We start from the raw sequence: 71,875 nt of genomic DNA on the forward strand, positions 1-71,875 counted from the left end.
TTGTCGATGACAAAATTATGCTTGAACTGCAGCAAGGCTCTGCTCTCATTTTCAGGGCATAATGGCTGCGTATAAGAGGAAGAGTAAGTTAATATGACAAGATTTAAGCAACACAAAATCAGGTAAATGCGAAGATACAAGCATGAGTACTCCATGATGTATGTATATAGCCAAAGCTAGTTACCAAATCTTGGATGAGAAAGCTTGCTGCCTTTGATGTTCTTTTATAGTTGGGTGTTGGGACTCATCTGCCGTGATAGCCCACACAATGGAAAAGTCCACAGATCGAGATGAGTTGACCCCTTCTATTGCAATCTTTGTGGTAGGCCCAAAATCAAATCCCTTAATTTGTAAGTCAAGACCTGTCCCTGGTCCCTCACTCCGTATCTAAGTCACTTAATCTTTCTGGTATGATTCTTTCACGCTCTCGCTTGCATACGCCCAATATGTGACTTCGGTCAATTTGCTCCCTATGGTTGGGCTTTGTTAACCTGAGCCCGGACTGAACAGATTAGAAGTGCCAAAATTTAGAAACCTTCGTCGAGGCGAGAGTACCGGCTTAATTTTCCAATCCAAACTAATAAATGTACAAACAAACAATTCAGCAGCGGAGTTTTCCAATATTGTATATGAGCCGAAAATTTCTAGGCATAAAAAAAAAACTGCTTTTTTATTTATCTTTTTATTGATTTAAGAACTGCTTTTCCAATATTAAGATGTATTCTCTGTTGAGAGAACCGGTTTCAATTTTCTGTTGGATGTAATTTCTTTTTTTTTGTTATTTTCCTTTTGTCATTTTCCTTGTTCTCATCTTCCTAATGAGGCTTGGATATGACTTTTAAAAACTCTCGACGTACCATTTGTCAAGTTTTAATAAAATTTATTGCTGATTAAAAAAAAAAAACCTTGCATGTCAACAACGTTGAGATAAACCTCTAAATTGAAATATATCTTGCCTTCTTCGATGTCTTCTATTAGAATGTAGAACAGCTAATCATATTAGAATCAAACTTGCTTGTGTCCTAAAAAATTATAATCGAAATTTTTTTTTGAAAAAAGACGAAAAAAATTGACTTATTGGCTTATTTTTGTCTTTATTCAAAAAAATTAAGTTTCGATCGTAATGTTTTACTTTTTAGATTTCTCTCGTCATGACAATGCAATAATCCCCAAAAAATTGATAAAAAACTAACAAATACGGAAAAAAAATTGAATAAGGACAAAAAAATAAATCAGTTGGCTTATTTAGCCGAACGGGAAGACCAATTTAATACCCATGTTTACTTGTCAAACAAGGAGGCTAGCTGAAATCACAGCCTATGCGAAATACTGGCTTTTCCAATCCAAACTAATGAATGTACAAACAAATGTCGGATTTGAGCCAAAAATTTTACAGTCCTTCACAAAACAAGGGACTGTTTCTCTACCAAATTTCGCCAAGAAGCTGCTTTTTTATTTATCTTCCTATTGGTTTATGAACTTGTCAACAATGCTGAGATAACCTCGAAATAGCAATATACATCTCGCCTCTGACACTTCTTCGACGTTTTTGGGTACTGTAAACATGCATTTGTAACTCCCAATCTGTAGTTGTTCGTCCGGCTTGTGGACAACTACTCTGCCCCCATGGGGTTCCGTACTCTCTAATGTTTAGGCATCTTCCGTCCTTCAGATCAATAAACTTTCTCCTTTTTGACGAAATTAAAAAAATAAAATTTTCTCTACGTTGTGCATTTAAGCTCCTATTATATGCAATGTTTAATTGCGTTTGTGGTTGATTTTTACTATATAAAGGCGGCTAGTGCACAAGGTGATTGTGTGATTTTATGAAAGACTTGCCATGTCTTACGTATATTTTGAGAATATGTTATATGTTTACGGTATTCTGAGCATACGAGTGGCTCTTTGATTCACGTGGAAAGCTTTAATTACATACAAAGCTTCCTAGATGAGAGTTGTATCGTGGGAGCAGAACGCCGATTAACCTGGTGCAAGAGGGGACGCATCTTTTCTAATGATGAGAGCTTTACGCGTGCCTCGATAAGTTTTTTATATTATCACGTAGGACAGCTAATCACATTAGAGTCAAGTTGACTATGTCCTCGAACAACCAGAGGACAGATTTCAATTCAGCAAATTAATAAGGGATATTAATGCTTTCAGCGAAGACCCCTACAGCTACTGTATACACAAGCAAAATATGAAGCCCTTGTTTGGCCACCAAATAAAGTGGGACCTAATTCAGTGGAAAATGAGTTGATATATTTATTCATTCTCTCAACAATATTGGGGGCTAATAGATCATTTTCAATTAAATGAAAAGAAAAAAGAGAGACTAGGACCATTTCAATAGCCACATTTAATTGGATGTGAGTATCGAATTGGACCGTTTAGCGTAAGTATCACAATTAATTAGGTATTTGATTAAATTTTGTCCTGGTCAAACAAATATACATCAGATCATATGCATAGATTCTCTCATGGTGTAGGACACAGTATGATGGGGGTTTGGTGTTGGTCCATGGGACTATACTTTTATAGAATTGTAGTATTTATCTTCACTACGATTAGACGAATATAGGACTGGGCATGTCATATAGTTAGAGTGAATTATGACATACGTCTATACTGGAGAAGTATTATGTCACGACGTTCTCAAAATTGTTTTTCCCATAACTGAAAACGTTGCAGCGTTATGCGATTTTAGGTAAGGCAACGTAAAGGAGTCCTTATCTTCTATCCCTACAATTAAATTTCGTGTAAAAATGTCACATACTGGTGATGAGGAGGGTCCAATGAAAAAATGTCACATACTAGTGATGAGGAGGGTCCAATCAAATAATCACCCTTTTGGCTATGCTATACCTACGTGATCATGTGCTTAAATGAGGCATCCATGATTCCTAATGTGATTACCAGATTATGTTGCAGTCCCCACACATACATGTCGGGTTAATAGAATGATTAATTCCAGAGATCAGTTCCACTCTTTACTAATGGTATTCAAATTGAAATCGGAACAAAATTTCGTATGAATTGACTCAACGTGAAAACTGAGAGCACACGGGTGGTAGGCAGAACGCAGTAATATAGTTGATTGTGAAGTCCAGTACAGGTCTTTTTTCACTTCTGATAACAATTTGTCCTACGTTACTATATCACTGTTTACTTGATGATATAATAACGTATACTTATTAAATCATAAAATTTTTGTTTTTCAAAACAATCAAAAGCCACAAGTGAAACCAAACCATAAACTAAAATAAGAAACCTCTGTTTGACATTTACAGAATGAACAAACAGGGGAGTAGTAGTCAGAGTTTAAGAAGAGCTAAAGAATAGTAAAGAGAGATGGTATAAGGCTTTTCTACTTTCGCCCGAATGGTGTCACAAGTTACAAACTCATTGCAGAAGTTCTTCAAAATATTGGAATTTCACTGTCTTTTTCATTAAAAATAGGTGGAGTTCATAGTACAACAGTCCATACTAATCATCTAAGACCAGATACTACATATGCAATCGGACAAACGCGATACGTGACAAGACCATGAGTAATTGAAAGATATAACTGCAATATTATGTAGCTACAAGGCGAGCAAGAAACACAAGCTCTGGGAACATCTCTTAGAAACCTTACAATACAATACTGCAACTATTCTACTGCTAAAACCTGCATTTCCTCAACACCCGGCCCTTTTATGGACAGAACTTGTAGCCAAGATGGGAGAACAAGCACAAAAGTAAGTAATTGAAATTATGCAGAAGCGTTCAATCTACTCCTTGACGGGGGGTAATAGGAGTTTTGATAAAAATTACCAATTTAGAGAAAGATTAACAGATAAAAAAATTATATAGCTGAATGGGTTGATTATCTCGATTAATCCAAACAAAAACTCAAGTAGTGCAGTAGAATAAAATGGAGACAAGAGACGCACGATTTACATGAAAAAACTTAGGGTCCTAAATAACTCTAAGTCAAAACCACGGCCTAATACTACTTGCTTTATTCTATTAATCAAAAAGAAGTACAGATTGCAAATGAAATACTCGTTTTGAACAACCTCGAAAAGTGCCAATATATCTGATAGTAATGAAGAAAGAACCCATAACTTCATTGCCAACAACTGCAAAACCAATTTCCGCACCAAAATAAAGTTAGAAATTTTGCAAATGATAGAATATATGATAATTACTTCGGGAAAGCTAATAGCAAAAAGATGAGTAAAACAACGTGAGAGAATGGATGTTGCTTTCTTATTCAGGTTCTTCGGCCCATCCTTTTTTGCTTCTTCTGAAACTTCTTGCCCCTCCCAAAGGTCTCACCAAACCATTCATGATACCTTCTGGTCAGAGTTGTCCCAATAACAAACCCAACTACTAGCCCACTTCCATATCCCAAGGCTATGACCACCCAATAAATACCTCTTGAAAACTCAAAATCATAATCTTGAAAGATAGGCGGAGGTGGAGGTGAGGTCATTGAATTTCTACATAACGTCGACAATGGGACACCATACAATCCTGAATTCCCATCATATGAACTATTTTCAAATGTATCGAATTGTTTCCCTTGAGGTACAGGGCCAGTGAGTTGATTATGAGAAACATTTAAGATTGATAGAAAAGTGAGTTGGGTCAGTTCCCAAGGGATCTGTCCAGAGAGCAGGTTTTGGGATAGGTCCAACGACTCCAGTTCCATCAATTTTGCCAACGATAATGGGATAGCGCCGGTAAGTTTGTTGTTGGAAGTGTTTAGAAATAGAAGCCCACTGAGAGTTCCAAGGGATTCTGGGATATCCCCAACGAATGTGTTGCTTGAGAAATCAACCACCACCTCTCGTATAACCTTTTTGTCCCTTTGTTGAGCACTTTCATTGAGTACTCATAAGTTTTTCCCCACCACCAGAATTGTGCCTCATTAGTTGTTGGACCGGCAAGTGTCTGATATTGAATGTTTGGAATTGCATGCATAGTCAACTTCTCTTTTTTGATCATTTTCATTTCATTTCAGTTGTGGATGTAATCTGTTGACAAATTACCTGAAAAGTGATTGCAAGAGAGGTCAACTATCCGCAGCTTTGGAAATGTTGAATTGTTTTCGGGATTCCCAATATTGCCCTGGAATTTGTTTGATTATTCTGAAGAATGAGACACTCCAACATTGCGCAATTTGCCAATGATCTTGGCACCAGCCCCTTTAGCTGATTTCAACCTAAATCAATCATCACCAATTGACTATTCATTGTGAATGTCGAAGGAATATTTCTGTGGAAACTATTGTAACTTAGATTCAACGTGAGAAGATCCTCACTAGAACTGGCCAAACATGGAGGTATTGTGCCATTTAAATTGTTGTTGGGCAAATCAAGCATACGAAGAGAATTCTTGTGGCATATTGACAGTGGAATTGCTCCCATCAACGCGTTATCGCGAGCATCATAAAAAACAATGCTTGGTGGTGGAACAGGAAGCGATCCTTGAATCTTGTTAGAGCCATGAGATGATAGCCGGCTGCTGGTCAAAGCCTGTTAGAAAGTTCTGGTGAAGGTCGACAATTTCCATTGTTTCTTTACTCGATTCCAAACCCATGTTGGTATACAGCCAACGCTAGTTACCAAATCTTGGATGAGAAAGCTTGATGCCTTTGAGGTTCTTTTATAGTTGGGTTTTGGGACTCATCTACCCTGATGGCTCACACAATGGAAGAGTCCACAGAGATGAGTGCAACCCTTCTATTGCAATCTTTGGGGTAGGTCCAAATTCAGATCCCTTAATTAATTTAGGGATATGCTCTCACGTGCAATAGAGATATGTTGTTTGTCTTGTTAGCAGAGTTTCTGTGAAGACCTCTGTAGCTATCACATGTAAAATACGAGGCCCTGGTTTTGCCACTAAAGAAAGTGGGACCAAATTCTTTTCCAAGTGAAAAGTGATTTGAGATTCTCTCAATATTAATTGGAGGCTAAAAGATCATTTTCATTTCAATACCCATGTTTACTTGTGAAACTAGGAGGCTAGCTTGTTGCAACTAGTATGACAGGTTAATTCTTCAGCAGTACCTTCTGTATTGTAGTTGCATATCTCAATGCAACATTGCTCAACTCTCTGATGGCATGGAAGATTAATATGGTACCCGTCGAGCACAAAGTCAGATTCTTTTGTACAGCGAAGAAATTTTATAAATCACTTGTAACGGATACAAAGATTATAAGCAGCAAGAGCGAGCACGGCATCACAACGGAAGCGAAACATCCCAACGAAGTGGGCACCCAACTCTCCCGACAATCATATACCACTCGAGCCCCAAAGGATGATTACAAGGATGTCAATCAAAGGGAACAAATTACAAAGTACATAAGCAAAGAGCACATAGTAACATAATTACAAGGAATATGGTGACAGCCAAATGCAGAACAAGGAAGAGATCCTTGTATTGGCTGAAAAAAATCTAGTGTCTCAAACATTCATATGTGGACTTGAAGTTCGCAGCAGCAGTAGTAGCAAATCAAAGCAGCACAAAATGTAATCAGGCCGCCTCAAGAATCCAAAACAGTTCAGAGCAGTGATGAGAATATTATCCAAAGCAGTATTACATCGCGACGTTATCAAAACTATCCTTCCAATAGCTAAAATTGCCATAACGTTATGCGATGGATTGGTTTGGTTATTTTCCCAATTACATACGATACATAAGCCCGTCGTTATGTTTTACCCGTAAAATTTCGGGTAAAAATGATTACATTACCACTCAGGGGGAGGGTTGAATAGTCACACTTTTAGCTAGGATATGATATCTTCGTGTGCATGTTTACAAGAGGCATGATTCCTAATGTGATAATTACCGGATGATGTTACTGTCCCCACACGATTTAAGGGTGTTTAAACTGTTATTAAAAGAGCTACCTAGCCATCTCTGCTAGAGTGCTGCCCATCTCTACTGGAGTGCTGGGTTGGATCAATCCTCTGTTGAGCTGCAATCTTCGTCCCCCTGATCCTCGTCCTTGTACTGCTCATAAATTAGTTGATCGGGTTAATAGAACGATTAATTTTAGAGATCTAATTGACGGAGGTACAGTTGAAATCGGAACAAAGTCTTGAATGAATTTTTTTTTGGAACAGAAGTCTTGTATGAATTGAGTCAACGTAAAAACTGGTGGCACGCTGGTGGTTGACGGGACGCAGTAGTTCTACACTCGATTGTGAAGTCCAGCACTGGCAGGGCGCTTTGGGTTCAACAATACATAATCACTTGAACTGCACAAATGGGAAGGAATTCAAACCCAAGTCTGTCGTTTCTTTTCTTTTTTTATCGGCAAAGAATGCGTTTCATTAGTATAAATTAAAGGAATAGTACGAGAAAATAAGAGCTTGGTCGCAAAGGAATGACGCATATATACATCCCAACCATGTGGACCCAAATCTGTCTTCTTATTTTTTAACGGAAAAGTACCACTTATATTGTGTAGTGGGCCGAATATTCTGGTTCGGCCACAATTGCTAAGTTCGGCGGAAGGCCGGATTAAACTCCTCGAGGCACTGACCGAGTTTGCTAGGATTGGTCGGGTTTGGTTCAGCACAAGTGGCGTCTGGACGAGTGGGGTACGTATGATCGACCTATACTAAGGACGAGGCTCTTCTCTGCGGTTCGGCCTGGTGCTAGGCCACGATGCTCCTCCCCATGGTTCGGCACAGAATTAGGCCACGAGGCTCAGCAATATCTCCCATGAGAGCTCATCCGTGAGGCTTGGCTCAGCTCGGAGCTAGGCCACGAGGCTTGGCCATATCTCCCATAAGAGCTCATCCACGAAGCTCGGTTCGGCTCGGTTCGGCTCGGCCCGGAGCTAGGCCACAAGTAGGGCTGTAAATGAGCTGAGCAGCTCGCGGGTTCGGCTCGGTAAGGGCTTGGTTCGAAGGATAAATGAGCAAGCTCGAGCTCGATTTTGCGGCTCGTTTGATAAACAAGCCGAGCTCGAACCTAGCAGGGCTCAGCTCGAACAGGTTCGCGAACAGGTTCATCTCAGCTCAAAATATATAGGTTTGACTCGACTCGGCTCGAACATGCCAATATATAGGTTCGCTAATAGGTTCGTCTCGGCTCGAAATATATAGGTTCGGCTCGGCTCGAACATGCGAATATTCGGTTTGACTCGGCTTGTTTAGCCAATTTTTCAATATTAAGGCCGAAAAGTTGACGAATTCGAGCCGAGCTCAAGTTTTGTACATTCTTGTTGAGCCAATCTTGAGCCAAGATTTTCCAGCTCGATTCGAACTCGAGCCGAGCTCGAGCCAAACGAATTCTAATCGAGCCGAGCTTGAACATGCCAACATTCAGTTCGGCTCGGCTCGTTTACACCCCTAGCCACAAGGTTGGCCATAGCTCCCATGACAGCTCATCCATGAGGCTCAGCTCAGCCTGGAGCTAAGCCACGATGCTCAACCATGCCTTATCCGAAGTGGCGTATATGACGTCATTCAAAGTGGTTACACAAACAAAGTAATCATTGGCGCACATGGGGCGACAGCTCACACTAACCGCCTTACCTGCTACGTCATGGGTGACGACGGCCGACGCGTGCAAGACACATGTGTGTACTTGGAGAGCAAGCAAGGAAGACTCTATAAATACCCTTTGATGGCAGTTCTAAAGAGGTACGTGTTTCTCCACCACTTAAACCCTAGTACTTCCTTTCTTGCTCTGCACATTTTCTCATCCACACACCCGAGGGCCATTCCGGAGCTCCTCCGGTGTGGTCTCTAGTCGTGCTTCCTTGTGCAGGCTAGGTGGAAGCTAGGAATCACTCTCACTCAAACCACAGTTCCAGATGAAGCGAGCCACGTTCATCGAAGCCCCACATATTGATAAAATTAGATATAAATTGCGCGGCTCATAGGCCTAAAAACAAATTAAAGGATACAACTGTCTTGTAATTATTATGAGAATATTGCAGTGGTCCTTGAAATCTGCGACTAATGGGAACCATCATTCCATGCAAGGTAGTAAGCTACCTCTTCAACCCAGTATCAGTCATGAGCAAAGACGTATAGGCTTTTGATTATCTCTTCATTCCTCAAAATACAGAATCCTCATCAATACGGTATACTATTTATTAAATTATAGTTCTACAAAACAACACTCATTCAATAATAAAAAAAAACTTGCAAATATTTGTACTGCATATATGATGTGCTCAATACCAATATTTGGTTTCCAAGTTGATTTATCTTTTTCTAGTTTTATTAGGAAAAATGCATAAAGCGCATTCTCTATGGAGTGCCCGACTCAAGAAGTTATTCAGTAGCAATGGCGATGCCAAACTATGGAGCGTGAGGTCGGGTAACCCCATGGGAAAAAAAATTACTAGTGCTATAAAAAAATATAAATGACTCCACTTTCAACACTAAAAAATAAAAAAAGAAGTGTGAAGATCAATCAAAATGGGGAGTGAAAATCACTCCCTTATATCTATTAGTATATAATAGATATATGAATAAATTGCATACATATATTGCCTAAGATATAAAAGCATGGAAATCTAAGACCTAAGTTTGGGAATAGCATGTATTTGGTAGGAGTATTCATGTTTATGAATGATTCTATGCGCTAGCACTTCTGGAGTCGCCATTGTTTAGTAGCAAGGGACTGTCAACTTTCACAATATTTACCCCACAATAATGTGAGTCATACACGTTTTTAATAACTCCGGTACTCGGCCAGCTTTTGCTCCCCTCAACTAGTTCAAAGGCATCAATTTCATCCCTCTAGCGAGGACGCAATTAAGCATGGGACAACGATCTATATGGACTAGCGGTCCCATAAGAGTATGTTAATAGCATATGTGAAATTTCGAATCTAACACTTCGAACGACATAAATTATTAAGTGTCAAGCCTTAACCATCAAGCCAACCTCTGAGGTCCTGTGTGTCATACACGTGTGGTAGTAGGTCCGCATTGTTTCACGACTGCACGTCGTTTTCATTCTTTTTTTCTTTTTTTTTATTGGCAAAAACAAAGCTTTATTAATACTCCTTTCGTCCATTTGTAAGTGTCCCAGTTTGATTTTCACGCAATTTTAGGATTCAACATAATTGTACCTCTAAAATATTACTTTTCATATTTACCTTCTATAAAAATATCATCATTATACTTTTACTCATCAATTTTTCAAAAGAGAATCTACTTTTAAGGACAACATAGAAAATGTATCAACTTTTATCCGCTAACTTTATAAAATGACACTTATTTAGGGACAATCCAAAATTGAATACAGGATACTTAAAAATGGAAGAAGGGAATAATGCCCCTTCATCACCTAAAAAAATTGTAAAAATTAGGCCCCCAGTTATCTTAGTGCCCAATGTATAATAATGCCCCTTCATCACCTAAAAAAATTGTAAAAATTAGGCCCCCAGTTATCTTAGTGCCCAATGTATAAACCAAACAAAAGTTTTAGTACCCAACATTTAAGTCCAAAAAGAATTCAGGCACAATCTTGAATTTCGCCTTATTCGGCCCTGTCTAAACTCACAAAAGCGATACAATTCGGGAACCTCAAGTGTCATTTTCTTCCTTTCATCGAAATCCGGAAAGGAAATTCCTCCCAAGTTCTACCGACTGCCAGTGGTCCATTTCCGTCCCTTTTGTGAGTCTGACGACAGTAGGTGAATGCTTAACTGGTCATAGACTCATAGCCTTTATAGGTTGATCAAAAACCACAAAACGGAATGGAAATACTGCAGCAATGGTGCAAGATGAGATTCTCCTTCAGAAACGCGACCCTAATCGTGTGCTTCTTCAATCTGGTCATCGTTCTTCTCTTGCTTCAGGGCTTCCTCTCTGCTTCTTCCACAGGCAAATTGGCCGCCAATCAACCCAATTCAGGTTCGTACTACTCATGGGTTTTGGACCTACAGTTTTGAGCCTTCCTTTCTCTTACATTTCTTTGCAATTAACCTAAAGTAGAATTGTTGGTGGGTGTGAAAGAACTGGAAAGATCAAATATTTGTTGAGATTTTGCATTTTTCTTTTGTTAAAATGGGTGACCCATCATTGTTTGGGATATGGGTTTTGGGTTTTCTTGATGAATCTTGGGGGAACAATGGGTAATTTCTGTGGTTGATTGTGAAATGCGGGTTTCGGTTTTTGGGTTCGAGGGTTTTGGATCTTCAGTTATATAATTTTACTTCTCATGCCTTCTTGTGTTAAAACGGGTGACCATGTTTGGGATGTTGGATTTGGGTTTTCTTGAATCTTGGGGGAACAATGGGTAATTTATGTTGATGATTGTGAAATGTGGGTTTCGGCTTTTGGGTTCAAGGGTTTTGGATCTTCAGTTATATAATTTTGTTTCTGATGCCTTTCTTTGCAATTAACTTAATGCATCTCGAAGAAGTCTCCTCCAGCATTGAAGTGCCTAATCTGATCTCTGAAAGTGTCCAGTATAAAGAACTACTGCATCATTAAACGAGTCTTTTCTTTATGTGTGAAAGAATTGAAAAGATCAAATATTTGTTGAGATTTTGCATTTTTATTGTGCTAAAATAGGTGAACCATTGTTGTCTGGGATATGGGTTTTGGGTTTTCTTGATGAATCTTAGGGGAACTATTGGTAGTTTCTGTTGATGATGAGGAATGCGGGTTTGGGTTCAAGGGTTCAAGGGTTTGATTGCAGACATGACTCAAATGGATTCTTTGTCCCTCGTGACTGATCACCATTTCCAAATGTAAAACAAAAATGTGCTGTTTTCAGTCTTTCAGATGATGTACTTGCCTTTCTAGTATGACTCAAATGGATTCTTTGTCCCTCGTTCCATCAGTTTTAGAATGGGTGACCAATCAGCAATCAGTGTGTGGGTAATGGGAGTTGAGCTTCATGCTAAAACTAGTGGAAACACTTGAGTAATTGTGTTTGATTATTGAGAATTGTAATTTGTGGGTTTGGTGTTTTGAGTTCGGTTACAGAAGTTACTAAGTTCTGGTCGTCCAAATGGCTTCTATGTCTCACATGACTGGTCAACATTGGCAGTTGACTTGTAGTGAGGAAAGTGATGAAACATATGGAGGGCTAGATACATCTAGAGGCAACGCATCAGTATTTTGTCTTTGAATGTCATTAACAAATAGAGGAACGCAGTGAAGTAGAACCAATGGGGAAAAGAAAGAGTGAATGAGAGAAGCTGAGAATAAGAAGGGGGAATGGAAAGAGAAGGACAAGTAGAGAAGGAAGAAGCGGAAAGGGATACAGAACACACACACACACACAGCTATGCAAAAACCTTCACTAACTTTACGAGAAATTATGATTACCCATTATGTAAGGTTATCTATGTAAGCTTAATTAACAATTGCGGAATAAATAAATGAGGATGTTACTAGAAATCAAAAGAAAATTTTGTCGCTATTCTATAATGCCTGTATCTGGTTGATGGTTTAACGCCTCCTTCCCTTGTAAGTTGTAACATGTGCGAAACTCTCCTCTTTGATCCCTATCAAACCACACCGGGATGAATTTTTATGCTTGGTAGAGGAATATTATACATGATATGCACCTTGTTTGATCTTCGCCATCACATGGTGCTTAATACGACCTTCGCAAAACAAATCAGAACTATCTGTTTTTCAGATGAATGATTGGGTGCATGTACAAGTACCGGAAGCAAATTAACTGAATATATATATATATATATATATATATATATATATATATATATATATATATAAGGTTACCTACATGTTCTTCTATCTTGATTTCTTAATTGGCAGCGTCAATGGTTCTGCGTTTGTATTACTTAGTATCATGTGATGCTTTATTAGCATCTCCAATGCAAAAAATTGTACAAAGGCACAAATATAATTCAAGCAATGATAAAGTTTTTGTTCAAGGTAAACGACGGATGCATCTACTGGTTTTTAGAACTACTGTTTTCATATTCAAGAAGTTTCTTTGGTGCGTGGCTGCTTTCCACACAACTCATATGCTGATCTGTAACAAGCTTTTGTTCTCTAAAATATCTTTTCTGCATTGGTTGTTTACTAACATATTATTGAGGCATGAGCTGTGTGACCAAGTTTCCCTATGAATATTGAATTACCTTTTGAAATGCAGTTCAACTCAAATACGTCAAAGAGTCTGAAGAGCTACGTCGAGCCATGGAACCTTTCGAACTCATAAGAAGAGTTAGTATACAGTGGCTTTGTTCTATCTAATTGTTAGCATCTCTGTGAAAGAAACTCAAATATATGGTTCCATTTATATAATTATGTCGAGGTTGAGTTATATTTGCATTGAGGATGTTTTCTTTTAGTCTATGCTATATGGACTTGGTTATGAGCATCGGATGCAGGTTCTTATCTGGGGGTTGTACGACTCGTACCCATCAAAACTATCATTACGGTTTACGGTCATACTTTTATGTTTGTATTGATTTTGTTGGATGAAATGATGAACTTCATTTATCAACAAGGCACTGCTCGCGTTTTATCGCAGACGCATGATACCAGTCTGTAAAACAATCATATAACGAGTGTCTATGAGAAGTATCAGACAATTACCCACACCCCTATCAAAGCATTTATATGGATTATGGATACAAAATTACAAATAGTGACAGTGTGAAGTACGAAAAATAAACATTGTCAAAGGAAAGTATCAAGCCGATATTACATGCCCTTATGCAATTGTCAAGTGTTCTTCAGGGTGTGTCGTTGATTTTGAAGAGTCCATTTAGCAACTTTTATTGCACATTTTAAGCCTTTTAATAGATAATGTGAGTTCACTCATATTCAAAGGTCTGGCATGAATTTTTCACATTGCAACTAAAATCTTTCCTTTCTTCAAGGTGAGGGAAATTCAGCAGGAAGTGTACGTAAAACCAGAGGCAGTTGAACAGAAAGAGACAAAGCAGGCTACTGCAGTTGACCTGATATCGAGGTTGAATAATTTTCGTTCTTCTACAGATAGTGGCAGCATGAAAGGTAACTGCTAGTTACTTCATCCCAAGAAATTTGTTGTGGAACACTGGAGTCTTGAGTTCCAATAGTTGCACTTTTTACCTATGAGGTCTAAAGCTATTATAGTTGACCTTTTAAACCCATACAATTACAGCCCCCACCCACCGAAAAAAAAAGAGGAAGAAAAGAAAAGAAGTTTGGCAGGGTTTTAAAAACTCCTCGGAACTTATCCCCTTGGAAATTCTATTTGGTGTAGGGGCGTTATGCGTAAAAACTTCCTGTTTGTTTTTTCACAATCATGGAAGCATACCTAAAAAAGAAATTTCAGAACCATCAGATTATTAGGAGAAGAAAAAAACTTTGCAATAAATCCATAAGTTTTTTTTTTTTTTTGCCACATGAAGTTATTTTTATATATTTTGCCTGAAATGTGTTGTGGTTTTGCTTAATAATCTACCCTTCTCCACCATGGTTGTAATGTAGCCATATGTGTGTGCATAATGAGTCAAGGCTATATATTTGTCATGATGTTTAATGGGTAGATGGATGAACCTATGTTACCAAGGAACGCTATTACCCTAGCAAATTTCGTTTTGGTACGAACGTTCTAAAACATGGTACACTTCCTTTCCAAAATGGTAAATTTAGCAATCCCAAGCAATCCCCAAAGTTTTTCTGGAAAAAATCAACTCATTAAGGTAAAAATCTAGAGAGAATGGAATTTTGGGGAGAAGAACTACTCCCTCCGTCCCAAATTCCTTGTCAGGTCCGCAAACCGGAGGGTTAAAAATAATGCTATTTTTTCAAGAAAAAATTCATACTTTTTTCACAAATTAAAAATACTCATTGATATCTAGTAAGTTGTTGAAAAACTTTTAATTTTTTCTTGCAAAAATTGTATTATTTTAACACTCCGTTTTGCAGACCGGACAAAGAATTTGGGACGGAGGGAGTATATAAATTTGGTAATAAAGTTCCTAGAAAAGTGTTTTGTATGTATAATCTGTAAGACAATATTTAGTTTTACTAGATGTTAATTGTTTGGAAGGGTAAGTTCAAATTATGTTATCCATGGAAGCTTACCCCTATCATACCACAATTTAGACATGTGGCGTACCATGTTCGTTCCCGTTCCTGTTCTTCCAAAATGCGTTCCTAGTAACATAGAGATGAAGCAGGACAATAACATTTTTCAGCTAATGACTCCTCATTCATTTTAGATCTGAAGTAGAAGAAGGTAGTCCGTTCCTGTATTTTTTAAACAAATAATTGCATCACGACGACAATTTTCTCATACTTCAATTGCATTTTGGGTGAAAACATATAAATGGACTTCTTGTGTACTTTGCATTATGCTGTAATGTGGAGACATTATTTCAGCTGTTATCTGTTGAGTTTAATTAATGCTTGTGACATTCTCATCTCTACTAGTGAGCTGATCACATTAAAGTCCTTTTCACTGCTTATCCGTACCATTACTTCTAGCTGTGAATATTTAGTTTGCTCCGTTTGAACGGTTTGCTATTGAGTTGTGAAGCAAGATCATTAAGTACAATAAGTGAGATCTTGTTATAGGGTTTAAAGTCTCAGGTCGTCTATGGTTGCATGTCAAGGTTTTTGCAAAAACTGTTTACTATTTGATCTTAGTTCCTATTTTTTCCTTTTGGGAAGTTCTCTTGTTTCTCTGATATGATGAAGTTAGTTTATCAAAAATACTTACTCTTCCAGCTCTAGAAGAATGGCGTAAAAGAAAGATGGAACGAGCAAGACAGCGCGAACTTGGGAAAAACGGAACAGCTACCTCACAAACATGAAATTCTCCGTTGCTTAGATTCTAACCTCTTGCGTCGAACAGAGTTATTGCTCAAGAGCAGATACGTGTACATGTTTCAGCTTTAGTCAGTAGGGAGCCAAGAAATTCTGTTGTAATATACCAAAGGAGAAATGCAGATGCATTGTACTGTTTGACAATGGAGGCTACATAATTCTTTCAGTTTACTATGTTTCTTAACTCAGATTTTGTGGTTGTTTTGACTGCTGGCTAAGGCCTGGAGGCTTGTAACACTTTCCTGTCGGGTGCACTGGATAAATCTTGACAGCCCATTCTTTATCGGGCAAGCCCATTGGGAACCAATCGATTTCGGAACGGACTGCACCTTTTTCTATGAGGCCGGGCCTATGGCCTGTAGGTATTCTGTCTATGCCCCTATGCTTGACCCGGGCTCCTGGCAAAAAGTTCCAAGGCTATGGTCCAGCCAACTTGGGCTGCCGATGCAACCTGTTTTTGGTTCGGGTTGTAAAACATACGGCCCAGGTGTAGGTTGGGCCTTGGAATGGACCAACAACTTTGGCATCCGGTTGGTATTGTTCAATTGTCAAAAATGTTGGGATAAAAAATAGGGAATATAACGGCCCAAGATGTATTTTGATGATTAATACTTGTCAAAAACATTTTAAAAATATTCTTAGCGGGTATTAATTATCAAAATACATTATTGGCAGTCATTTTCCCAAAAATATATATTTTCCTATACGTTCTCTTGACAAAAAAAATTGCAAAAAAAATAAATAAATTCTTTGTATTCGTAAGATTTCTGTTCCCGAAAAGCTTATTTCAATAGAAAACATAAAATTGTAATTCCCATAACTTTCTTGATAACTAAACACTGGAAAAATAATTACATAAAAGTTTATATTTTTTCCTATCCTTGTCGCATAACTGAATAGGACCTCACAATTTTTAACTTTATGTTTTTAGCTGGGGATTCTTCTGAGCTTGTAGGACCTGACAAATTTTAACTTTATTTTTCTAGATGGGGATTCTTCTGAGCTCTCATTTATTTAGACGTTCTATTCTCTCTTTTTTTCCCCTTCCGATGAGATTTTTCTGTACTCAATTTTTCCCCTTTCGATGAGATTTTTCAGAACACATTAACAATAAATTTCTTCATATGGCAGCATGTGTAGTTTCTTCATCAATGTGCGCTCTTTGTTCTGCAAATTAACAATAAATTTCAGTTTGAACTTTGAACCACACATGCTGCCCAAAAAGAAAACCACACAAGAACACGCAGATTATTTACAGATCTAGCAACTACGTCCATCGGGACTGATTGATTTCTTGTATATACGAGCTACAATTACAACATTCATAGTCATAAAACCTCGATACACGGAGCAGAAGTTTCCTTCTGGAGCGTGGTAAGACAAACAAACAACAAAAATCACTGCAGCGGCAGTTTTACCTGAGCTACTTCTTTCAGTTCCAATATTTCCCTTCTTCCTTCAGCACAAGGGAATAGGTGGTGTTTGGGAACTGAAACCAGGAATCAGAAAGCTAGAGACGCAGCAGCAGCAGGGGAAGTGTAAAAGCTTCCCCAAGATCAAATGCAGGATCTAGCCGTTTCTGTATTCCGTGCCTAGAACAAAAATCTGAGTAGTTGCCAAAAACTGAGAAACTGGGTCAAGAGTTGTTGCCAAAAAAACTGAGACACTGGGTCAAGGGTTGCCAAAATCAGAGAAACTGGGTCACAAAAGTTGGCGCCCAAAGGATTCTCCATTCCAATCTGCAAATGGAAAGAACAGTTAGAGCCAAGAATCCATAGTCAGCTTCCAAATTGAATGTCAAAACGTGACTGCATTTGATGATATTTCAAATCCAAGTTCCTAATGGTAACACGATAACGCCAATGGTATCCAATGCTGCTTTCACGTTGATTGGTGTGCTTTGTTGCTAGTTAAATGAACATAGAAGAAAACAGAAACACAATTTCCTAGCAATTACCAGTAGATCATAACTTCACCACCAACCGAAATTAAAATCAACTAAGCAGTCCGTAGAATAGCCGGTTATCCAGACATACACAGATCACAGACACATACCAGACGTTTTCACAATCAATGATAGGCAGTAGTGGTATGTTCCAAGAAACAACAAAATTCATAGAAAGGTACTTTTACTGCTAAATAGACTGACAATGGTTCATCCAACCAAATCCTAAGAAATCTCCTGAACTTTAGTATAGTAAATTCATTTTTGTCCAAAATTCATGAGGCATAGTAAATCTTATTGACAACTAATTCCCTTCCCAGCTAAGCAAGAAATGTAATTGACTTCCCAGGAACAAAAAGTTCAAAATTAAAAACTTCGACAACTTGAAGAAGAGGACTCAATGAACATGAAAATCCATGCTCAGACTGAATATATGGCGAAAAGAGGTGCAGCCAAGCATCTATTTACATGGAAGAGAACTTAAGAACTTTGCATAGATAAATAGAAGTGCTGGAATAACTTATTGTAATCTGCATTCGTGTGTGCACGCAAATTCAAAGGGAAAGCATTAGCTCAGCCGAAGCCATTTCAAAAAGGAAGACTGTAACTCCTAAAGTTAACTCACTCAATGCTTATTTCAGGCCTGCCATCTATTAACTTGCATTATTCTCCTATCTACAATCACGTGGATAGTTACTCACTCGATGCCTGCCATCTATTAACTTGCATTATTCTCCTATCTACAATCACGTTGATCAACTCAGATAGTATATCTCCATGTTACACATGTTCTTGAAGCTCAGTTTTCATACCAAAACATCATGGGGATTTACCATACCACCATGAGTGCTTGTCATACAAGAAAGTGTTCATGACAAAACATTCTCTGCAAAGCATCAAGGATAAACCTTATATATATATCGGGGCGGTTCCGGGGACACCCAAAAAAACACCTAAAAAACACCTCATAGTTCCCGATCAAATTTTGATGATCCGAGCCGCTCAATGTGATCAGAACATGATTTTAAGGGTACCCGTGAGAAATCAGCAAAAAAAATGACCGATAAGGGCTTTGATCCGAACAGTTTCGAACAATTTTATTAAACGGTTCAAATAAAAACTGCTCAAATCAAAGCCTTTCCCGATCATTTTTTTTGTTAATTTCTCGGGGGCACCTTTAAAATCACATTCTGCACACATTGAACGGTTCGGATCATAAAAATTTGATCGGGAACTATGAGTTTGAGATTTGGGATGTTTTTTTGGGTGTCCCTTGAACCGTCCCGTATATATATATATATATGAAGAAGACACGCAGATCATTTTGCCTTTTTTCAACAGTGAACATCAGTAATAAAGATAGTTTTGACTAGTGGCGTTAAATGCATTTAGGCATAACTCAAATTGTAAACCTTCACTTTTTCCTTATATGCCGATTCTTTTAAGAAACTTGGGTTTTAACATGTAACAAGTGTATGATTGGGAACTCACAGAAAACTACTCAAGGCCCTGAAATGACGGTAGACTTGGGACATTGAAGAGAATGAATGTCGACTATTCTTCTTCGCGAAATTGGTGTAACAATGTATAGTGAATTCAAAAAGGGCAGAGAGTAGTGCCCCGTATATTCAACAAGGGTATAATGGGGAATTTAGAGAAACCTAATAAATGCAAATAGGCTTTGGACATGCAACAAAACGAATATAATCTATTCTTCTTGTGGAATTCCCATAATAACGCACCGAAATAGCAAAAAAGGACAGAGCGTAAGTGCATCAAAATATTAACCATGCCATAAGACCTTCACACCCAACTAATATAACACCAACAAAATCTCCACAGTAGTTCAGTGTTTATCCCAGAAAGCAAATTGGTGTTGCTCATCTTATTCAAAGCTAATAAGAGAAAATCAAAAGATGCCCGACACCAAAAAATCTAGTTAGTCATTCGCCCACAGCAAAGCCCCAATCCAATACACCTGCCGTTTAATAAGAAAATCATCTAGTGCATAGAGGTAGCATGTAAGCATCCACTATTCCTATCCAACATACCCACATTTAGAACTAACTTGACAAGAACTTACAATCCAAGGGGTCAAACTCAAGACTCTTCTAAATGATGAATGCACGAAAAATCTATTTCGATGGACTACAAGTGAACTAAACAAAAATATTAGAGAGTGAGATTCTTATGTGTGGTTAGCAAGGCATTCTTAAAAGGCAAGAAGGCAGACAACCTGCTGAAATCCAACGTGAAGTCCCCTAATCTTATAATTTCTGGAAGCAAAAATTAGAGTTTGCAAAAGTTGGTCTTCACAAGCATGGCTTAGCGAAGCTATTCAATATGGCAGTCTTTTTCTATGTTCTAAAGTTCTTTTGGAAGTGTACCACAAAATGTTAACAACTACAAGGTCACAATTTGAAATTAAAGCTAAAAAGTTAAACCTGCTCACCTCATACAAGGTTGAAATATTACGGGTCGAATGTTAAAGGCAATTGAGATAGGAAGCTCATTTATAGATTTGATGTTAGTGACATGTTTGAATTGAAGCACACGACACAATGGGATGACCAACAAAGTACCACAGACGACATTGGATTACAGTAATAAAACCAGAGTCTCAACTAAGGATCCACAAATGGGATGGCTTTCATGGAAATGGGATGGTTTTCATGAAAATGGTTTGGCACTTTGGCTGCAGAATTCATAGACTCATAGTCATATTCTTTTTCAGGGAACATTGGGAGGCCGTAGCCTAGGAATAGTGGAATCTTGCCTATGTCAGGACCCAACCTCAACCTCCTAACAAGGTGCACAGATTCTTGCAGTAGCTAACTAGGTTGGCCTCAGTTATAATTTGTACACCTTTTACAGAACCAAACAATGGATAACAATGCACAACAGCTGTGAGTCTGTGACAACCCATTCAAAGCACCATCATGGCGTGTATAGAAATGGGATATACGAAGGTCAAATTATTCCACCTCTTTCCATCTATTGTTATCTCCACATAACATCAAACTCCAAGTTCCCTACTTAGCTCTTGTGGTCTTACTTTCCATCCAATATGCAACTTCCACTTTCCTAGTTTGCCAAACTATAAACTTTGCGGTTGGATCTTGAAATGATGAAATCAAATGGTTGAAGGTTTGCTAGGAGTTCCATTACTTCACTTGCTAACTGATTCATAGTTCATACAATAAGTTCCAAACGTCTCCTCCGAATATTGGAATATGACATGGCCATATGAGCGCATGCTATTTCTTTCTTTTTTTAGTTGTTAATTAATGTATCTGACATTAAAAAGAAATCTCTCAGATATTCACGTTATAAAGTATCTTGATCAGCCTTCCCTTTTTCTGCCAAAGAGATCTTCTCTTCTTCTGAATTGAGACGATATTGATCAGTCTTCTCTTCTTAGAAAGATTCAGGACCTTCAGGTTACATTTATTAACAATAACAAAGATGTAGGATCGGATCAATATGCCTATACAAAGGTAAGAAGATGTGAAAGCACAAAATAATTGTAGGATAGAAAGGTTAAAATAAGCTACTTGGGGCAAGGGATATAAATATGATGCAGTACAGTACTTTTTGTCGGAGAGGGTAGTGTAGTACTCATGCTTGCAATAGGTATACTGAGACTTTCTTGTACATATGACTAGTCATATTCCAACCTATTCAACTACCAGAAAATGGAAGAGTTTACCGCATCACAGCCAACTCCCCACACATGCACAGTTAGACACTTGCAAACTAATTCTTCGATGATGAGTTTAATTTTAGCCAAATGGAGAGGAAGTGTTTTCCGTTTAACACAACCTTAACTAAGTATTAGACCATTTGTATCTGTAAGAGAAACAAAATGAGAACAGAGAAAGAAAGAAATAGCTGAGATAAACAGAGAGACCACCAAGTATTCTACACAGTGTACATGAAAGACTCTTCACGAATCATGAGTTAGTTCTCAAGTTTCGGTCGTTCATTAATGAAAAGTCTCTTCCCTGGCTGAGTTAAAGTAGTTATGATGGCATTAGGTGTCACCAAATTGATTTACATCTAGAAGACACAACAGTTCTTTGAAGCTTGAAATGAAAAGTAGCATATAAGTTTCTTCTAAACCCAACATACAAATGACATGAAAGGAATTTTAGAAAAGCGGTGGAAGATGGGGAGGAAGAAGTAATGAAGTTTCAGAGGCCCATAATCACAAGGCTGAAACACCCTGCAAGTCAAATCATGTTATATAGGCAGTCTACGCAACAGGAGTTACTCATAAGAAGTAGGTCCAACAGGTCGCCTAGAAAGGAAGAGATACTGAGAGAATCCAACTACAATGAAACTAAGCTACCAATTTACAGGACCACAATTCCATCATGAAAAAAAAACATTTGCTTTTTGGACTCACGTGAGTGCCAGAGGCTCCATCCTGTATATGCTTCACTGAAAAGATGACTGCCTCATGAAGTAGCAGATTGAAGAACAGACAACCACCAATACCTAGATAATGCAAATGGGATCGAACCAAAGCCACAACAAAACAGAGGAACCAATGTGCTACTTGTTTACTTGTTTTTAGAATAAATACTGTGAACAAGCTACTGAACATTGTTGTATAAATATTATGCTGGCCATAAGAAAGTTTGGCTTACCTCAGTATATAACATCCCAAAACTCTGAATTGGACCATAACTACAAAAGCATCAACTCCTTAAAAGTTAGCTAATTGCAAATACGAAGCTTCCCATTCCATTCATCAGCCACACCGTAATCAATACTGAGCTCTCTCAAAGGGGGGATGTTCTCCATCGCAAACAGCATAAGGTGCGGAAACATCATATTATTGTGATCATATAGCACAAACTGCACCAGAACGTTAGGACTTGAACTATGGCTTATGTAACAAGCCACATTCCTCATTCTTGACACATCCATCGCAAATTCTAATGGAGGAATTGACGGAAACGAAGGATGCACATAATCAGAAAATATATCAGATAAATTCCCCCATTCAGTCCATCTAGAAGCAAACCGATTCGGATACACCAAACTATCTCCATTCATCGTAAAAAGCTCAGCTTGCTCTCTAGTGAGAACAACTCCAGCAAACTCACAAATGAAAGTGCCAGCTGTAATCAAGTCCAGAGACCTAACTCCCCAACCAGTTTCTCTTGACCTAAAAACTTCAAACCTATTCTTCACTCCCTTTTGGCTCACACGGTTCCGGCATTCTGGGGGACACCGACAACTGATACCGCATTCATATATCAACGGTTTGCCTCTCATTAGAATTCCATTACGATCGTAAGCAAATCCACCCCCATTTTTCCAAGCACAGAGGCAATCATCGCCACAAATAGAAACACAGTCACACCCACTGCACGCCCCTCCATGATATACAAAAGGAGGGAACACAGTCGTTGCAATATACTCATAGTAAACCGGTTCATGCTCACTATCTATATCATTGTACAAAAGAACTGGCACACTTTCCTTCTTCATTGATATATCAAGACTAATGTAACCCACCGGTCTAACCGACAACGGATCATTCCTCAGATTCTCAGCAAATCTCAAAATAGCACTACCCATTTCGGGTTGATTATCCATTCTAACAAGTTTATACTTGTACACCCCAAACCCAGATTTACCCACATCAAACCATGACTCAATAATCTTGTACAACCCATCATAAACATAAACTTTACCACTGGGGCTCCCCTCATGTCTTCGCCCACGGATCACTCTCACTTCAAGCCCATAATACATGCTCCGCTCCAATGCAAGGTTTCCCCCTTCCAGCTTCTGATGACCACATTGCCTTGCATTCTTGTCCTGCCCTCCTTGACCCGTATATATAATAACGTCACCGCCATCTTCATCGTCTTCGTATCCACCTGACCTTGGATGGATGCAAAAATTTAATGTTCGGGGGCAAATGCAATTATAACTAAAAGAACTTGTAATGAACGTGCAAGATATAATACTGATTACCAATTTCTGTCAAGAGGAAAATGTTATTTAAGAACAAAACTCCATTGCATTGAAACTTGTAAACACAAGATTCAAGAGATCTAGCTTCAAGTAGCGACCAAATACCTCCCTACCGATACATTCACGTTCTTGCTTAACATTCTGTATCAAAGGTAAGCAGATGCTTCTGCACCAAATTAGCATAAACATGGGCTTTTAGCCCCTCCACATTTTTGGGGGGGTTCTACTTATCACATCTTCTGTTCTGTCTAATGTGAACAAAAAAACAAATGTATAGTTTTGAAAAAAGATACTCCATCTTATCTAACACATAGAACAAAAAAAAAATTACTTGGATTGACAAGCCTATATAACTTGAAACAATTCCTCAAATACTTCTCCTACAATCAGAGCAGACACAAGGGAATGCCACTTGCTGGGAGGTGCCCTGCAAAACTTTAAATACCCACAATAATTGACTAATTGTACTACTAGTTTTTCATATTAATTTGGAGAAGTTTTATGAAATTTTACCAAACAAATTCTATGGGCAAAAATATTCTTAAAATTCCCATATACATGTGGGAAAAAAGTAACCTCCTAAAATTCCAAGCTATCAACTATTTTGTGACCTCGTGTGTAAAATTACTAGGGTAGCCACATATAGACATATAATTTCGTCTCTTCTCAGACCTAATTAGTTACGAGGTGCGCATAAACTGGCCCGGAACACCCTGTATTACCAAAAAAATCAACAATATATGCTTATGGAATTCTTAGTAGTTACCAACTATTTTGTGACCTCGTGTGTAAAATCAAAAGGCGGCCACATATAGACATACAACTTGTCTCTTCTCAAACCTAACAAGTAGGCTATACGGATTAGTCCGAGATGGGCATAAAGCCATAAACTGGCCAAGAAAACCTTGCGTTACCAAAAAAATCAACAATATGACCATATTCTCTTTGGGTTTATAAACACCCCCCCCCCCCCCCCAATCTCTTTCTGTGCACGGTCCTCAATAAGTTATCTCTAATCATTACTCTCATTTCTCTATTTATCTCTCTCCGATCTCCACTCATTAACCCAAAAACCTCCCTCAAAACCCAAACTAAACAACATCTATATGCTTCTGAATTAGTATAATTTTCAGTAGAGATACATTGATAGGGCCCTATTAAGTACAAATCCTGCGTCACCATATCTAGAATTCCATAACGATAATTTTTTTTTTTTTAAACCTGAAACGATGATACTTGTCGCGATTGGCTCCTTATTCGAACTACAACAAGCTGGAAAGAAATCGATTCCAGCCACTTGTAGACATACAATAAGCTATCAACTATTTGGTGACCGCGCTTGTGAAGTTAAAACGCGGCCACTTATAGACATACGATTTCGTCTCTTCTCATCAGATTAGGTCTAGGCTATAGTCCGAGGTGCGCATAAACTGGCCCGGAACAACCTGCATTACCAAGAAATTCAACAAGACATGCTTATGGAATATTACAATTCTTAGTAGATATACATTGGTACAAATTCTGCGTCAGTCACCATATACTAACGAGAAGGCTTTTTTTAACCTGAAACCACGATACTCGTCGCGATGGGCTCCTTATTCGAGCTACAATTAGCCGGAAGGAAATCGATTCCGGACTGAGGCGTCCCATGTAACCCTACAACACATAGCTCCATCCGATAGACAAATAAGTCCCCAATTTGAACCCCGGGTATGGACCCCACAATCCTCTTGTCCCGATTCTGCCACAGCCCCCTCTCCTTCATCACCGATGCCGACTTCAAGTCGCTCCGAGCCCGCGCCCCGCGGCCGCAGAGCTTCCCGAGGCCAAGCCGCCGCCGTTTCTCGTCCTCCTCGTCGGCATAGACCCGCAGGGCCTCGTAGATCATGCGGGTCTTCCGGATGAGGTCGCGGAAGTAGCGACGCTCGGTGGCGCCGAAGTCCGTGACCCTGACCAGCTCCGACGAGCGCTTCTTGTGGTTCGACTCGGAGGGGGGCGCGGGAACGGCGACGCTTTGGTCAGGCGGGACCGCGACGAGGGCGCGCGAGTCGGGATCTGAGTGGGGGGACTGTTTGGCGGCGAAGGCGGTGCGGAAGGCCTCGGAGATGCGGTCGTACTCGGAGTAGACATTGGTGGTGGCGGTGGTGTCTGGTTGAATCTGCGGGGTTTTAGGGTTAGGGATTGGGAAGTAAGGGTCGTAGGGCTCGGGTTTGGGTTCCAATTTGGGGGTGAGGAGAGAGGTGGTGGGGAGGAGGTTGAGGTCTTGTGATGGGTTAACGGAAACCATTTCCGTTTTTTCTTGTAGAGCGAGAGAGGGGGGTTTTAGAGAGAGAAGGTGAGGTGGTTCGACATGTAAGTGGGGAGTGTGGGTTTGGAATTTGGGAGAGAGGTCAAGGTACGGACATGGTGGGATTTTGCTTGAATTCTGGAGAGAGAGAGAGAGAGGGGGGGGGGCGGGCGGGGGGGAGAGGAGAAGGGGGGGACAAACTTTCGTTGTCAGAATCTGGGAATGGGTGTAGGAAAATTGGGCTGGCCTTTTACTATTTTACCCCCGGCTCTTTTTCATGTATTTTAGGCCTACTTGGAGTATTTTTATTTTAACAAAAACATAGGAGGGGATGAATTTCCTTGGGGCCGGCCGTAGAAAACCACCACTTGCGGAAATCAATAAATCATCAGCGAGAAGGAGCTAGGAGGACTAGTGGGCGCCCCATTAGGCTACTCATATGAATTTTCACCTTCTAATTAGTTGGTCTACCTTTCAAAAATCGAACTCACACCTTTAGAGTGAGAGCAAACTCTCTAGCTAGTAGAGACAATCCCTCGTTGGGTAACCCGGCTCTTAGGATGATTAGTTTTTGCGTGAAGGAATGTTACGGAGTATTTTTATCTTTTTTTAGGGAATAGATTTTCACAACCCTTTTTTATATTCACACTTCATTTTTTATCTTTTGACAAAAAATGCATACATTTTCAACACTAAAAAATAAAAAATAGAGCGTAGATATCAAAAAGGAAAATTCCGTTTGACCAAAAAAAAAAAGATATCAAAAGGGAAGTGTGAAAATCAGGGCTTGGGATCCTCTGTCCCATTTTGCCTGTCCTAGTTCCCTGTCCCAGTTGCCAAAACTTGACACGTATCCTTCACACCAAAAATCAGATCACAAAGCCACATCCTATCACATCTCTATTGTGATATCCCTAGCCGACAAAACACCTGCTTCTCTTCGCCAAATCGCCGCCTCCCTCGTCGTAACCCACTCAAACCTATAGCATCACGTCAGAAATTTCCTCTCACAAAATTAGAAAAAAAGAACCATGGGAGGCGGAGGAGCCATGTGAGCAGTAGCGAAGGTCGCCGGAATCCGAGTTCTAAGCCTTTCGTCTTGTCTTCGTCTCGTCTTCTATTCGCCAAGGCGCGTGGCCGGCATAGGCGATCGTCTCGTCTTCGTCTTCTAAAGAGGTGAAGTCGGGTGGCGTCTTGACGGGGTCACTTGAGACAAACAACGCGATCGCGGCGGCGGTGCAGAGGCCGTTTCGGGAGGTCAACGACTGGGAGTTAGCAGGGGGAATTTGGTGTGGCTTTGTGATCTGATTTTGGTGTGAATGACACGTGTCAAGTTTTGATAACTGGGACAGAAAACGAGGACAGACAAAATGGGACAGAGGACCCCAAGCCGAAAATCACTCCCCCTGTTTTATTACAAAAATATTATTACTCTAAACAAAACATATAACATTATCAAAAGGGGAGTAATGTACTTCCTTCGTCCTTTTTCAAATTTTTTATGACGTAAATTCAATTTTTTTTTGAGATATAATCATTACACTCTAAACGTTATTATTTTTTTAATTACCTTTTATAGAAACATCATTATTACACTTTTACTCTTTTTACTTTTTAAATGAAATCTACTTTTATGAATAAAATGGAGAAAGTGCCAATTTTTATCCATTAAATTTTTAAATGAACATTTTTAAAGGACAATACAAAATGAAATATTAATTTTGAAATCTTCTTAACTATTTATATTAATTTTTTAAATGCATTCAAACAATATCCATTTAATTTCCTTCATTTTTTTTCAATCACTTTCATTATTTATTATCCTTCCTTTTCTACTCCAAAGACCATGTAAGTGGCATCCCTCCATCTAGTGGGTCCCCAAAAAAATGAATAAAGCAAAGGTCCCACTTTTATGCCTATGTATAAAAAGAAAAATGGAGAATCAAAATTGAAAAGGGAGACACTTTATATCATCATTTATAGTACTCCAGTAATTAAACAAGCACACATAATAGAAACTGAGCATGTGAGTCCCACATTGAGTACTTATGCGTTTTATAATGATTAAACATCATACATGTATACAGACACATAATATCATTGTTTAATGACATGAAAGTGGAACTTTCATAATTAAAAAGCTAGGTACAAAGACATATATAATAAGGATAGGGGAGGTGGTATTACTATATCCTATTTCAGGCATATATACAATTCAAGATATTCCCTCCGTCCCGATTTAATAGTTCATTTTGGTAGTTTGTGTCACTTTTCAATTGAATATATTTTATAATTTATAATATTTATGTGATTTTAAAAATATTGCATTATAGAACTAATCGAGATATATCAAACAAGATCTATATTTAATATAAATTTTATTATTCATTTAAAAATATAACTAATTTTTTATTCGATTAGAATTGAATGAGAGACTATTAAATTTGAACGGAGGGAGTATATTAGTATATCTCATGTCTATATCCGGTGATATTCGGGCAATAAGAACCAAATATAAATAGTTAGAATATATTATCTAGGTGATAATATATTATATCTCATGTTTATATCCAATGATATTCGGATAATAAACATCAAATATAAGTAGTTAGAACATACTATCCGGGTGATAATATATTCGTCAGACATATCTCGTCGGCAAACGGGGTCGTTAGGTTAAAAGGGTTTATCTAAACTTTGATTAGGGGAAAAAACTCCAACTAAAAATAGATTTAAAAAAAAAAAACACATGAATTTAGGTCCACGTAAGGTCGAGGGCATTTTCGTCAACGTAGCAGGAAGTGTCCTTGCATTCCTCACCTTCCAATTGGATTTGAATTTTCAGATTTCGGGTTCAAAAAATTTGGAATCGCGGGTACATTTGGGCCGTGCCACGGTACGCTACGATCCACCGTAACAAGCAAGATGACGCATATCATCACTGTAGAATTTCGATCAACCGGCCGGAGGGAATGCACACGTGTGGGGAGGGGTTGCAGAAAAGTAAAGAAGGAGATACTGTACGTGTTAAAGGCAAACTCAGCCACGTGTAGGCCTTTATCACCGTGGGGCCTTTACCTCCACGATACACGCTATACGCACACGTAAAGTAGGTACATGTAATCATCCCCACTCTTTTTCGGCGCCCGCTAGTTCTACCAAGATGATCCAAAATGTTCAATTTTTTTCAAGGAAAATTCTACAATCAGTTTAGTGGGCTGACAATAATGAATGTGTGAATGTGTATTCAAGGATATAAAAAATACATAAAAATACGTGTTTTTCTTGTCTTCTAGCGTACTTATCGTCAGCCTAGTGAGCTGACAATAGCAATACCGTTTTTTCAAATATTTTTTTAGAGATTCTTATGAAATCAAAAATGATACTCATACAATAATTTAAACACAATATTAAATACAACTTTTTACATACATGTGGGTTCACATATTATACTATGTGTAGACCCTATATGCATGTAAGAGGTTGTGTAAGTTGTTGTGTTTGGATCATTATGTGAATATCATTGTTGGTACGAAATATCATCCCATCCCATCCCAATCGGTGGGGGCTCAAAATTCGTAAGATGAATTAGTCAATTTTGCTCTACGAATTTTTAAAAAGCCCCCACAAAAATGAGTCTCACAAAAATCTGTGGTTGATCTGTGTCTACTTTTGTATGTGATGCAAGTAGAATTTTCGCAAAGTGATTTGTATACAACTACAATCACTGCAATGGACCCACAAAATTATTTGTGCACAAATCTGTTTGCATATTTGCTATGAGTATTATCTCACTAATTTGATACTATACGAAAATGCTAAGGGTACCGAAAGTGTTTAACGGCTTTCAGAGTCCACTTTTGGATGCCAAAATAAAATTTCAAAATCGTTTATTAATTTTAAAATAATTTTTTGAATGCCCATGCAAAAAATCAACACAATTAGTGAAAAGCCCAAGACGTAAGGGTACATAGATGGGCCGGAAAAGGCCCAACCAAGCTAATTCCATTAGCCTCTAACTGGATCAATTGTACCACCGCTACCTTAGTTTTGGGAAGCCCTATCAAAATGCATCATTAGCAACACCGGTTTGTTCGTTTTGAATTTTAAAAGAAATTTAAATCGAAAGAGAAAGATAGAAAAAATGTTTTGAAAATTATGAGCGGAGGCTTTAAAGCTCCAAATGAACAAGCCCTGCCCCCAAAAAAAATTTTCCCTCAACAAAAAAGGGTGGCCCTAAAGAAGCTATTAGCGTGGAAACCATCTTGGACGCGAGTCAAATTAATTTATGCCCTCCACACATAATCTGGTTCACTTGAACTAATATCACAAGAGAATGAATTCTGTCCGGCATTGGCTGACAAGGGGATTTTCCGCCACCCCTAGTTTGGGCCTCCACTGTATGTTTTTTTGAATAATCCGAACTGTGCATCTTGTAGGGTCCGCAAAATATCAGTTTGTCCGGACATCGATAGGTTTGTCAAAAGTTGAGTTTTAGACGGAAATATGGACGGCATGGATCTATCAACTGTTTTTTAAGTTTAACTGTCTACAGTCGTCAATTCTTTCGTCTTAAACTCAACTTTTGACATATCTATCAATGTCCGGACAAGCTGATTTTTCACATGCATATATTATTTTACAGGCCCTATATGATGAACGGTTCGGATTACTTAAAAAAAAAAAACCACCAAAGAGGCCCACGGGGTGGCGGAAAACCTCCCTTTTGCTCCTTCTCCGGATAGAATGTTTTCTCATATCACAATCAGGTTCGGTCCGTGGAAAGAGAAAGAGTTCACCTTGCACTTTTGCCAACTCTCTATAGGCACCTTGGCAATCTTTTCAATAATGATTACCATTGTCCAAAGTGTGATTTATTCTCCAATATCATCATTTCAATGCGTTATTATTCTATCCAGAAATAGTAACAAAGTTCACCATTGCTTTTCAACCGTCAAACACCAAACAGTGGGTCACAGCCCATTTGTCACTAGTTTTCTTCTTTTCTTTTCTTTTCTTTTTTTCCATATTTTATACTCTGCACATAACCGAGCAGTTAGCAAATATTAGTAGAAAGTTAGTCAACGAGGAAACTCAAAGATTATCCATAATCTTAAAACCACAAACTCCGTCTTTTGTGGGACTAGAACCTTGATCTCCACGGAGATGAACGTGAACTAATCATCTCACCAAACATGACTTCTCATGGTTTCACAAATAGGAGGTTTCACTAGAATGATAAACCTTCTTTTCTTAGAGTCAAAAGAACTGGATAACCTCAAACTCAAAAAAGATGTAAATGAAAAATAATTTTTCAATTTTTTTTGCACCATATAAAAGATCTCAGTGAGATCTATCAAATAATATCTATATTGATAGGGAAATTATTTGCGTAAGCACATAATTTTTAAGTTTGAAATTGCATTCTTAAAAAATAAGTACTTATTTCCCTTTCGGGAATGGGGCCTCAGAAAACTCTACTAGCCTTTCGGCGGCCAAAAAACTTCATTTCGATACTTTTGTTTGTCTTTTTTGAAATTTTATTGAATTCACAACAAGTTCTTTTTATATTAATCATTCGTCTTGACGAGATACATCTAAGAAATAGGACCAAAAGAATAGAACTTCATGGAAAAAATTTGAACACCCAATTTTGTGGTCTTTAATGTATTTTTATCTGAAATTTGTTTCACTTCGATCTGTCCATCTTTTCATTGAGGAATGATTAACTCAAAATTATGGGGTACTGATATGGGGGCTCTCCTGGCATCTATTTGCTGGTTATTATGGAAGGCGCGCAATAAAAACCCATTTTGAAAGCCAAGGATGGGAGAGTTCCAGAATATTGACAGAAAGCTTTGCTATTTGTTCCGAGTTCAAAAGAAGCCAATGCTCCCTCGTGTATCTCCTCTGGCAATACCTCCCTCTCACCTCCAGATATATGGCGTCTCCCCTCTCCAGGTGTAATTAAATTTAATGTTGACGGTGCTGTTGATAGGATTGGTGGTCTAGTAGGTGTTGGGATCGTGGCCCGTGATTATACTGGACAGATTATTTTGGGTATTGTAGCTATCCCGTTTCTTGGTTTATTCTCCCCGAAAACTGCGGAAGCGTTGGGCTTATGTGAAGCTTTGGTTATTGCTGCGAACAAGATATTCTCTTGTATCATTGTTGAAGGCGATTTTACTCAGATTGTGCAAGCTCTCAGTCAAGTAGAAAAATCATTCCCCGATTGTAGCTCTATTGTTTCTAATTGTTTAGAGCTTCTTCCTTTATTTTCCTCTTGTGATTTTAAATATGTTTAAGTGTTTTTTCAATAGAGTAGCTCGAGCTCATTCGTTAGTTAAGCAATCCCTATTAACTGTTAGGTTGGAGAATTGGGGGTCCTGTCCCTCAAAATTTAGTTAACCTTGCCTTTGCCCATGTATGGTCTTTAGACCTGTTTTCCTCTTAAAAAATCCTCAACCTTTTCTGGGAAAAAAAAACCCTCAAAATTATGAGAGACAAACTAAACAAAAGACTACAATACACACCCTTTAAAAGGGTATACCATATGCACATATTTTATGGTTCATTCATAACATTTTAGTGTGTTTCGTAACTTTTGTTCTATAATTCATAACCTTTCAGCACTACAATTCGTAACATTTTCATTATGATTCATACTCCCTCCGTTCCAAAATGACAGACCTTTTTGGGATTCCGTGTCATTTTCAAATGCTTATATCTTTCGATTTACGAAGTTTTATGTGATTTTGAAAACTTTGTTTAATAAAACTAATTATAATCTATCAAACAAGATCCATATTGCATATGTTTTGACATTCGCATTGAAAGATATAAGCAATTGAAAATAACACGCTTTTCCAAAAAGGTCACTCATTTTGGAACGGATGGAGTAACATTTTGGTGTATCTCGTAACCTTTATACGATTCATAACTCTCTAGCAATACAATTTGTAACTTTTTTTTCTATAATTCATGTAATATTTTGGAGGCGCATATGATACACATCCAAATAAAGAGTGTGTATTATAGACTTTCCCTCAAAAGATCACTTAACAATTAATGCAGGCCAAACTCACCCTTACACACATTGTACACCCACAGGGTCCCACACTTTACATACAATGGGTGTATACTATATAATTGTTTCTGACTGATAAATTTCTTTTGGTGTCGATATCCCATGGCGGTAGGAAATGTGCATCTCACTATTCAAACATATTTTGAACAGTCAAGATGTTGTTCCGGTGTCCCTCTTAATGCTTGGAATGCTCCAACTTTTCAACAGATTGGTGAGCTTTGGGGTAAGTTCATTAAGCTTGATAATGATACTCTGAGAGATTTATCTTTTGCAAATGGGAAGGTTTTGATAGCTACAGAGGAACTTAATATGATTGACAAATGGATTAAAATGGAGGGTTCAAGGTTTGACTTTTGATATTCATGTTAGAGAGGAGTTTTCATGTGTTAGTCCTGATGACATTGTGGAACCCTCCGGAGCTAGCCATAACACTCCTACTTCAAAGGAGCTGTTGCAGAAGAAAAGTGCTGCAAGATTAAAGGAGGAAGATGATGATGATGTGGAATGCCTCGGTTCTGGGTCAGCCAATGGGAGAAATGGGGTAGGTGAAAGCTTTCGACTGGACCCTATAGCTAGATTGACAGTCTTGCAGAGGAAGGATATAAAGCATGATGGGGTTGGGGGCCCTAAGTTTAACAGTGAAGGGAAGCATTTAATGCTTGTCAAGAATGGAGAAATTTCTCGGGGGCAACCAGGGATTTTTTAATCTGAGGAATTTTTTGTGGCTAACTCGGAGGGCCTACCCCTCTCTAAAGGTGCCAACTTGGGCCTGAGGGAAAAAGAGATTTGCAGGACAAAGGAAAATGGGCTGAAGCAAAAAGGAATGGTTGATTCTTTAATACTTTTTCCTGCCCAAGAGAGTGAGCCTGTGGATCAAGCAAGCCTAAAGTCCTGTCCACAGTGGCGTTTTGATAAGGCCCAAGTGCAAGTGATAGGGCTCGTTGATTATCCTTGTGTACAGAGAAGTATTATTCCATCAGAGGTGCTGGAGATTGGAGGAGACCATGGGGTACATCAGAACTTGGTCACAGGGAACTCCTTTCATCTCCCCATTATCAACCTTCTTGTGGATCTTAATGATGCAGCGTGTCGGAAGAGAAGGAGACGACAACTATCGAACTTCTTTCTCATCCAGAAGGAGAAGGAGAGAGGAGCTAGAGATCGGAGCTACTCCTCATCTTCGTCAGGGGAGACCCTTCAGAGTACCTCTCTTATTGAAAGAGAGGTTAGAGCAACAATGGCAATCGGTGCTGAGTTGGGTGTTCGGTATACACATGCAGATGAACCGCTTCTCAGAAGGATGATTGAAATGGTAGTTGAGGAATGTGCTCGATCCCAGGTGCGGGATGGAGAGGCGTAGATGTTTTGCCAAAGGGGAGGTACGTTTTCAGAAATTTCTTTCTTAATGCAGATCATTTCTTAGAATATAAGGGGAATGAGAAGCTCTATAAAGAAAAGATTTTTGTACAAACTCATCAAGAGGAGGAAGCCCGACATGATTTTTGTGCAGGAAACTAAACTGGGCTCTATAGATAGGGCATGTATACAAAATTTGTGGGGAGGTAGTAACTTCGATTTTGCGTGCTCTACTCAGTGGGAGCATCTGGGGGCATTCTTACCATTTGGAAAATTGAATTTTTTCGGGTTTTGAATATTACAATGCATAGGTCTTTTATTTTATTACAGGGGATTTTACTTAATAACTTCCCTTGTGTATTGGTGAATATTTATGCCCCAAATGAAGTGGTCGGTCGCAGGGAGTTGTGGGAGGAGCTGATTAGGCTCAAAGCTAATAGTTATGAACCGTGGTGTACTGAGGGGGATTTTAATGAAATCTAAATCCCAAGTGAAAGAGTGGGGTGTTTACGGGTGGATAAAGGTATGAGAGATTTTATTCAGTTCTGCAACTCCATGGAACTCTGTGATCTCCCAATGATCAGTAGGAAATTCACTTGGACAAACTACCAAGATCAAGCTCTTCATAGCCGTTTGGATAGGTTTCTTTGCTCTTTGGAGCGGAGTATGAGGTTCAAAATTCTCCAATGGGGTTTACCTAAGTTGATTTCTGATCATTGCCCTATTTTAATCTCGGATGATAATAGAGATTGGGGCCCAAAACCGTTTAGGTTTATGGATATATGGTTATCTAACCCTAGGTGTTTGAAGCTAGCTGAGGAAACATGGAATAGTGTACAGGTGGAAAGATGGGCGAGTTTTATTCTTCTCCAGAAATTGAGGGCGATTAAAGCTAAACTGAAAACTTGGAATAAGGAAGAGTTTGGGGATATTAATTGTGCTTTGCATGAGATTGAATCCGAACTCCACCAATTTGATGTTTTAGCAGAGGACAAGCAACTCACAGCTGATGAGAAAGCAGCAAAGTGTAAATCAAAATCTGAACTCTGGCGGTTGTTTAAACTTTCGGAATCTCTCTGGCGCCAAAAATCTAGGGTGAATTGGTTGAAACTTGGGGACAAAAACACAAGATTTTTCCAAGCAGTAGCAAATAACAGATTTAAAAGGAACATGGTGGGGTATATTTTGGTGAATGGAAGATTGTTGGAAGATCCACATGATATTAAGGAAGTAGCTGTCGACTATTTCAGCTCTAATTTTATGGAGGAAAGGGTATGCAGAGCTGTTTTGGGGGGAGATTTTTCAAGAATCTTATTCCAAGATGCAGCAAATCTATTAGAGAAAGAGTTTGAGGAGGGGGAAATCATGGCAGCAATGAAATGGTGCAATAATAATAAGGCTCCAGGTTCGGATGGGTTTAATTTTTCTTTTATAAAGAAGAGTTGGGAGTTCATGAAACCTGTCATCCTGCAATTTTTTTCAGAATTTCATTCCAATGCAAAGTTAACTAAAGGTATTAATGCTATTTTTGTATCCTTAATCCCTAAAGTTGAGTGCCCCACTTCTTTCAGAGAATTTCGACCCATTAGTATGGTTGGCTGGATATACAAAATTTTCTCCAAGGTTTTAGCAATCAGAATGAGGGGTCATATTGCATCGGTTATAGGTGAGGCTCAAGCTGCTTTTATTGGGGGTAAATAGATTTTAGATGGGGTCCTTATTGCCACAGAGATTATCCATAGCTGGAAGAAAAAGGCCAAAGGGGGACTTCTTTTAGGGCTTTATGTTGGATATGCTCAAGAAAGTGGGCTTTGGAGACACATGGTGTGGTTGGATCAAAGAATGCTGCTCTTCAGTCTTGATGTCTATTCTAATCAACGGGTCGCCGACGAGGGAGTTTAACACTCAAAAAGGCATTAGACAAGGGGATCCCATCTCTCCTTTTCTTTTTAATATTGTAGCAGAGGCTCTTAATATCATGTTGGAAAGAGCTAAGGCAAAAGGATTTATTAAAGGGGTGGAGTTGGGTCGTAATGGATTAGTGTTATCTCATCTTCAATTTGCGGAAGATACAATCTTATTCTACAATGTTGATAATGAAAAGATGCGTAATATCAAAAGGATTTTAAGTAATTTTCAATTGATGTCCGACTTGAAGATAAACTATTCAAAGAGCTCCTTGTGTGGCATTAATGTTAGTTATCAAGATGTTATCTCCCTTGCTCAAGTGATGGGGTGCAAAGTTGAAGTTCTGTCGATCAAATACCTTGGTTTACCGTTGGGAGCAAATCCTAGGAGTGTGAAAACATGGGAACCAGTGATTGATAGAACCCAAAAGAAATTGAGCTTATCGAGAAGTAGAGTTATGTTCAAGGGAGGAAGACTAAATCAGATTAATTCCAACATGACCAGCCTACCTATATACTTTATGTCGATTTTCAGGATGCCGGTGGCAGTGGCGAAAAAATTGGAAAAACTGCAGTGTCAATTCTTTTGGGGTGATACTATCAATAAGAAGAAGTTGCATTTGGTTAAATAGGAGAGTATAGCAAAGAATAAAGAAGCTGGTGGCCTAGGGGTAAAGAGATTGTTGCAACAAAACTTAGCATTACTTGCTAAATAGTGGTGGAGATTCAGCAAAGACAACAACTCTCTATGGGTGAAAGTGGTGCTAGATAAATATAAATTAGATCAGAGGAGTTGGCTGCCAAAATGCCCAGTGAGAGGGTCGGTTTCTATCTTGTGGAAAGATATTTGTTCAATTGGTGATCTTGGGTCAAGTATAGGAGGAATTGTGCAAGAGGGTTTCGAAATACATGTATTTTCAGGTCATAATACATATTTTTGGAACCACAAATGGCTAGGTTCCCAAACTCTCAAAGAAGCTTTTCATAGGTTGTTTTTGCTATCTACTCAATAGGATGAGGTGATCCGTAACATCTGGGCAGAGAGGGGAAACGGAAATTGGGAGCTGGATTTTAGGAGAGGTTTGCGTGACAGGGAAAAGGTGATGCTGTTGAATTTGAAATTAAGATTGCAGTCTTATCATATGGATCCGGCTAAGCCCGACTCTATGCAATGGCGATGGACGCAAAATAAGAACTTCACGGTAAAATCGGTGTATGAGCAATGGGAAAAGCAAACTCGGAATGGAAATTCAGTTCTAGGCTCTGTGTGAAAGAACTTACGCCCCCCTAAGGTTGAACTTTTGACTTGGAAGGCTATTCAGGAGAGGTTGCCCACAAGGTCGGTTCTTATGAGCAAGAATTTTGCATTGAATGATCACTTGTGCCCCCTTTGCTCGCTGCATCTGGAAACCCCCAATCATTTATTTCTTCACTGCCATTTTTCTTGGTTTGTTTGGTCGCAAATATTGGATTGGTGGCACACCAACTGGGTCTGCCCACCTTCAGTTGCGGGTCTAATGGGTTGGTGGTTCGATAATAGTTATCGCAACTTGAAAAAATATTTGTGGGAAGTGTGTTTCTATGCAACAATCTGGTCTATTTGGGTGATGCGGAATGAGTGTATCTTTAAGAATGCGGCTGTAACCTCAGAGGAGGTGGTGGATATAATTAAATTCAGGGTGGCTATGTGGATCAAAGTTAAGTTCAATATTAGGATGTACTCCGTGGAGGATTTCAAATTGTTTTTAGATGATATTCGGTTGCTAAAGCTGTAATTCGTTTTGGCGTTTATCATTCAACTTCGTGCTGGATGATTTACGTTTCCCCCTCCCCCGGTTGAGTTTGAGCACTGATAAGCACCCAATAAAACATATTCTTGGTGCTTAAGTCCTCTAGTATGTTGTATTTGTACATATATGTTGTCGTTTTTATGCGATATTGCACGTAAAGTAGGTTTTTGTGCATTTCAGGTAATTCATATAATTAAGGCACATTTGAACGACAAAGAATGCTCCGGGTGCAACCAAGTACTCAAAGTCATGTGCCACCACGTTGTGGTGCCCGAAGAGTCATGAAAAGGTGGTTTGGAAGTTGCTCGGGTCGCCCAAGGGTCAAGAGAATTGAAGGACATGTGAGGATTTTACTAAAGCAATTCATCTTCCAACCAGCTGAGAGTAGAATCGTCATAACTTTTGATGTACAAACTATTTTTGATCCAAACCACTTGGGTTAGAAAGTAGACTCGACAAGCTTTCCAACGGTCCAAAGAATACCTAAATCCGAGTTCGGGAGTGTCCAGAGCGAGCCCGCGAAATTGCCCAAAAAATTTGTCAAGCTTGTACCGGTATTGGCCAATTCCTAGTACCGGTACATGGTGTCCAGAGTTCAATTTTTCCAGCCGTTTGAAGGCCTTGTATCGGTACTGAAGCATTTCTAATACTGGTACAGCTTGGGAAATTCTGCAGATTTTTTGTTAACTTTTTCAACTTTTCATTTATGGAAAGTTTCCACTTGTGGAATGTTTTTAGGATATTTTAGGGACCTTTTGGTCTTTTGTAAGGGATATTTTGCAAGCCCTATGAATGGCCTGTATGCCTTTTATAGAATGGATGACCATTTCTAGTCTTTTTTAGGCCTAAGTTTTTCTTGCTTTCCTAGGAACTCCATTGTCTTCTTTAAGCTTTCTAGGTTAATTTTTTCAAGAACACTTGCAAGTCTTTCTTATTTGTTAATTTCTCGTTTATTAAAGTTACTTGTACGGACTAGATCTTTGCATACATCAAATTTATTTACGTTTTCTTCGGTTAAATTTTTTGCTCTATTTTCTTACCATGTCTAGTCTTTTAGCTATGGTTGAGTAGTCTTTTGGCTAAGTCTTGAGCTAATCTTTCCCAATGACTTAGGTTGTTGTTTGGTTCTTGAACTCCCGGGCTTAAAATCATGGTTTTCGAAATTAAGTTAACCTAGCCATTTTGGTCTAAGCGATGGATGTTAACTCCTTGATATGTAGTTTAGTCAAGCGGTCTTGGCAAGCAACATATTGAGGGCTCGTGGCCTCCTACGTGTTAGATACATTAGCAAAAAAAGTTAGTTTAGTTCCGTTTAATCACATCTTTTGATAAACGTAGTCGTCAAAGTTAAATCTTCTGGGCTTGAGCACGCGGTCGTGACTCTTACTTGAGTTATATTCGAGAACTGATAATGGCCTTTGTTAAGGGATAGATGATCCCTAGACTTGCCTATTTAGTTTAAAAAGCACTTTTCTAGTCTTTTTCCTTAGTATTTTCACTCTCAAAGCAAAACCAAGTTGGCCGTCTTAAACTCCGCAATCCAACATATTAAACCTACAATCCGATTAAGCTATATTTGATTCTCTGTGGGTACGATCCCGGTTTTACTGGTTATTATGCTATCGACGACCTAACCCTACGCTTGGGGTTTTCAACCTTATATTTGAAAGCGAGGTTGTGGTAATAAGCAAGCACTTATGCTCCTCAACCTTCCCTCTCGATGTATCCTTTCGAGTTTAATAAAACTTCCTTTTGCCGAGCAAAAAAAAAAAAAAAGGTTTCTACCCTTTCTCTCTTCTTACCTTACCACTCTCTCCTCTTTTTTTTTCTCCCTAATATTTAGAACCGTCCAAAACACGTTAAAAGACTGATATTGCCGACGAGATACCACGTGTGTGGCCTGGCACCCAAGAATTTCTCGTTTTGACTCATGGAATGTTGTATCCAAGGGGCGCTGCGGGTGCAAGCCCACTGTCGCCAACAAATATTTTCGCAAAAAAAGTGAAATTGAATATAACAAATTACAAATCATGTCAATTTCTGAAGCCCAAATATAATTTTAAAAACGATGCAATCGGTGTTGGAATTCAACTTTTATGTTGAAGTTTTTTCAGCTGACGTTAAAAGTGATCACTTTATTCCACATTGCTTACCTAATCTATTCTAACTTGATTAATATTTTCTAGAGTCTCCCCCACCAATTGATAATTAGTTTTAAGTTAGAACCCTCCAAGAAATCTAACATCGTATCAAAACTAGATCTTCGGTAGCTTCATCTCACGTGGTTGAGGATCCGCCCGAGTCAATTCCCTCGATGTACCATACCCTACCGGGCTGCACATGTGGAGGAGTGTTAGATTTTATTTCATATCGCTTAACAAAGACACTTAAGCTTGGTTAATATATCTTAAACACTACTCCCTATTATCAATAGATTTTAAGCTGTACGGTCCAATGATGAGTCCCGAATTGTCTAAATGGTATTTTTAGTGTTTTTACCTTACTGTCTACCCTGTGATCGAAGACAACATCTTATCTAAATTGTCTAGGGTGAAAGTACAAAAAAAATACCATTTAGACGCCTTAATATTTTTGAAAAATTTAGCGTGAACTCACCCTTAAATCTAACGATTGCTTCGCCGGATTTCTAGTCCTAAATTTCCCGGTTGCCTCATGCGTAGGGCTGAGATCGACGTAGCACAATATCCGGTAAGTCCAGAGTCGAATCCACTAAGACGATGATGTGTGCTGATTCAAAATTCGGGTTGTTACTAATTAAACAGGCTTTTAGGTGGCCACCCCTTGTGTTTGATGTTGAGACTAACTAAACCTAAGAAATTATTTGATTTTTCTTGAAATAATTAAAAATGAGGTACGGACGTAGAGTTCATAGCATTCGCAACCAGTCCTGGACTTATCTGCTCCATTTGGTATTCTTAAAAATGTTTGATTTTAGAGAGAAAAAGCTACCTCGGAAGATGCGAACCTTTATAGTTGCCGTTCACCCATGCGTGGCGGAAAACAAGTTTTGGTCTCCCGTACCCCGCTATTCATGGGCTCCGACAATACCCGGGTTCGTCTAACGAAAGTCCTTTACTAACCTAAAATTGTCTTTTCATTATTATTCTGAAACTGGAGCAGAACGTGTCCGGCATGACCACAATATGCTAATTACCCCGTGACCCTACCTTTATAACTACCCCTTAATTGACAAGAGACTTGCCAAGGAAAGGTTCAAAACAACTATAAACATAATTAATTATTATTACTGTGATTATGAAAGGTCGGTACTAGTGCCCGCCAAAAAGGTATTTATAACGGAGGTAAGCCAAAGGCATTCCGTTCTCTACCTTTAAGGGAACTGCACTAATACTAACCTTATATTCGAGTTTGGTGTGAGAAATAGCTGAGTAGTTTGCGAATTCCCACGATCAAACCTCAATCTTTACTTGTTAAAAAAATTATTTAACAGACTAGAAATATAAAACAGAATTGAAACAAGGAATTAAAAACTACTAATTCATTACAAACAACAGAATACAAATGGATTACAAGGGCCAAGCCCTGAATGAAAGCCGCACTAGAAGAGGTAAATTATTCTGAGGAAGTGTGTCTCGCATATTTGGCTGGAGAAAAAGAAAAGAAAAGTAAAGACAGAAAGAGAGAGAGAGAGAGAGAGAGAGAGAGAGAAGGGTTTTTATTGAAGAGGAAATGAGAGTTTTGCTCTCGGCCTTTTTGGCTTGGGATGTAAAGAGAGAGAGTACGGCAGGAACGGAGGGGTGTTTGGACAAATAAGTCAAAGTGGCTTATTTTTTGTTTTTATTCAATTTTTTTTTGTATCACTTGGCTTATCCTCACTTTTTTGGGGATTATTGCATTATCATGATGAAAGTAATCTAAAAAGTTTAAAATTTTGATCGAAATTCAATATTTTTTGAATAAAAACGAAAAAAGTGGCTTATTGGCTTATTTTTATCTTTATGTCATAGTTTTGAATACCGTTTCGGACAGGGTATCGGTTTTTCCACTGGTACGGTACATACCGGTACCGGTCAGGTACCAGGTACCGGGTACCGTTTCGGATTTACCGCAACTACAATATATATAATTATAATTCAAAAAAATCTCTCATACCATACAATTCATCATAAAATACCTCTAGTCCCACATTGCTTAGTTACAAAACTCTTTTCCACTTTAAATGACTTTGCACACTAGTGAACTTGTGAATGAGGACCTAACGAGAGGTCTCGCGTGCTCGGAAAAATGTGCCGTGGCCGAAGGCAATTTGTAAAAATTGATTCAGAAACCAATTTACCGGGTGCGCGTCACGGGTTATTCGTGCGCGGGGGGGGGGGGGGGGGGCAAATCTGGGATCTGAGCTTCGCGCACGTACTATGGTTAAGCCCGCGTTTTGCTAAAATTTTGAAAAACGTTTTTTTATTTTTTTGGAGAGATATTTTTTTTTTTGGGACCAGATTAACGTAAAAAAAAAAAAAAAACTCTGCAAAATTTCGGCCAGAATTTCTGATATCCTGATACCGGCCGGTATTTCCCGAAAAGTCCGGTACCGACCGGTAAGGACCGGTATTGGGACCGGAACGAAATTGGGGGGTTAGGGTACCGGTTCTTCGCCAAAACGGTACGTACCGGCCGGTACGGAACGGTATCAATAACTATGCTTTATGTGGCTTTATTTGCCTCATTTTTGGTGGAAAAGCCAGTGGCTTTTTTAAAAGAACAACCCCTCAGGAATGTTATTTAGTGGGGGTACTCTGTTAATCATAATAGTGAAAATTTATTTTTCTAGTTAACCGCAATATTATCATATACAATTAAGACATGTATTATAAACTACAGAAATATATAACATATATTTTCTCTTAAATTATGTAAAAATGAGTACAAAATCTCAGACAAAATTTGAGAATATGTTTTACATAACATTGGCAAGTTTTAGAATGATCGATATAGTTTTATTAATGATATTATTTTAAAATATTGGTGTTAGACGGTTAAAATACGTACAATTAAAAAAGAATTGATCTAAATAGACAAATAGTTCGAAAACCAATAAGTATAAATGCCTCATATGGCGAAATTGAAACATAAAACTGATTATATATGTATATTTTCAAGATATATTCAAATGTGTATTTGTAATAGCACACTTAATTTCATAACTATGCTAAATTATAAAAATATAATAAAATTATTTTAATTTCGAATATGAGCACGTCACGTAGCCCCCTCCCCTCCGTCCCTAGAATACGGAGAAAAAGATAGAGTAGAGGTTTTTATTCCCTAACTACTGACTACTCAGCCTTTTTTTTTTTTTTTTCTCTCCTAGACATCTTGTATATATATAGGCTCAGGGAAGCAAAAGTAAAAGAAGAAAATAAAAATAAAAAAACAGAAAGACAGCCACGCATGCTAATCAAGCATGTGGCCCTTTTCTTTTACTTATAATATAATAATAAAACAAGATATTTACTACGGCAGTGGAGCCTTCAAAGCCATGGCTGCCGACACTCTGCTTTGCTGCCGACACTCAGCTGGCCTCCTAAAATGCACAATTTCGTTCTGCGATGCCTAGATTGATTTTCAACACGATGTCCGATCAAGGTCTGAATACAGTAAAAAATTCAGTCAAGTCGGCGTCATTCAATATGAGCTGAAATTGGACTTACGAGTGGTTGAGCCAAATTGGATATCAAAAGGGTTCACTTTAAACTAAATTATCTGAAATTAACAAAAACATACCTTACGCGGAATACCAAATAAAATATTCAACAGTAAACATAATTATATAGAAAATGAGGTATATTAAACACAATAATATACAATATTGTGTGCTTATCAACGACGTGCATTCAAATTTGGACAGTCTAAATGGTACTATTATTAGTGTCTTTTATTTCTTGTCTACAGACAACGTCTTATCCAAAATTGTCTAAGTAGAAGGGTGAAGATACCAAAAATACCATTTAGACGCCTTATATTTTTTGAAAATTTTAGGGCGAACTCACCCTTAAATCTAACAACGTGTATTCGAAGTTTGGTGTACTTCTGGCTGTGGGGCACCTAATACTAGTACATGTCTAACTCCCTGGATTACTATCCGTTCATGTCAGCTGTGAGAGAATCCAAAGCCAAAGGAGAGAGAGAGAGAGAGAGAGAGAGAGAGAGAGAGAGGAGTTAATGGGTGAGCAGGAAGCAAGAACTTGCCAAGTGTCCCACCACCTGTAAGCAAAATCACAGAGCTAATGCTAACGAGCATGACACGTGTCGGGCATGTAAGAAACTCGGCACCCATATTTAGTTCCACCACTTTCCTTGTATGTTTGCTTGGCCTTGAGATAAAGGAGGAGAAGTTTAAGGGAGCGTTTGGTTAGGCGCGTAATATATAGAAATTCTCTTTGGGTTGCTTTTAATTAAATTGGTGGTTTGATTTGAAGGAGGGGAGAAGAAGAAGAAGAAGAAGAAGAGGAGGCCAGAGGACGAAATGGCAACAGTGGGAAGGAACGTGGCGGCTCCATTGCTGTTTCTGAACTTCGTTATGTATTTCATTGTGTTGGGTTTCGCTAGTTGGTGCGTCAATAAGTACATCAATGGCCAAGCTCATCATCCTAGTAATCTCTCTCTCTCTCTCTCTCTCTCTCTGCACTTTCTAGTGTTTGCCAACTGTTTACTGAACTTATTCATCTTTTTTCCGTTCATATCGGCCGTTACGTAACGAGAGTTAAGAGTTGGATCTCCGATACCCTACCCTTTTTTTGTGTGTATATATCACAAAAAGCATAAGTAATTATGTATCAGCATATACACGATATATGCCCGTATCACGGCGCGCAAATGACTTAATGCTTTGTTTGGTTTGTGCTTTGAAATTTTTTTTGAAAAATAGTAGGGGTAATAAGTGGTGAGAGATAAAGAGAGAAATGTTGGAAGTAGAGGAAATCTAGAGGGTATTTTTTGATTTGAAATTTTTTTTTTGAAAAAAGAAGAGAACAAGACATTAATTGTTTTTTTTTTTGAACAGAGACTTAATTGTTAACTTTTCTGAGTGCCTTATGAAACTCTTGGACACACGGTTTAATGTTAAGATGGAAATTACTATTTTCTCCCTTCTCAATGTGGGGCGGGAAAAAGCTAGACAATACGACGGCAAAGAAATTTTGGAGAAAAATGCCACGTCAAAAGAAAATGGACAAAGAAAATACCCTTAAAGAATAGACAAAGAAAAGACCCTTAAAGCTGTCGTATACGCTTTAAGAATAGACAAAGAAAAGACCCTTAAAGCGTATATGAATGGCTCAGATTCTACACCGGGAATCTAAGCCCTTCATGTACGCTTTAAGGGTATTTTCTTTGTCCCTAGCACAGCCGAATTTTGAATAGGTCGCGAAATCGGCTTTATAAATATTCTGTTGTATGGTTTTGTTTTTCTTGTAGCAAACATTTTGTAAATATTTGAAAGAAATTTTAATGCTATCTAAAAATTGATTATGTACCCTCTTCGAGTTTGATAAAATTTTACCCAATGTATCCTCTTCGAGTTTAATAAAATTTTCTTCTGCCGATAAAAAAAAAATTGATTCTATCGCTGGAGAAAAAGTTCTCGATAAAAAAAAATTTGTTTCTGTCGCGGGAAAAAAAAGTTCTGCATAACTGCTACTCCGTATTTTCGTGTTTGAGATTGTTTGGTGCATGGTCTGAAAATAAAATTTCTAGCTATTTGTTATATTTGCTACAAATTTTTGTATAGTGTTACGAAATTCGTGAGTTTTGCTTAGTTGGATATTTGGTACTACTTGCGTTTATTGAACATCTTCTATGATAATGAAATTTTATTTTAATTTGTAGGTTTTGGAGGGAACCCCGCAACTGGTTACTTCTTGACGTTTGCAATACTGGCAGCAGTGCTAGGGATAGTATCGAAATTCGCCGGCGGGACCCATATTCGCGCGTGGAGAAATGACAGTCTAGCGGCCGCAGGAGCTTCCTCCTTGGTTGCATGGGCCGTCACTGTGCTAGCTTTTGGGTAAATATACTTTCAAATTTATCTTCTAAAATTGTGGAAAGGTTGTGGGAGGAGTTGTAAGGAATAATCCGGGTGCGGCGAGTTGGTCAGGGACACCTGCATTACCCAAAAAAAAATTGATTATCCAAAAAGTTATGTAGTTATTGAGTACCACTTTCATGCAATAATATTTTCAATTTACTTAGATCTTAATTAGTTCTTTCAATATAACTGAAAATGGGAAAATTTTACCCAAAGAATTTAATTTTTGTTATTCAAAAATTACAAAGTTATGTAATAAGGTCCCGTTCCGCTAAATTTTTTAAGTACTTAATTTCCGTTTTACGAAACAGTTCTCTTATTAGACATCACTTTTAATTCAAAAAAATAAGTACTGATTTGTTTGAAGGTGAATTTTACAATGGAGGATTTTTTTTAGATCCGCAATGGAGAATTTTACGATGGAGGATGAAACCTTTTTTTTTGGTCCAGTTACAACAGAAATTAAAATTTGCAGGTTTGCATGCAAGGAGATAGCACTAGGAGGTTACAGAGGCTGGAGGCTGAAGGTTCTGGAAGCATTCATAATAATCCTCACCTTCACCGAATTACTCTACGTTCTTTTGATTCATGCCGGCATGATAAGCAGCAGATACGGGCCGGGTTACCGAGACACCGGATATGGCACTGGAGTTCCGGGCACCGATCCGGCCCTCAAGGGTACCGGTATTCCTGAATCGAGGGTTTAATTAAGCTTCAAGAATACGTATAGTAGTTCGATCTTTTGTGGTTTTTATGCCCTTATTCGTGTTTTTCTAATAACTGCTTAGAAGCGTTATTCTGGGTCTGGATTATTCTCTGGGTGTGTAAATAAAGATGGGAGGACTTGTGTGTGTGTGATGTATGATGTATTTTGAGGATGTTCTTTGTGCCTCAAAGCATGTGATGTAATATTGAAATGTGTTTGTAAATGTCATGTTATGTTTGTATTTGTGACACGCCTTATCTCATATTTGGATCTTTTCGATCACTCGGACCTTACTTCAAACAAGACCCTTAAAATAATTAGGCAGGTTAAAATTTCATTTTTATGTATGCCTTGCTTACGTAAGGCCTAAAAAATTATGGACCCCCAAATTAGTCAAAAAGAAGGCTTAAGAGGTGATTTTGCGAAGTTTAGCTCAAAGCTGATTCTGCCGGTTTTAGGCCAATTGGCTTAGGGTCCCCGCTCAAAGGTGGCTCTGCCGGTTCTAGGCCAATTGGCTTAGGGTCCCCAAAACGGGGTCCTTTCATTGTATTTGGTCCCATATTAGAATTAGGGGTAAAATAAAGCTTAAATCTGTGAAATCCAATCAGGTTTCTAAGGCCTCATTCTGCTAAGGTGATGTATAGTATGAGAATGAGTTGTCTCGTAATGCTAAGGTGATGTATTATACGAGAATGAACTGTCTTGTAAAACGAAAAATACGTACTTAAAAAATAAAAACTTTAATAGAACGGGGTCTTAAGCCCGTTTTAGTGTGTAGTCTAGGAAGACGGAAAAAATAAAACATCCAACTTTATTCGGCCCTAATTCATTTTTTGTGATTTCGCTTCCAAGTGATTTTAAATTTTGTTAAAACTTTATTACTCTGTTAGAGTTTTATTTTTTTTGAAAATGAATATCGAGGCAAACCCAAGGACAAAAATCCAGCAAATGACTCTAGACAAACAGAGCATTATGGAAAACTGCAAACTAGCGAGGAAAACAAAAATCACTTTATCCGTCTAAAACAACCAAATCTAGCCCTCCTCAAATTTCTTTTGATAAAACATATTTCAGGAATTACAAAGAAGTTATTTCCATTTGTTCGTCCAAGTTTTCTTTATCACTGCTGATGTAGAAACCGTCAGGTTTCGTGGCCCAATAGCAAGTCGGGTATGGATTAAGAGACAATTACAAGGAAGTTATTCCCATTTGTTTAATTTCGTCCAAGTTTTATTTATTACCGCTGATGTAGAAACCGTTAGGTTTTGTGGCCCAATAGCAAGTCGGGTACGGATTAAGAGAAAACTTACAGAAACGACGCAACTTACGATTGTAAACAGCGAAACTTCTGGCCTTGGAATCCCACTTGAAGTAACAGAAGTAAAGTGTGACTTGCGAGAAGTTGGGTCCGAACTTCCAACTAAATTCCAGATCAGTGCGGAAGTAAGGTGTTCCGAAATCATCGTCTTTTGATTTGCAATGAAGCTCCAGAATGTTCGGGACTCCGCTGATGATGTGCACCGTAACCACTTTGGAAAACTGGAAACCTTGTTCGTCGTTGTCGCACATTGTTTGTGTGCAAACGAAGGGCAGTGTAAGATGGTAAATGGATTAATTATTGACGATCCACTTCTTGCTAAAATGGTAATTGATTAATTATGCTAAGGAACGCTATTTTTACATTGTAAAAAGTATTTATACAACCCAATATTTCCAAAGAACTCTGATATACGTTGCTAAATATGCAAGATTAATGCAACTGTAATTCTTATTTTACTTTCAATAAAATCTTCGAAATTTGATATATTTCTCTTTAAATAAACTCCCAACCAATTCCAGCAACAGGTTTATTAACTAACATTCAAAGCAATTCAACGACTCGCTTCTTAATTTCTTCCATTATTCATTGCAGCATTTCACATTTTTTTTTTTAAATTTTTTATCGGCAAAAGTAAAATAGCATTTCACTTTGTTGGCATGAGCACATGAAACTAGGATGTGGTCATCGATGCATGGAGTAGCTCTATCCATTCATTTTTCTTCGTCCAGGTTTTGTTATCACTGCTGATATAGAAACCATCAGGACGTGCAACCCAATAACAATTTGGGTTCGTATTCTCGGAAAATTTACATAGACGAAGTAACTTGCGATCGTAAACAGCAAAGCTTCTGTCCTTGGAACCCCAGTAAAAATGGCAGAAGAAGAGCGTGGTGCCGAATAAGTTGGGTTTGAACATCCAGTTAAACCCTTGACCGTTTCCGAGCGTACGTGTTCCAAGATCATCGTCTTTCGACTGGCAATGAACTTGCAACGTATTCGGAACTCCACTAATGACGTGTACCGTAACTCTTTTGAAAATTTGGGAAAATTGTTGCTTGGACAATGTTTGTGTGCAAATCAAATGAAAGGTCACTAGTAACAAAAGAAGGGAGGAGCGGGTCATTGTATTGCACTATTTCTCTCTTGGAATGTAAAAAACAAGTGCTTATGGTGTTTATTGCTGTCACTATTTATATGTTGAAGGCAAATTTGAAAATTTGCCGAGATTTTAATAAAGTGGGGATACTGAAATAAAATTGAAACTTTGGAAAGATATTGTGGGTTATTGCAATCTGAACAATCTTCTTGAATCGGATTGTTGGTATCTGAAAAGTTCAAAAGTCAAAATTAAGAAAGAAAAGCAAGATGGTATACCAAATAATGAATGCAGCCCCAAATGTAATCGGAATATTAATTGTTAAAATCCCAAGAGTGTGAAAAAAAAATACTAAATACAATCTTACACAATGAGATTGTTGAAATCTACGATTGATCATTTGGTTCACTGGTGGAAACTAAAGAACTAGTTAGACAAGACCAATGTTCGAGTCCCATAGTCCATTATCGAACTGTGCATGTGGAAACTTTATATAAAGTTTTTACATGGTATCAGAGCGGGGCCCATTCCACCCCACATTTTATAAAAAATTTACAATCCACACCCCATGATAATAGACTAGCAAAAAGGCTGCACGATAATAGGACCCAAAAAGTGGCCACACGTGACAGATCTCAAACGCAGCTGCACGTGAGGGGGATGTTAAGAAAATGAATCACACATTGCTTGGGAGTGAAATGAGTAATCACTTAATGACATCTGGGATCTCTCTACTCATTGCCAATTGGCTTTGAGATGGATATAAAGTTTCCACAGTACATACTCATGATAACACCAGTCCATACGTGGTCTGACTTTAGTTTCGGTTCTAGACATAAGTAGGATACTCTACATTCTGATAGTGGTGTGATGTGAGTGGGCAATACTCTTTGAGAGAGATGGCTACAATTTCATTTAATTTGTTTGCCAAAAAAAAAAAGATTATTGAAATCTCAAATTAATTCTAAAGGTGCTTGCAGATTTAAAAGAGTTGAAAATTGATCTATAAATACACGCATTGTATACAAAATTTTCAAAATGCGACATTCCGAGCAATACAATGGCTCGCTTCCTGCTTCCGTTAGCTATTATCGCATTACACCTTGTTAGCTTGCAAACATTCTGCGATCCGCAACATCAATTGTTCCATTTCTACGCGGAGCGCACGGTTCACATTATCAGCGGGGTTTCGAGTCCGCCGTTGAAGTTTCGTTGCCAATCCAAAGATTATGATCTCAGAATGCAAACACTCAACCAGGGTCAGGCCTTTTCCTGGGGATTTCATCCCGGCCTTTTCTTGAAGACTCTCTACTTCTGCCATTTCTACTGGTGTTCACAAGACAAAAGTATTGATGTTTACAACAGGCGAATCGATAGATTCTGTAAAGACAAAAACGGCAAGTTTAACTGTTACTATCGTGTACAACCTGAAGGGTTCTATTTTAGCAACGATAACTTAAACTACAAACTAATATATAAATGGGGCCCAGCAAAAAAAACTACTAATACTACTAGGCACAACTAGTAGTCCAAATGATAGGAACCCTTTATAACCAATGGCCCTGGTATTACTCCATGTACTAGACCATTTATATGTGGATCGATGAAATTTCACAATAAGTTATCGTTTCACCATTTATATGAGGATCAATGAAATTTCACAATAAGCTATCGTTTCACCATTTATATGAGGATCGATGAAATTTCACAATAATTTGATTTTGATCATCGAGTTACATACTCAATAATTGGAGTACATATTTCTTGACATCAAATTCTCGAATTGGAAGGAATCTGGCAAGTTCGCGCTACTTGTAACGTACGAAACTCTATCCGGTTTTTCTCCACTGATGATATTTAGTTTATTTTTTATCCGGCAATACTCCTTGACGGAGATGACGAGGGTACATACCTGCAATTTCATTTGTTCACCAAAAAGAAGATTATTGAAATCTAAAATTAATTCTAAAGTTATTTGTAGATTTAGAAGAGTTGAAAATTAATCTATAAATACACGCATTGTATGCAAAATTTCAAAATGTGGCAATTCGAAGCAATACAATGGCTCGCTTCTTCCTTCCATTAGCTATCATCGCATTACACTTTGTTAGCTTGCAAACATTCTGTGATGATCAGCAACAACAATGGTTCCATCTTTACGCCAAACGCGCGGTTTACATTATCAACAAGGTTCCAAATCTGCCGTTGGAGTTTCGTTGCCAATCCGAAGGTTATGACTAGCTTATTGAATCGAACAATCACCGAGGGTCAAGTCTTTTCTTGGAGGTTTCGCCCCGGCCTTTTCTTGTTGACTTTTTTTTTTTTTTTGCTCGGTAAACGAAACATTTTTATATTACTCGAAGGGGGTACATCGAGGGAAGACTCAAAACTCACAAGAGCTTTGATACACCAAAAGATACACTAATACATACACACGCATCCAACAAATAGTTGAATGGCACACCAAAAAACTACGATCCTTACAATCTCAGTTTTCGGATACCATCTAAAAAAACCTTGAACTCCTCTACGGTGTAGACCTTGATATCAAATTTTGCCTTCATCCACATCGCAACCCGAGTTTTAACTACCTCTCCCACTTCCCAAGCTTGTTTTGTTGAGTTGTTGAAAATGTAGTCATTCCTTACCAACCATATGGACCATAACGTTGAGTTGTTTTCTTGTTGACTTGCTACTCCTGCCATTTCTACTATTGTTCGCAAGACAAAAGTATTGATGTTTACAGTAAACAAATTGATCAATTTTGTAAAGATGATAACGGCAAGTTTAACTGCTATTATCGTGTGCAACCTGACGGGTTATATTTTAGCAAAGATAACTTAAACTACAAACTAATAAATGACTGGGGTCCAGAAAAAAAACTGCTAATACTACTGGGCACACCTATTAGTCCATATAATTGGAACCCTTAACAAATGGTCGTGGTGTTACTAGATCTCAGTACTAGACCATTTATATATATGCAGCAATGAAATTTTACAATGGTTTTGTTATCGTTATTGAGTTATGTACCCCGCAATTGAAGTTACACAAGAGCTAGTTCAGTTTGATATTGGAGTACATATTTATTGACATCAATTTCAAAATTGGAAGGAATCTAGCAAGTTCGCGTTACTAATTGTAACGAAACTATATCCGGCGGCTTTTCTCTATCGATGATCTTTAATTATCGAGATTTATTGCGGGGACGACATTTTTCACTATATTAATTGCCTTTGGATTTTAGAGATGGGATATCGATCACTTGAGCAAATGCTATGGTGTCTACTAGCCAAAAGGGGACGCCATAGCACACCGATTATAACTTCCAAAGGTTTTTTGTTATGCGTTCAAGTGGTTATGTTATGTCATTTTTGTAATAATGGCATAGCACTTGTTATGCCATTTTTAAAAAGTGTTATGCCTGATGCAACGCAGCCTCCTATTACGAAACTATTTGCCAGAAGAGATCACGAACTTGCTTATGTTAAAGATTCTCTCTTTGAAACATAAACACAAATAAGTATGAACTAAAGGTACTCCCTCTTCGAACACACGACAATGAGAAAACTCTCAATTTTTCTTTAATTCAATAAACAACTCCATTTTAATGTCATCCTACAACTAATTTTATACTAAAAACCTAGGACCAAAAAGGAATTAGCAAAACAGGAAGCTGAATCCCGGTGAATCGCTATTTGACTCAATATTACCAAAATCAAAAGATTTAATCTCAAAATACTAAATATTAAAAGAAAACTTGCCAAAACAAATGGCACTCAAAGCGGAATATTCAAAAATAATTTATAACCAAAATAATAAAACTAAATATCTATTTCTTAAATAATAAACCATTTACATTCTGCATCAGATTTGTTATGTCATTTTTGAAAAAGTGTCAGAGCATTTCCAGTCTTGACCCAAACTCTTTTCCAAATTTAAAATTTGGGTAAAAACTTAAAAATCTCTCTCCAATCTTCTACCAAAATCCTTCCCCATTTTGGGTTTTATCTATTTCTTTGCCCAAATTTGAGACAACCTAAAACCTTTCCTCATTTTAATTTCCAACGGTGAGAGAGAGAGAGAGAGAGAGAGAGAGACGTACAGATGGAAATCAGAGCCGGATATTAGGGGATTGATCATATGGCTGCCGCCGCCGGAACGAGTTCTGATAGACATGGAAAAGAAAGGAGAATATATGGATCAGAGTTCTTATCTTTATGGTCAACGGCTACTTATCTTTATGGGTTTAAGGGTTTAGGGTTGGCATTTAACGGTAACCAAATGTTAACCTTAAATCCTAAACCCTAAGCCCCAACTATAAGCCTATTTTTGAAAACCAAAAAACTAAAAATAGATGGAAAAATCCTAGGGGGAGGTGAACCAATAGATATACCAAGAGAGATAGCCAACAGATATAACAATAGACTTACAGATACAAAAAACCAAAAGATATACCAGAGACCAATAGATATACCACAAATACGCCAATAGATATATCAAGAGACCAACAGATACACCAAAGTTGAACAGGTACACTAAAGATACACCAAAGATAAACAAAAAATGAACAAATACACCAAAGATGAACATAAAATCAACAGATACAAAAAAAAAAATGAACAGATACACCAGTCAACAATCAATAGTCAAAGGTCAAATGATAGTTTTGTTATTTCATGGACCTTAGACTCTAAATGTCATCCATTAATGGATCAAACAATGAATGAAAAAAGAAAATATCCTTTAACTCGAATTGGACCATTTAATTTGGACCAATGACCAATTTGCTCATAAAACTATTCACTCCAATAAATCCAGGCTATCAAATCTTGTGCCGTATAATTCCATCCAAGTGGCTCCTAAAGTCTTCAATCGAATAGGAATTCAGGTTGTATTTTCCTTTAACCCAAAAAGTCACCCTGAGCTTAATTAAGTCCACGGCTTCATTGACATTAGGTTGTTTGTCTTTGAAAACTAGATCATTTCTAGTATTCCAGATTGTCCAAACTATAGCATATAGGGTGGTGTTCCAATAGATTTCCTCAAGATTATGGAAAGAATTAGAAAATCAAAAATCAATCAAACCAAGAAGCGTAGAAGGGCAAACCCAAGTTACCTGCAGAATTTCTTTTATTCTAAAAGTTTTTTTTTTTTTTGGCGGAATGCTACGTACACAACTCGCGACCAAAAAAATTCGGATACAACTACGTCCAGAGTCGTTCAATGCATATGGGTTCACAAGTATCGAATGACTACGGCCTATGGACCTAGTTGTTTATGGACTTATGGACGAGTCATCGAGAGTTGGTTGGGTTTACAAAATTTTTTTTTTTGATGACCCATGGTCGATGGAGGGTTGCCAAGCCTAGCGGACTTGTGGAGCTTACTCGGGCTGGCTTTGGCCAAAAGAAAAGAAAAATGACAATTTCCATGGCACTTGTATAAAACCTTTATTTAATTCCCTGAAATTTTTTTTAGTAAAAGCTAATTATAACGAATTTATGACTTTCCCATTTTTAACTTGGTACACTTCATCAATTGTTTTAGGGCAAATTTCACTGACCTCCCCTGAGGTTTCTGACACAAACAGAAACCTCCCTTGAGGTTTCTGAAATCTCAGTAGCCTCCCTTACTTTTGCTAACATTACCAAAAGTCCCCCTTCCGTTAATTTAACCTTTACTGGCGTTAACTATTGTGACAAAATGACATATATGCCCTCTACTTGTATTTCTAGTTGCCCTCTACTGAATAATTCTTCCCCTTTGCAAAGAAATCCAACGGAAATTGCTGATTTGGATGCCGGCATAAGAAAAGAACATAATGGGAGAGAAATAATTAAACCTCACTTGGGTGGGTTTGGATTAAAAAATTAAGAGTGACTTTTTTTTTTGTCTTTATTAAAAAAATTGCATTTATTAGTTTTACTTCAAATTTTTGACTTATTGCTTTGTCTCGACGAGATGAATCAAAAAAGTAAAAATAAAATTGATCGGAAGTCTTAATTTTTCTAAGAAAGAAAAAAAGTAAGTCAAAAAGACAATTTTTTTGATTTTTTTTTGTCTTTTTAAAGAAAATTATGAGTTGCGATTAAAAGTTTATACTTTTTTTTATTCCTTTCACCAAGACGAATCAATAAGTCACAAAAAAATTGACGCAAATAAATGCAAAACATTATTTGAATAGAGAAAAAAAGAAGTTACTCCCGACTTTTTAATCCAATTGTGCTCTTATTCTGCATACGCAATTACTACTCGAATGAAATAAACATACACACATTTTTATATAAATCGGGTGAATTATTTTTTTCCGGCGAATGGAGTGAGCAGCATGCGAAATTGGTAAAATAAGGATAAAAATTGGTTGCGCTGTGGCAAAATTGGGTGCGGCGGTTTTGGGCACTTTTTACGATGGGACATTGGGTGGTGATAAGGTGATGGAAGAGGTTTCTAGAGGTTTACAATTTATGCTGGGTTAGAGGTTTTGAGGGCTCATTGTCTATATTGAACAAGAAAAATGGATAGAATTGCTCAATACAACAAGTTCATATTCTAGAATTTCTTATTGAAGACATTTTAGATTTTTTTAAATAACTAAGGTGTTCGGACTAACTTAAGTGCACCTTGAATAATTCTGGGAGCCGAATCCTACCGCCCATTTGCAGGGAGCCCAACTAAAGGTAGAAATGGGTGGTCCGAAAATAGTTGATTGCACTGATTTCAAACTTGAGACTCTAGAAAGGAGCAAACTCCTAAGTCTCAAATCTTGACCACAAGGCTAACTCCTTGGGGTTTAAAATATTTTAGTTTTGTGTTCAATTTTTTTAGATTATTAGTTTATATCAAGCAAAGAAATAAAAAAATTTAAAAATAGGAACTAAAATTGAAAGAATTAGAATAACAAAACATAATACTACTAAAAAATATTTTTCTTTGTTTATGTCCTTTGTCAACTTTTAAAAGGTTTTGATCATAATTTTTTATATTTTATGTTTCTCTTGTTGAAATGAATAAAAAATTCATCAAAAATTGACGCAAAACTACTAAGGCAAAAAAATATTTGAACAAAGACCAAAAAAATCCAAAAGAATTATTATGGCAAACCACACCTTAGTTTATTTTACAAAGTAACTAAAGAATTTGTTATTTTTCTTTTTTGAGCTTATTAATATAGTCATTATTATAAATATTTTCAATTAAATATTTGCATTTGAAATAGAATAATTGATAGATTCATATGCTTTCTATCTAATATCCAAAATAAGTGGGCTTCATTGCGGCAAAATTAGAATTTGAATTGTAATATGGGTGGAAGAACACATGAGTTTAGAAGATTTAGAGATCAAAGGGCATTTTTGGCAGTTCAAGGCACATATTATGACATCATCAGCAAATTTTGTTAGCATACTAGTGCATGCCTGTGCCTAAAGGCACGGCGCAACGTACCTAATGGCACATTGTTAGTGTATGTTCGTGCCTGAAAGCACGACTCAAACGATCAACACACTGCAAATAAATACTGGATATTGAACCCAATATATCAACCCATGTCCAAGATTAAGATTATAAAAATTAACATTTTAAAATTTAAACATATCAACCAATGCTCTGCATCAACTAAATCGGTAGGGGACGAAAAATAATTATGAAAACTCTTTTTGGTACTGGTTTTGGCCATCTAGTTTTATAAAATTGAGAAAGCAATAAGAGTAGGGTATGGAAATTAACACCTTTTTAATTTGGTGTTTTTGATTTATGCAGTCTTATAAAAAAAGAGAGGATTACACATTTTCCAACTTAAATGGATGGCCAATAACCATTACCTGCTTCCAAAGATTTTCCAAAACACATACAATTGAATAAAAAGTAGTCTACTTACTATAAAAACCAATTCACTACTACAGATTCACCGAACATGTGTTGGGCATTTTATCAAACACCTTAGGGAAAATGACTGCTCAGGACGTGTTTTGATAATTAATACCCGCCAATGACATTTTTATCATTAACAATTGTTCTTAGTATGTCTTTGGCGGGTATTAATTATCAAAACACGTCCTGAGCCGTCATTTTCCCAAACACCGTATTGGCTAGATAAAAAAGGTAGCAAGTACATGAGAAGGAAGGAAGCTAGAGATGGAAACCACGGGTTTAAACAGAGCGATCTCAATAATTTTGCAGCGACGTCATGACCGTCGTCTGCTTCGTCGGACCACACCCAACCTATTTTTCTACTGCCTGCGCGGAGAGAGAGATATTCGAAACCTACAGGGAGAAGGGGGAATTAATTATAGAAAGTAAATTGGAGTCTGATGATTCCTCCCTTTGGGGCTCCATCTAGGCAAGGGCCGCACGGGCAATCGGAAAAATCACATAAATTCCCCAATTTAGCCAGGGGCTCCATCTATAATTAATTCCCCAGTTTACACCAATAATATTGGTTTTGAGAGAGAATTTTATTTGAATTCCTTCACTCCTCACTAAAATGCCACTTAAATGTAATGTATTTACCAAAATGTCATATTGTAAGATCTAACAGCTGTAACGTATTGAAAACTCAATCCAATGGCCAAAAAGATGCTTTTGTTTCTATGTGTACATAAATTTTGGAATATTCCTTTAAGATACCGCTCATTTTATAATATAGACTAGAAATTGCCCGTGCCTGAAGGCACGGCTCGAATATGGAATTGATATGATGAAGGATCTGTGTCCATTAAGGCCTCTAAAGTTCCTACCCGATTTGTGTCTATTAAGGCCTTTAAAGTTTCTACCCGAAACAACACATAATCGGCCGAATCTCCATTCCAATTCACTGCAATGGAACAAACACAAAATCATTGCATAACACCCATGCCAAAGGAAGCCATTTAATTCACACTTGTAAAATAAAATCATGAAGATACGGTAGATACCAAATCTTTATTTCAAATGGAATGAGATAACATAACAAATGCAACATCATATTTCAGAATGATTGTAGGACCTGTCTAAAGGCAAGACGTAACATAATTAATTCGAAACCCAACCTAAATTAACTGTGGTGCCATAATATTGACCACCCCTCCAACAATTCTAATTTCTCTAAAAATATTCTATTTCTTGTTAATAAACTTCAAAGAGGGTCTTTCTAACAAATTTCAAAATTTCAGTAAATGAAATTTAGAAGGAAAAAACTAACAGTTTACAAAATAAGCGCAACAGTCAAAACAACAAAAAAGGTATAATCAAATGAAATTTCTAATCAAGTCAATTTTTTTTTTAGTCTCCAACCTCGCCGGCCGGATCAATGCAGTCGCCCAATGCCACCAGCATCTGAGCCCTAATTCCCTCCAACTCCTTCCTACCCGTCATAAACCTCCAAATCCCTTCCCCGCCCATCCTCCTACAGTAAAACCTTAGCTTCATCAACCAGCTCCCTTCAAGTACATCCCTTAGTAAAAGGTTTTATCTAATCTACTGAACAAAGGGAACGTGACTGCATGAATTTAAGGTCCAACTCCAACAATGAATGGGAAGCCCTAGCAATAACACAACAATTGAGACTTCTGATGCTAAGACGATTGTGATCAAGTTATTTATACCTATATACAAAGAGCAAAAAATTGTCTCGTATGTTCTCGTTTATACATGTTCACAATAGACATGCTCAATCGTGTACATGAAGAAAGGAAAAATGTATTACCTTCGGTTATAGCAAGAACCCCAAAAACTGATGACATAGCTGCATGAAAAATAAAAAAACATAAGTATTAGAAGAATCTAGGGCCGTGCGCGGAAGTAGTAGGAAGCTCAGCTTATGAAAGAGATAAGTGTCCAAAAATTAGGAGGCAACAACATATAGCTCCTGCTTTATGATCGCACAATGAAGTTCAAAACTAAAGAACACAATACCTTTTGAGCGAGCAATACTCTAACTTCCTTCTAGTGATCCAAAATTATTTTTGTCTTCAGACCAACACCAACTCACTGTACAATAACACTGACTTTACCCAAGCAGATTAAACTTCTAAGCAAGTGTCAATTCTGCATTACTCTTCATCTACCCAACCCATCCGATTAAACAACAAATAGTTTAACACTTTTATCCCTAAGGCTGAAATTACATAGTGTTGGGGTGCATACGGAACTGTCGTTGATGATGGCTGCATCGACGATTGTTGTGAAATCAGTCTCGTTGAAACTGTCTTGAATCAAGTCCCCTTCTTGAGTTTGTGAAGGGGGAGAGAAGCTAACCACACTGGATATAAGTTGGATAGGAACCCAATCACATTATTTTGGTTAGGGTTTTAAACTAAATAAAAGTAATCACAGAAAACTATGATAGAGAATAAATCAATAAACTCACCTTTTTGGATTTAACACCGCCGCGCCGTCGATCAGAAATCACTAAAAGGTAGAGAAATCAAATAGCAGACGATGGTGGTTTGCGGTGGTGTACGATGGTACTGGTGGCGATGGTTGTGGTAACTTCCGAAAGGTGCTGATCGGAGTTTAGTAGTGATGGCGAGCGAGGAGCGGCACTTGAACTTTGAATGATCTGGTTTGAACCAGAGAGAGACGTGGTGATGAGTATTTGGAAAAAGGAAAATCAATTGCAAAAGGTAACAGGGAGAAACATTTCATTTAGGTAATATTCCTAAATGATGAACGATGAACAGAGGATTTATTGGGACTTGGGAGGAAAACTTGTATTTTCATTTAGGTAATATTCCTGATCGAAAAAGTATTTTATAAATCTTCATGCAATTTTTGAAAAAAATTCTATTTCCAAGTTAGTATGCTAATCGAAAATGTATACTGTAAGTTATTAGCACGTGGTTTGGCTTCACAATCCGGGTTGGCTAATTTTTTTTTCCTTTACTCAATGTATTTTCGCATTTATCAATTTTGTGTTAATTTTTGTAAATTATTATTAGTTAGTCTCGAATGAAGGAATTGAAAGAGTAAAATTATGATCCACATTTAAATTTTTTGAAAAAGAAAGAAAATTTTGAGTTTAGATCATAATTTTTTACTTTTTTGATTTCTCTCATCGAGACGCACCAATAGTCTACAAATTTGACGCAAAACTAATAGATACAAAAAATAATAATGATGGATGGCATAATTGATATTATAGAAGGTACATATTTTTTCAACGGCTGAGATCTACAGGTAGAAAGGCTAACGACATATTTGGAAAGGATGGTACAAATGCAAAAACATACTTCTAATTACCCGAAATCATAGTTCGGGTAATTGATATTGTAGAAGGTGGAAAAGATTTCGGAGATTGAAAGGAATTTGGAAATATTACCTTTAGAGCCTATAATTAAAGGAATGAATAGGTGGGATTTAAAATACAATCAGCCGTAAAAATACAATAAGGAATTAATAGTAGGTTTCCAAATATAATTTTAGCCATACTATCCGTTAATCTCAGCCGTAGAAAAAATGTGTACCGATCCTAGGGTCCAAAATATAGGAGGAAATTTAGGGGATTTGAAAACTTCCCTGTCATATTATATAGCTACTACTCCGTTTTAAGGAAACAACGTAATTATCAACTTTAAAAAACAAAGAATGTTTCCTTTTAGTATATGAATCAAAAAAGGTTTGTTTCGTTTTTGAATGTTAAAAAATCAACCTAAAAGGAAATTATTGAGTTGGATGTAGGAAAATTAAATAGGAAAACCTTCTTAAGGAAACAACGTAAAAACAATTAATTGAAAGGATTTATCGGTCATAAGGTTAGGAGAGTTTATATTAGGAAGTACTCTCTCGATCAAACGGCTACAACTAACATGAAATATTAATCGGACGGTTGTAGAGGGTGCTGGATTTATATGTATAGACAAAAACCGCTTTGTTTTATAATATAGATGTAACGGCTGGTAACAGAAGGGGGACTTTTGGTAATGTCAGCAAAAGTAAGGGAGGTTACTGAGATTTCAGAAACTAACCTCAGGGGAAGTTTCTGTTTGTGTTAGAAACCTCAGGGGAGGTCAGTGAAATTTACCCATTGTTTTAATCGAATTGCCTTCCAGTAGTATATATACCCTTTTTCATACGCCTACATATTGACATTCCAAACAGTACTACAAAGTACAATGAATTACTACTACTTCCTTCCATTTGCGGATGCTCTTAGTCATTGCTGCATTTCACTTTGTTAATAATTAGGTTAACAAATGAGAAGATTACATACCATAATCTCTTTCTTTTTTTTTTGGGTCAAACGGAAATTACCATAATCTCTTTCTAATTCTTTGCTATCTATCCCAAATAATAAATTCAAATACCAATAATTACTGACTTTTCCATTTTTAACTTGGTACACTTAATTATCAATAGAAAAATCTAATTGCCTTCCACAAGTATATATACCACATCTTGACATTCCAAACAGTACCCACAAACTACAATGAAGTACTTCTTCCTCCTTCCATTAGCCATTGTTGCATTTCACTTTCTTTGCGTGCAAACCTTGTGTCGTGAGGAACAAGATTTGGTCACTCTTTTTCCTCTACGCAAGATTTCGATTCATTACATATCTACAGCGGGGCCTTTAAATTTCCGTTGCGCATCCAAATACGATGATACCAAACCGCAGACACTCCGCTATAATCAAGAATTCCATTGGGAGTTTAATCCCTACGTTACGAAAGACATCCCGAACTACTTGTGTCATTTCAACGTTGGGGTGGTGGAGAAAACTTTTATTATTTACAATCTGCTGTTCGATAAACGGTGCACACACAACGACAGACATATCTGCTACTGGTTGGTGAGTGACAGTGGTTTCGCCTTGGGCAACGATGGCGTTTCGTATGATTTATATAAAACTCCATGGTAATTGGTAAGAACCCATGCATTGCATCCACAGAGATGTATATATCGTGTTTGATGTACTCAGTACTCAAGTTTCAACATCTCATGTTCGTAACAATAACAATTCATGGGTGATTTACGGTTTTCTCCTTCGTCTCAACTTCCTTTTTATTTACCGATTAGCATTGTGTTTGTTAGATCGATGCACGAGTCCTTAAAAAAGCATCATTGAGAACTTTTTTTTTTATAAGCAACAAAATTTTATTAAAATTCTACAAATGGTACATCGAGGAAGAAACCAAATACATGCCACAGAAAAATTGATTCACTGTAAGAGGCCAAAGAGAAAAGAAAAGAAAAGAAAATTACATTAAATAAAAATTAAATGAGTCCAAGCTAAACCAGCAAACATCCAATGCAGCGTAGATTAGACATTAGATGGCAACATCATGAAGCATCCATTTCCAGCAATCAGTCAACAGCAACTTTCTCTTGAACTCCATACCATTCAGAAGTAATCAACGATAAAGAAAACAAGTAATCAAGAGCTTCCATGCTACTACGAAACTAGGATTTTCAATAAGTGGATTCGGAAATTTGAACTATTGTGATTCACTTTTTTAGTTGCTAATTGAAAGAAACAATTAGGATTTTGGTGCAGAGCAAAGATTAGGAGAAGAGAAATGAATGAAAACTCTTGATTTGTTTCGAAGAACGAACGAAACTAGTGCTATTACGTTTGGAAATTTTGTGGGTGGAGATTCTATTTTGATCCATTTTTTTTCTAAGAACAAAATTTGTTTTTTTTTTTATCGGCAAAATAAATTTTATTAAGGAAAAAAAAGGAGAAAGAATCCAACTAAAAATTGGATATACATCTAAAAGACAAAGCCCAAACATCTGGGGCCTAAAAGCTCAGATTCAATAGTAAAGTCTACACCAAAAGGTCTAGACACTCAAATTATTATAAGTAAACCACAAAAAGCCACAAACAATTGGCCCAACATCAAGAAGCCCAAAACCAAAAACCTAACGACTGTAGCATCTTCCACCCATCCTGTCACTGCCGCCATCATCAATTAGACAACACCTCCAGAAGAGAAGAACAAATGAGTAAAAATGAGATGAAAATTATACCTATTCCTATTAAAATTTGACAATCAGTGAGGTCAGCTGCTTAAACTTGTCTCCATGTGCCTCCACCCCCGCATCCCAGGGAATCTCCTCCACCAGCATCGATTACACACTTCAAGAAAGTTGAGATGTGGCAGCGGCCAAAAGCGCTGCTAAATATATCAAAAACTGCTGATATAGACCCTGAGGGGTCATACCCTCTTCTCCTTTGTACACAGTATATCACAAAAAGCGCAAGTAATTATGTATTAGCATATATGCTATATATGGCCGTGTGGCCCGTATCACGGCACGCGAATGACTTTTAACTTTTCTGAGTTCCTTATGAAACTCTTGGAATCCACATGGTTCAGTGTTAAGATGGAAATTGCAATTTTTTTCCCTTCTCAATTTGGGGCGGAAAAAAAGCGTTATAAAACGACTGTAAAGAAATTTAATGCCATCTAAAAATTGATTTTTGTCGGGGGGTAAAAAAGTTCTGCATAACCGCTAGCTACTCCATATTTTAGTGTTCGAGATTGTTTGGTGCATGGTCTGAAAATAAAATTTCTAGCCATCTGTTAGGAGTATTTGCCCATTTTTGTATGTTTTTACGAAATCTGCGAGTATTATTACCTTTATTGAACATCTTCTATGATAATGAAATTTTATTTTAATTTGTAGGTTTTGGAGGGAACCCCGCAACTGGTTACTTCTTGACGCTGGCAATACTGGCAGCTGTGCTAGGGATAGTATCGAAATTCACCGGCGGCACCCATTTTCGCGTGTGGAGTAATGACAGTCTGGCGGCTGCGGGCGCTTCCTCCTTGATTGCATGGGCCGTCACTGTGCTAGCTTTTGGGTAAATATACTTTCAAATTTATCTTCATTGTGAAAGGGTTGTACGAGGGACCGTAGGAAATAGTCTGACGTTTGCGCGAGTAAAATAGTCCGACGTTTGCGCGGGTTGGTCTGGAACACCTTGCATTACCAAAAAAAATTGATTAATAAAATGGAAATAGATTGGAATTATAAAAACATAAATGGTGGAATGACAAGGAAGTTATTCCCATTCGTTTAATACCGTCCAAGTTTTCATATCACTGCTGATGTAGAAACTGTCCAGTAGCAAGTCGGGTACGGATTTAAGAGAAAACTTACAGAAATGACGCAACTTATGATCGCAAACACCGAAACTTCTGGCCTTCAAATCCCACTTAAAGTAACAGAAGTAAAGTGTGGTTTGCCAGAAGTTGGGTCTGAACTTCCAACTAAATTCCTAATCATTGTGGAGGTAATGTGTTCCGATATCATCGTCTTTGGATTTGCAAAGGAGCTCCAGAATGTTCGGTACTCTGCTGATGATGTGTGCCGTAACCACTTTGGAAAACTGGAAACCTCGTTCGCCGTCGTCGCACATTGTTTGTGTGCCAATGAAGGACAGTGTAAGGGTTACGAAGAGAAGGAAGAAGCGAGTCATTGTAATGCTTCGAAGGTCAATCTAATTGATTTTGTGTTTTATGTTGTTGATTAGAATGTATTTATATCAAGAAATTGAATTTAGATGGTAAGTGGGTTATTGGCGATTAGGGGTGTACACGGTCCGGATTAATCCGGTTCTCCAGAAAATCAATAACCAGACCATTTCTAACGATTCTAAAAAATTGGGAACCAGAACCTAACCAATATATGCATGGACCTAACCAAAACCAAATCGCAAGACAGGTCCGGTTTTGTTTTGGTTATTGTTCTATCTAATAAGCATCCAGACACTTATTCACAAAATATGAACTCATAAAATTAAAGAAATAGGAAGATAATCTACTGGAATATGAAAGGAATGAAGAAAATAAAAACTTTCTTAATAAATAAAATTTTATCTCTAAATAAATTAAGTTTAGCAATGAAAAGATCAACCTACTAAATTTAAATACATATTTAATTACACACATATGTATATCTATATTTATCTTAGTTTTAAACGGTCCGATTTGGTTCTAACCACGGTTCATTAATTGAGAACTAGTAACCGAACCAAAATTAATGGTTCTTATTTTTTTGAAACTATAACCTAACCGTAGAACCAGACCAAATAGGACAGTCCGGTCCGGATCGAACCTGTTTTACGGTTCAGACGGTTTTCATGAACACCCCTATTAGCGATCCTCTTCTTGCTAAAATGGTAATTGATTATGCTCAGGAACGCAATTTTTCCATTGTAAAAGTATTTGTAAAATCCAAAATTTCCAAAGACCTCTGATATACGTTGCTAAATAACTCTGATATCTTTCTCTTTAACGTGCCAAGCAACTCAAGGGCTCTTTTCTTTCTTCCATTGGTCATTGGAGCATTTCACTTTGCATGTTGGCATGCGCACATGAAACTAGGATATGTGGTCATCGATGCCTGGAGTACGTAGCTCCTATCCATCCATTTTTCTTCGTCCAGGTTTTGTTATCCCTGCTGATATAGAAACCGTCAGGACGTGCAACCCAGTAACAATTTGGGTTCAGATTGAAAGAAAATTTACATAGACGAAGTAATTTGCGATCGTAAACAGCAAAGATTCTGTCCTTGGAATCCCAGTAAAAATGGCAGAAGAAGAGCGTGGTGCCGAATAAGTTGGGTTTGAACGTCCAGTTAAATTCTTGACCGTTTTCGAGCGTACGTGTTCCGAGATCATCGTCTTTAGATCGGCAATGAACTTGCAACGTATCCGGAACTCCACTAATGACGTGCACCGTAACTATTTTGAAAAATTGGAAATATTGTTGCTTGCACAATGATTGTGTGCAAACCAAGTGAATTGACACTATTAATAAAAGAAGGGAGGAGCGGGTCATTGTATTGCACTAATATTGCTCTTGGAATGTAAAAAACAAGTGCTTATGATGCTTATTGTTGTCACCATTTATAAGTTGAAGGCAAATGTAAAAGGTAAGTTTATTAGTATTGTCAAATTTGCCAAGATTTTAATTGAGTGGGGATACTGAAATAAAATTGAAACTTTTGGAAAGATATATATTGAGGGTTATTGCAATCTGAACATGCAATCTTCTTCATCGGATCGTTTGTATCTGAAAAGTTTAAAAGTCAAAAGAAAGAAAAGCAAGATGGCATACGAATACGACAAAAGTGCTACATACACAACAATCCAAATACAACACTAAATACAACTTCTCACATATATGTGAGAGGTTGTGTTTGATGTTGTGTTCCTAGCATTTTTTTACGAATAATGAATGCAACCTCACATGTAATCGGAATACTAATCATTAAAATCTCAAGTGTAGAAATATTAAATAAAATCTTACACAAATGAGATTGTTGAAATCTACGATTGATCATTTGGTTCAGTGGTGGAAACTCAAGAACTAGTTAGACAAGACCAACTCAACTAAAAACTCCATTAAGGGGAGAAATAATCCTAACAAATACAAGGGGAAGAACACCCACACACATGTAGCAAAGTATTGCTAACTGAGCTAGCCCTAATTGATTGATTTTTCTTAATTTAGACCTCTTGTGTCATAATATTTCACTTGTTCAGTTGTTCCATAGAATTTGGATTTAGATAATTTTTGAGCCTCTTTTCTTGAAAAAATTCTAGAGGATGAAAGACTTCTATAAAACAAAAATAATGAAAAACTCAAGTGGTGGTGGGTCTATACAATTTGGAGAAAAAATATTTTTTCCAATATAGGAATAGCGTTTATTGAAATCGCACGTTGTGGTGGTGACCACCGCCACTTGTCTCCCCATGACTCCATCCTTGGATGTGAGTGGGCAATATTCCTCGACCGAAATGATGGGGCTACATATCTGCAATTTCATTTGTTCACCAAAAAAGATGATTATTGAAATCTCAAATTAATTCTAAAGTTATTTGCAGATTTAAAAGAGTTGGAAAATTAATCTACAAATACACGCATTGTGTAAAAAGTTTTCAAAATGTGACAATTCCAAGCAATACAATGGCTCTCTTCTTCCTTCCATTAGCTATTATCGCATTACACCTTGTTAGCTGGCAAACATTCTGCGATCCGCAACAACAATTGTTCCATTTCTACGCCGTACGCAATGTTTACATTATCAACAAGGTTCCGAGTCCGCCGTTGAAGTTTCGTTGCGAATCCGACGGTTCTGATTTCTTGAATCGAACAATCACCGAGGGTCAAGTCTTTTCTTGGGCGTTTCATCCCGGCCTTTTCTTGACGAATGTCTACTACTGCCGTTTCTACTGGTGTTCGCAATACAAAACTATTGATGTTTGGAACAAGAAGATCGATCGATCCTGTAAAGACAGTAACGACAAGTTGAACTGCTATTATCGTGTGCAACCTGACGGGTTCTATTTTAGCAACGATAACTTAAACTACAAACGAATAAATGACTGGGGCCCAGCAAAAAAAACTACTAATACTACTGGGCACAACTAAGCCCATATGATAGGAACCCTTAACAAATGGTCATGGTGTTACTCTATGTACTAGACCATTTATATATGCTGCAATAAAATTTTACAATAAGTTACTGTTTGATCCTTTTCATCTGTCGTTCTTGATCAACTTGTTTAGATTTATACAAGGGTGTAATTTGATTGTGATCAACGAGTTATGTACTCCATAATTGAAGTTACACAAGAGCTAGTTCGGTGTGATATTGGAGTACGTATTTCTTGACATCAATTCCGAAGTTGGAAGGAATCTAGCAAGTTCGTGCTACTTTTAACGAAACTTTATCCGGCTTTTCTCTATCGATGATATTCAGTTACCGAAAATTATGGTTGGAATAATGTTTTTCACTATATTGCCTTTGGATTTAAGAGATGGGATATCGATCACTTGTGCACTGAAATGAAGATCTCTCCGTCTCTTATGAGAGAGAGAGAGAGAGAGAGAGAGAGAGAGAGAGAGAGAGAGAGAGAGAGAGAGAGAGAGAGAGAGAGAGAGAGAGAGAGAGAGAGATTTTGAAAAACTCTGATAAAAAAAAATAATTTTACCCTAGGGTTAAGCTGAAACGTGAAGGAAAAAAAAATAACATGAAGATAATTGGTCCTCGACCTCGAGCAAGGTTTTAGCAGGATTGTCACATTTATTTCTTGCATTAATAAACTTGTTACGATAAACCCCAAGGATTGGCCTGGTGGTCAAGATTTAAGGTTTTTGCGTTTACTCACTTTAATTTTAAGATTTCAAGTCCAAAATCTCTTAGGTTCTATCAAGTATCAACGTACTCCTTTGGAGCAAGAGCTACAGCTTTAAGTGTTGCCCTTGCTAGTAGACGATGGTTAACAAAATAAATAAATTATTTGTTACAGACCCAAATTTTTACGATGTCTTAAAAAGTTGATCCTCTCTAATATTCTAAACTCCATACAACAAAATAGAGTAAATAAACCCACACCCATCTGATCATATTTTCATATTAAGGTTGTAACCGTCAGATCACTTTTTCTTAAATAAATCTCTCTCTCTCCTCTAACAATAATTTTTTTTTTGAATCGGCAAAGAGAACATATTGAATAAGAAGAAATAAGAAGATATACAAATGACTTAACAAAAAAGGAAGAAGATACAGATGAAAAAAGGGATGATAAGGAATCAACCCAAAAAAAAAAAAAACACTATTAAAAGCCCAATACAGATAAACCCCAAACGAGCCTAAAAAAAGGACTCCAAAATCATTGGACTTAACGGAAAAATATGAGTGGGCTTGGCCCAAAGTCACAAACAGTGCCCTTTGGTATAGTGGGCCCACTCTATTTAGCCAGAAGTCACAAAGATTTACCTTCATATTTTAGAAAGAAAGAAAGAGGAAAATAAGAAAATGAAGTTTATTTGTATTTACTATTTACCTTCATATTTTACTTTCCTTTCATTTCCATATTTTCCTTTCCTTTCAAAAAAAAAAAAATTTTTTTTTGAAGGGGCTTTCTTTTATTCCGAAACTTTTTCTTTTTTCTTTTTTGCAAAATGCTATGTACACAACTCGATCTCGATCACAAAAATCCAGACACAACTGCGTTTAGAGCTGTTTGATGCACATGGGTTCACAAAGCATCGAATGGCTACGAACCTAGTTGTGTTCAGACTTGTGGTTGAGTCGTCGAGAGTTGGTTGGGTTTACAAAAAACAATTTTTGTTGCCCCATGATGTAGGGTTACCAAGCTTGGAGACTTGTGGGGCTTACTCGGGCCAAAAGAAAAAGATCGAAAAATGACAATCTTCATGGCACTTGTACAAGACCTTTTACTTAGGCTCCGTTTGTTTGGATGTAAAATATTTTTTGGTAAAATATTTTACCTATTTTTCAGTGTTTGGTTATGTAAAAAATAAGAAAATTATTTTCCATGTAAAACATTTTCCATTAATTGGATGAAAATGACTTACCCTTAAATCTTCCGTGAGTTATTTTCCAAAATGAATCCGTTGCCTTCTACTGCACAGTTTCCTCAATCGTGAGTCCTAACCACGTGGCTCAAAAAGTTACCTCAAGTTATACACTATTTTGTCGATTTCTGAAAATATTTTTCAAGTGCCAACCAAATACCGGAAAATAAAATTTTGAAGTTTGTTTTCAGCAAAAAGATTTTGCATGGAAAATATTTTACATTGTAAAACATTTTACATCTAAACAAACGGAGCCTTAATTTCCTGAAAAAAAAAATAGTAAAAGCTAATTATTAGGTTAACAAATTAGAAGATTACCATGATCTCTTTCTATTCTTTGCTATCTTGATAATCAAAGTCAAATATCCATATTTAATGAACTTTTCCATTTTTAACTTGGTATACTTTATCAATCCAAAAATCGAATTGCCTTCCACAAGTATATATATACTAGCATGAATCCATGCTATGAACGGCAACTGAAGTGATAAATAAGATAAAATGATTTAATGAATGTATTTTCTCTACTACACACTTAAATATATGGGTAATCGGTCCTTTCTTATGGGTTATTTGACGTCCAGTTCAACACTTAAATTGAAATTCAACATTGTGCATCCGAAATCGTGCATTTAGTTGCAAAAATGAGCATACCATCTCCAAATTGAATTTTTAATAGGAGGTTTTGGGGAGTCTATGAATTATTTTGTAACTGATGGTGAATTTTTAGTAACTGCCTGTGCCCAAAGATATGATGCACCACGATTTGAAGTGAATCTAAATGAACTATCCTTTTCTTAATATTTCCAAAATTTATGATATATCACTCTCCCTAATGAACTACCCCTTAAATTTTTTTTACATGAAATATTATTTAGGACCCAAAGAGATTTGCATGCCAAAGTGTATGTTAACGAGCAAAGACCCATGCTATGCATAGTTTTGAAAATTAAAATTTTATACTTACAGAAATAAGGTTTTGCAACACACAAAGTAAATTTGTTCTCCTCTATTGAGGGGGGCTACTTTAGGACGTTACAAAGAATGCTCAAAATGATGTAACCAAAAATGCTCAAAATGATTACATTAATACGTATTATATCACCAGCGAAAACCCGTGCTATGAACGGCATGCATGGTTAGGATGCGGCCAAGTGCAATTCGATGTGGCCAAATGCAATTCGATGCGGCCAAGAGTAATTTGTAGCGGCCAAGTGTAATTTGATGCGGCCAAGTGCAATTTGATGTGGCCAAGTGCAATTCGATGCGGCCAAGAGTAATTTGTAGCGGCCAAGTGCAATTCGATGCGGCCAAGAGTAATTCGGAGTGGCCAAGTGCAATTCAGAGCGGCCAAGAGAAATTAGATGCGGCTTTTGTAGCGGCTAAGTGCAATTTGATGCAGCCAAGAGTAATTTGGAGCGGCCAAGTGCAATTCGATGCGGCCAAGAGTAATTTGTAGCAGCCAAGTGCAATTTGATGCTCCGGCCAAGAGTAATTTGTAGCTGCCAAGTGCAATTCGATGCGTCCAAGAGGAATTCGGAGCGGCCAAGGACAATTTGATGCGGTCAAGAGCAATTCAATGCGGCCAAGTGCAATTCAATGCGGTCAAGAGCAATTCAATGCGGCCAAAAGAAATTCGATGCTGCCAAGAGTAATTTGTAGCGGCTAAGTACAATTCGATGCGGCCAAAAGAAATTTGATGTGGCCAAGAGTAATTCGTAGTGGCCAAGTGCAATTCAATGCGGCCAATAGTAATTAGAAGTGGCCAAGTATAATTCGATGCGGCCCAGTGATATTCGATGCGGTCAAGTGCAATTTGATGTAGCCAAGAGAAATTCGGAGCGGCCAAGTGCAATTCAACGCGGCCAAGAGTAATTTGTGTGAAATTCGGCTTGTAGTTCGCACCCTAACGAGGGCATAGTCTCTTGGGACGGAGGTAGTTGTGTTGTACGGTGGGGTGTGACTGCTGTGGTGATCAAGGTTCTGTTCCGTGGTCTTTACTGTGTCTCAGCTATCCTTGTGGTAGCGGTGACGGCGGCAGTGAGGATCTTGATCGGCGTTTTTGGGCGGCTAGACTTAGAGGTGTAGATCTGTTGTTTGCTTGCAGGTTTTGCTTTAGTTTTTGTTAGCTATTTTTTGTTAGTTTTCTTCCTCTACGCGGGTTTTCTCTCACTCCTTGTGGGTGTTTTGTGGTGGGTTTTCTATGTCGTCTTGATGACTTTTCGTG

The 71,875-nt window shown here is 37.6% G+C and overlaps 6 protein-coding genes across 7 annotated transcripts in view; 2 read left to right on the forward strand and 4 right to left on the reverse strand.

Moving 5' to 3' along the window:
• Nucleotides 1-391, reverse strand: part of LOC131316636 (receptor-like protein 6) — a 3,743-nt gene extending 3,352 nt beyond the window's left edge. Inside the window, exons 1-2 of the mRNA XM_058346067.1 lie at nt 185-391; nt 1-65 (exon numbers count right to left, since the gene is read on the reverse strand). The exon at nt 1-65 is cut by the window's left edge and continues 2,868 nt beyond it. The gene's annotated coding sequence lies outside the window, so the exon portion shown is untranslated. The remainder of the gene's footprint in view (nt 66-184) is intronic.
• The window catches only part of LOC131316996 (receptor-like protein Cf-9), a 7,452-nt gene extending 813 nt beyond the window's left edge, over nt 1-6,639 (reverse strand). Inside the window, exons 1-6 of the mRNA XM_058346579.1 lie at nt 6,463-6,639; nt 5,229-5,525; nt 5,040-5,118; nt 4,341-4,881; nt 3,530-3,584; nt 1-65 (exon numbers count right to left, since the gene is read on the reverse strand). The exon at nt 1-65 is cut by the window's left edge and continues 535 nt beyond it. Coding sequence (XP_058202562.1) covers nt 1-65; nt 3,530-3,584; nt 4,341-4,881; nt 5,040-5,118; nt 5,229-5,525; nt 6,463-6,639 — 1,214 coding nt within the window. The remainder of the gene's footprint in view (nt 66-3,529; nt 3,585-4,340; nt 4,882-5,039; nt 5,119-5,228; nt 5,526-6,462) is intronic.
• A 3,854-nt stretch (nt 6,640-10,493) lies between these two features.
• On the forward strand, nt 10,494-15,964 carry LOC131316520 (uncharacterized). The gene is made up of 4 exons (XM_058345922.1): nt 10,494-10,880; nt 13,105-13,175; nt 13,838-13,973; nt 15,678-15,964. The coding sequence occupies exons 1-4, from the start codon at nt 10,724-10,726 to the stop codon at nt 15,761-15,763; spliced, it is 450 nt and encodes a 149-aa protein (XP_058201905.1). The 5' UTR covers nt 10,494-10,723; the 3' UTR covers nt 15,764-15,964.
• A 1,063-nt stretch (nt 15,965-17,027) lies between these two features.
• Nucleotides 17,028-26,193, reverse strand: LOC131315992 (histone-lysine N-methyltransferase family member SUVH9-like). 2 transcript variants are annotated; one of them, XR_009196957.1, is made up of 3 exons: nt 25,279-26,193; nt 22,374-23,618; nt 17,028-17,515 (listed from the first exon to the last, which is right to left on the reverse strand). XR_009196957.1 is itself a non-coding variant. In XM_058345257.1 (2 exons), exons 1-2 carry the CDS (start codon nt 26,000-26,002, stop codon nt 22,444-22,446), a joined length of 1,899 nt encoding a protein of 632 aa, XP_058201240.1. In that variant the 5' UTR covers nt 26,003-26,193; the 3' UTR covers nt 22,260-22,443. The 2 variants fall into 2 exon arrangements, 1 of the variants encoding a protein (XP_058201240.1); XM_058345257.1 differs by lacking the exon at nt 17,028-17,515 and having other exon boundaries at nt 22,260-23,618.
• Nucleotides 26,194-44,478: 18,285 nt separating this feature from the next.
• On the forward strand, nt 44,479-47,154 carry LOC131315998 (membrane protein PM19L). The gene is made up of 3 exons (XM_058345263.1): nt 44,479-44,774; nt 46,009-46,186; nt 46,683-47,154. The coding sequence occupies exons 1-3, from the start codon at nt 44,648-44,650 to the stop codon at nt 46,912-46,914; spliced, it is 537 nt and encodes a 178-aa protein (XP_058201246.1). The 5' UTR covers nt 44,479-44,647; the 3' UTR covers nt 46,915-47,154.
• A 729-nt stretch (nt 47,155-47,883) lies between these two features.
• Nucleotides 47,884-48,482, reverse strand: LOC131316997 (S-protein homolog 5-like). The gene is made up of 2 exons (XM_058346580.1): nt 48,155-48,482; nt 47,884-47,900 (listed from the first exon to the last, which is right to left on the reverse strand). Exons 1-2 carry the CDS (start codon nt 48,480-48,482, stop codon nt 47,884-47,886), a joined length of 345 nt encoding a protein of 114 aa, XP_058202563.1.
• Between the last annotated feature and the right edge of the window lie 23,393 nt (nt 48,483-71,875).

The sequence above is a fragment of the Rhododendron vialii genome, chromosome 2a (assembly GCF_030253575.1).
Source record: "Rhododendron vialii isolate Sample 1 chromosome 2a, ASM3025357v1".
Taxonomy (NCBI): domain Eukaryota; kingdom Viridiplantae; phylum Streptophyta; class Magnoliopsida; order Ericales; family Ericaceae; genus Rhododendron; species Rhododendron vialii.

Bases quoted from the DNA above. Each gene is read 5' to 3' on its own strand.
- LOC131316520 (XM_058345922.1), top strand. From the start codon at position 10,724: ATGGAAATACTGCAGCAATGGTGCAAGATGAGATTCTCCTTCAGAAAC. The intron at 10,881-13,104 runs GTTCGTACTACT...TTTGAAATGCAG, and splicing joins CGCCAATCAACCCAATTCAG to TTCAACTCAAATACGTCAAA. The intron at 13,974-15,677 runs GTAACTGCTAGT...TTACTCTTCCAG, and splicing joins AGATAGTGGCAGCATGAAAG to CTCTAGAAGAATGGCGTAAA.
- LOC131315992 (XM_058345257.1), bottom strand. From the start codon at position 26,002: ATGGTTTCCGTTAACCCATCACAAGACCTCAACCTCCTCCCCACCACC. The intron at 23,619-25,278 runs GTTAAAAAAAGC...ATCCAAGGTCAG, and splicing joins GACGAGTATCGTGGTTTCAG to GTGGATACGAAGACGATGAA.
- LOC131315998 (XM_058345263.1), top strand. From the start codon at position 44,648: ATGGCAACAGTGGGAAGGAACGTGGCGGCTCCATTGCTGTTTCTGAAC. The intron at 44,775-46,008 runs GTAATCTCTCTC...TTTAATTTGTAG, and splicing joins TGGCCAAGCTCATCATCCTA to GTTTTGGAGGGAACCCCGCA. The intron at 46,187-46,682 runs GTAAATATACTT...TAAAATTTGCAG, and splicing joins GTCACTGTGCTAGCTTTTGG to GTTTGCATGCAAGGAGATAG.
- LOC131316997 (XM_058346580.1), bottom strand. From the start codon at position 48,482: ATGTGCGACAACGACGAACAAGGTTTCCAGTTTTCCAAAGTGGTTACG.